At 34.3% G+C, this 72,089-nt stretch overlaps 1 long non-coding RNA gene across 1 annotated transcript; it reads right to left on the bottom strand.

Moving 5' to 3' along the window:
* Positions 1–33,787: 33,787 nt before the first annotated feature.
* LOC131511442 (uncharacterized) lies at positions 33,788–51,034 on the bottom strand. Its single transcript, XR_009261528.1, has 2 exons — positions 50,944–51,034; positions 33,788–33,990 (listed from the first exon to the last, which is right to left on the bottom strand). It is a non-coding gene; the product is annotated as an uncharacterized LOC131511442 (long non-coding RNA).
* Between the last annotated feature and the right edge of the window lie 21,055 nt (positions 51,035–72,089).

Raw genomic sequence — 72,089 nt, 5'->3', positions numbered from 1 at the left:
TTTGTTCAAAAAACCCCTCTTAAACATTTTAATATGACTCATTTTATTCTTTTAACACTATTCACAAAAAATCATATAGCCAATATTTATTTGAAAATCAATTATTTTGAACTTATAGTGCATTTTTATGTTGGAAAAATTGTCAAAAATAAAGAACAGTTTCTCAGGTTTATCTGTCAAATCCTGTTAAGCAAGTACTGACTCCAAAATTATTTACATTTTCAATGAAACAGCAGGAAAATACTGTTGCAGAATAAACAGTTAAGAAGAAAAAACACAAGTCAACAGACCAAAAATAACAATAATGAATAAATGCTTATAACCTAATAAGAGAGAGCATAATGAGAAAAAAGTAACTCTATACAGTGCCTGAAAAATTTCTTACATATTTTCACTTGTTGTAAATATTGAGGGTCCTGGATATTAATTATATATCTATAATATATAAATCATAATTAAGGTCATTTTCACTTAATTTTCATTGTGGAGGAAAAGGTTGAGCAGGAATAATTTGATTAAAATCATAAAGGGGGTAAATGATAAATGTTAAGATGATATATTTTCTTCTCAAGAAAAAAAAGGTGGCATTGAGGTGAAATTAAAGTATACAAAGCAGAAAATTCTGTTTCAGGTAAACATTTATTGAAATGATAAAACATTTTTCTTTCTGAAATAATGTATTTCATCAGCAAAATGTTTATTACATTTACTCATTCACTCAATACAAGTAAATTAATATGCTGTTTTTCTTTTTTTAAGCAAATGTTTTGTCTTAAGGCACCAATCAAGTAAGTTGTTTTAATACAAAATAAAGGGAAAATTCAGTATGCATACAAATACTCCAAAACACAAACATGCACAGATATTTTGAGAAAGCAAAAATAAATTAACATGTTTAAAGAGGCAAGATATGAAATCGGGCTGGAGTTGAATTAAGGAATTCACCTTGTAGCAAGTAATAAATAATTCATAATTACAATAAGATGCCAATGAGCAGAGGCGTATATCCATTTATAGAGAGCATGGAATTAATTTAGGAGAACAGAAGAAAATAGAAAAAACAGGTCACAATTTTATTGTGAGCAATTCTTTTTTTAAGCTTTATGTATTTATTTATTTCGAGGGAGAGAGAAAGAGAGACAGAAAGGGAGCATGAGGTGAGGGAGAAGGGCAGAGGGAAAGAGAGAGAGAATCTTAAGCAGACTCCATGCTCAGCATTGCAGAGCCCAACGCAGGGCTCGATCTCATGACCATGGGAACATTTCCTGAGCTGAAAACAAGAGTTGGATGCTTAACCAACTGAGCCATTCCAGAGCCCCTTATTGTGAGCAATTCTTAATTCTAAGCTAATTATTCTGGACACTTTTAGGTGAGCACTAAAGTTCTACATTTGCACTTGGGGGTGACATTATTAGAGTCAGATCAATAGTGTTTGTACAAATATGGATTTGTAAGTTGAGATAGGTGATTTCCACAGAGATAAGCACTGTAAGTAGACATATAGTTTAGCAAGGTGAAGCAAAAGATTGGGTGAAAAATAAAGAAAAAAATATATATATCCCAAAGAAGAAGGCAAGCCAAACTTGACTTTAGTCTCTGGTCCAAGGAGCTTAGAAGATTTTGTAGCTGAAAAATATTAAAAGGTACAAAAGGAGTTCGGTTGGGTGAGAAAAAGGAATGAATTCAGTTTAGATGCGTCAAGTTTAAAGGGATCATGATAATTATAGTTGAAGTGTCTAGAGGGAGAAATGAAGACTGATGTAGAATTGTAATTATTTTAAAAATGAATGGTGATACATTTAATCTACTTCAAATTGTGTATCTTCATTATAAAGGTACACATTCTAATGAGCATCTGTGAAAGTTCCAACAAACAGGACTCTACAGAACAATTACCAGAAGGCCACTGCAGACTCAAGGCAGCTCTAGGGGCTTCAACAAAAGAAGTCTATGTGCAGTCTTATCCAATTAGCTGTGGCTAGGAGGAAGACAGTGCTGTACTTTTCTGAGCATGTACTCTTAGGATATTCACCCTGAGGGATTCTCTAGGTAGGATAGTAGACCATAGAATGGGCTGCCTGAGCTATTAGGCTATGTTAGAAGAGATTCTATGTGATTTACTAAATCTATTTCATTTTCATCCTGTGTACATAGCTCTCCTATATTGTGCTGCTTCCTCTGCAATTATATAGGCCCTGTGATTAAGATCAGAGCCATAAAATTTGCATGATAGAGGTGTTTGACACTTTGGGTCCCAATGCCTTAAACCTCCTCTACAGTCCTTCTAATTTATCTCCTCTCTATCTATTAGCAGGATGATGCCAGGGGAATCTTAAAGCCACATGCTGAAGACGAACATGAAGGGAATCATCACTTGGGTTAAAGCAACAGAGCCCAATGAGTGAAAAATAAACTTTTACTATATAAAGTCACTGAAATTTAAGGGTTTGCTGTAGCAGGTAACATTAATTATCCTAACATATTTATGCAATGGCATATATAGCAGGTTTTTTTCCATAAGCTATAAAAGGAAACAAACTTTTAGGGAAAAAAAAACACCTACCTACCGTGAAGAGGAAAATGCGTCTGTTTTGACTAAACTATTTAGAATCCTTTTGTTTCTAAATACTATATATGTATTATATATATTGTATGTTAAATTTAACTGTAAATACAACCCCCTCCTTTTTTTTTTTTGACTGAACATCAGTCACATAGATGTATGTTTTCTTTCTGAGCTATTTATTTCTCTCCTTGGATCATGTAAATGGTGAAGATATATCTTCATTTAGTTTTTCCAAAAGCAGAGCCTGATCCAAGAGCTTGGTGCAAATATGTTCTTTGGATAATGATCCCCCAAAGAAGGAAATGAAATCAGAAAGGAGGGAAAGCTAAAAAAAAATATGCTCTTGAGTTAGTCACCTCTATGGCCACTGGGGTTTGCTACCATTTGGGGACCTCTGAGAAATCCGTACAATGTGCCTTAGGATTATTCCCTTGAAGGATAGGAAATGGGAGCATGAAGTCACTGAGGACCCTTTCCTCATTGGCTGAGAATTTTTCCCCAAGGTGGAAATTCACTCACACTTCAAGGCTGCCCTTTGCCTGGTTTAACTCATCTCTTATTGCTTTAGAGAAAAGCCTTTATACAGGGAAATAAAAGGTTCAAAAGATGTTTGAGGTGCGATGTGAGCAGAATACACAGAAACTGTCAACCAAATTGCAAGTATTGTCATATCCAGGCTTCAAGGAGTCATTCCATATCCCTATTATACTTTCCCCACCTTAGCCCTATATCTTTAAGATCCATTCCCAATTATATTTTCCCTTTCCTACTGGAACATATTCTGAAATCCCTTTAGTGAATCAAATATTTCCTCTCGGAAAGGACCATACTTCCCTGCTTGGGCTATGCTGAACCCTGACCAAAGTTATTTTTAGACATTGTAAGGGGACCTATGGATGAATTTGAGAAGACATTTCATCTTGCAAGGCATCTGAATCAGTTGAAGTCTTAGCACGGACTCCATGAAAGCAGACTTCATCATAGTTAGAAGAGTGAGGGAGTTGCCTTTATCTGGAGGATTCAGGGTATTTCACCCACATGCTGCCATCTCAGCTCACAGCAATTCACATCTTTCCTTCCTAGTTTTCAGTGGTGAGGTCCTTGTCATATTAGAGGGATTAACCACTCAGGATCCCACTCAAAGGATCTGACTTCTAGGACCACTGCCAATAGAAACTGGTTTTATGTGGGTTCCCCCAAAACAAGGCCTGAGACAAGGACTTATGTACAAGTGGTTGCTTGGGGAACGGGCTCCAAGAAGCAGGAGCGAGGGATTGGGAAGAATGAGAGAAGGTAAAATGAAAAACTAGTAAAGCTGCATTATTTATTTGGTTACTACTCTCAGCACCTGGAGCTCAATCCTCCCTGAAGAGCCTAGTACAATGCACCTCACTATTTCCCATCTGAAGGAGGAGAAACTGTGGCATTTTATATTAGCTCCTGATCCTTATTTGTTGATTATTATCTCTGGGAAATTTTGAAATTCAGTTATCACGGACTCTCTCTTAGGTTTTAAAGACACAATCAGAATAGCAGAGAAAGAAGAGAGGCGTGGTGGGAGGTAAGGAGCGAGAACATGGAGGGGAAGCTGACAGAGTGTGCAACTATCTTTGAAAACAGAGAAATGGGAGATAAGGGAATATGGTATGGGCATAGCTGCTAAAATACGGGTTTGGGAAAAGGTGATACTGAATAGATCTTAATGTAGAAGTTCCCAAAAATGAAGACTTGTGTTTGGAAAGAGGAGGATACAGCAGTGATATACTTTGAACTGACTACTGAGAGTAACTGAAAATCAAGGATTCCCATTGGTTGTCACTGTAGATAGAACTTAACCGAGAGCTGTACGCCTGCTTCCCTCCATCTGGGAAAGATATTAGAGGTAAGGGAGTTGCTTTAGCAAGGTTTACTGAGAATTGACTAAAATTAATTTTGGGCCTCTCAGTAGACCTGGAGCTGCCAGTAGAAACCAATTTTCATCTTTGAAATATAAAGAGAACTATATCCCTTGCACTCTCATGGATTGATAGTCATAACCACTTTATATTGTTGGGTCCTTCTGAACTTTCATAGAATCCTCTTATAGAGCATAACTGCAACAGTGGCCATTTAAAAGCTCTATCCTTGAATTAAAGGCAATTCACCTTGAAACAAGGGCTATAACCCTGTAAAGAAGGTGGTGTGCAGAGATGAGGTGCACTCTCAAAAGTCACTTGTGGTTTTAAGAATACCAATAGACTGTGATGAGGCTCAGTATGGTGGAGTACTATAGAAAGCTCTAAACTATTTATAGATTCAGTTCGCACATAAAGGGAAGAAAAAAGTCAAATGCAACTTTGTTAATGTATTCAAAGGTTTAAGTCATCTGACTTCTTGAGTCACATAATAGGAAATAACAAGGAAGAATGAAGGGTGTGATTTTTTAAAATCACTATGCTATATGCTGAATTTTTGTGTTCCCCCAAAATTCATGTGCTGAAACCTAATTCCCAATGTGATGGTATTAGCATGTGGGACCTTTGGGAGTTAATCAGGCTATGAAAATAAATCACTCATGAATGGGATTAGTGCCCTTATAAAAGAGACTCCCTTGGCCTTTCCACCATGTGGGGGTACAGCAAGAAGATGGGCTGCTATGAACCAGAAAGCAGGCTCTTCACCAGACACTGAGTCAGCTGGAACCTTGATCTTGGACTTTCCAGATTCCATAACTGTGAACAATAAAGTTCTGTTATAAGCCACCAAGTACATAGTATTCTGGCATGGGAGCCTGAATGGACTAAGGCACACTATATTAAAAACAATTTCAATGAGAACCTAAACTTTTCCTATAGGATAATGTTCTCAGAATATGCTCAAATCACCAATGCAGAGCCATCCGTACACTGCCAAGCGGTGACGTTTCTTGATATGCTACACTTCAGTGTGACACAAATTCATTAACCAAAAATACTTGTAAGAGTACCATAGAATTGGAGGTAGAGACTGTAATGGAGGATGTTGTTGCCCCAACTAGATCTCACTTATCAGCATTTGTAGTCTATCCCCTACTGCTGGGAAATGTCATCCCTTCTCTGAAGAATTACCCATGATCACATACATGAGGCTAGAGAACTCCTACCTTCTTTCCTCAAGGCTTGACTCTCCGGACTAATTGGGCTCCAGAGGTTTTTTCCCTGTGAGATTAGACACAACTTACTATTCAGTTGAAGCCACATTCTTGCTTAGCTTTTCTCCCACCTCACATTATTTCCTTTACGCTTTCTGGAGGACATTCACAAGTAACTCACTTCAATATTATTCTCAGTCTTAAGCATTACTTTAAGGAAACCCAACCTAAGAGATACCTACAGGCTGGCTGCATACTCACATAACCTATGAAGTCTCATAGGTCCTTGATGTTCTGCTGTTGTCTCGAAATTCTAAATTTCTTTTTTTTTTTTTGCTTTTTAAAGTTTATTTATTTATTTAAAGATAGAGAAAGAGAGCAAACACAGGAGGGGCAGAGAGAGAGGGAGAGAAAGAGAATCCCAACCAGGCTTCATGCCAGCAGCACGGAGGACAACATGAGCCTTGAGCCCATGAACCATGAGTTCATGACCTCAGCTGAAACCAAGAGTCAGGCATTTAACTGACTGAGCCACCCAGGAACGCTGAAGTTCTAAATTTCTAGACAAAGGGTCTGTAATTTTCATTTTCTCTCAGCTCTGCTGACACCAAACTTTAACGTCTTGTAACATCCAATAAGGTTCTACACATGGAACAAATCAAGATATTATCTAAGAGTTAGGAGCATTTCAAATTCCTTTTACACTTGAAATAAAACAAACAGCTTAAAACAAGCAGTTCTCAGAAAACCCTCCAAATTGTCACCAAGATGTATAAAGTAAGAATTGCGACACCTTAGAAATCTGAGGAGACAGACACTATGGGACTATACGGTTGACATGTTCTTGGCATCATTTTGCTAGCCTTAGAGAGACATCTAAAGTCTAGAAATGCTTGGAAGGAAGAGTCCATGTTTGGACAATTTGGTTGGGTTCCTAGTCTTGATTGCCTTCCACCATTAAGGCAAAGAAAGAGTGTACTCCTTGTTATTTAATGGGGTTGCGTACTTCTTATCACGGCCCAAGGTAGACTCTACATTGAAAAGGTTATACTGGGGCACATGGGTGGCTCAGTTGGTTCAGCACCTAACTTCACCTAGGGTCATGATCTCAGGGTTCATGGGTTCTAGCTCCACATTGGTCTTGCTGCTGTCAAGCTATCAGGGCAGAGCCCACTTTGGATCCTCTGTCCCTGTCTCTCTGCTCCTCCCCTGCTTGCACTCTCTCAAAAATAAATAAACATTAAAAACAAAATCTTGAAAAAAAGAAGTCAAACTTTCTCAAAAGAAGTGACCAGACTTGAGTTAACATCTCTCTTCCTAGAAGAAAAAGTAGCAACCTTAGATAGCAAAGTGAGAACTTCAACCAATAAGGAGGATTACTAAACATAATTCAGAGAACCTTAGGTAAAAGTCACACTTATAGTTAATGCATTGTGTTGCATTGGGAATTTGAGTCTCAGAGTACCCAATGTCATTAGTATAGTTCCTGCAGTTTGTCCTTGGAGATGGGGATATGGAGATAAGTATAGTTACCCAATGGAGAAACACAGATTCATGGATTTATCAGAAAGGCAAGGTGGAGAAGTACAGGAAGATGCTATTTTGGTCTATGAACTCTCTACCTCAATGCCATTCTTTGTCTCTCTGAGTCTCTGAGCTTTCTTATGGTCCAGGGGACTAAAAAGTATTCTAACTTTGCATTCTGGGAATGGGGTAAAGACATTTCAAGATTTCGGATATTTAAATGCTCACTTAAAAAGAAGTGTGAATTCATTTTATTAAATGAAATTTAATTTCATTTATGTAACAGAATGTATAGACCCTACCATCAAATGCTACAGAAAATGCAAGATAAGAGCAAAAAACGAGCTGTAAGACTTCCATTCAATTGGGGGAGAGATCTAAGCCCTGCATACACACAAATGAGGTGAGCCTTGAACTGTTTGTTGTCCAATTTCTCAACAGTCACTGAGATCATTTATATATGAATATGACAGGCTAAAGAGCACGATGGTCATCCAAAACTAATCCATATATCAAGTTTAAGATCGACTGTTTTAATGGAAAAGATGTTATGGTTCTGTCATTTACTGACTGTAGTAAAAAGTGATAATAACACTTTACAAGGTGTAATGGAAATTAGAGATAATGTATGCAGTATTCTGGTCCCATTCTTGGTTCACACAGAAGCTCAAAAAAAGGTGATAAGATGGCTTTGATCACTAGAAAATTATATCCTATTCCTCAGTTGTTTAGTCTCCAGAGAATGCATTCATTAAGCAATGATTTGATACACATTTTTATCAAGGATTTTCATAAAAAGTTTTTATAAGAATTCCATATCCTCTGAAAAACTAAGGTTAACGACATTGTCCATTATGTTGTTGTATTCAATAACTCCAAGTTAATGATCCATGGTAAACTGTTCTGAGTTTAGCATCAAAAAATGGTTTCCTATTTTTATTTTAATGTTATCAGTGAAAATCACTTTTTCTCCCTTCCTTCCTTCCTTCCTTCCTTCCTTCCTTCCTTCCTTCCTTCCTTCCTTCCTTCCATCCTCCCTCCTTTCCTCCTTCTCTCCCACCCAACCTTCTTTCATTCCTTTTTGGTTGCCAGGGATCCAAGGACTGAACTGAATATAGCATTACCTTTTGTGTTCTTTTTCCTCCCTCTATAAGTTTTAGATTTTGGCTTCTATTTTCATTTTAAGTCTTATTTGAAACGTGTACGTTATCATTACTATAGTATTACACTATGGTTACTGCTACTATTACCTCGTATAGCAATTTGTCAGATTCATAGGTTTATCATCACTATATAATATGGCAAGTGTTCTTATTATCAGCCTCAATTTACAAGTGAGGAAATTGAGGCTCAAGAAGTAACTTGACCAATAGGTGAAGTAAAGTCATATATTCTGTCTTTAAGTCTTGGGTTATTTTTATACAATCACAGATATTTCCTAGAAGTAGACTTGGCAAAAACTACTAGTGCTTTGCACAGTATAAAGGGCAATATTTTCCTCCATGTTTGTTGTTGTTGTTGTTGTTGTTGTTGTTGTTGTTGTTACTAACATTTGACCCAGATGTGATTACTTCACATGACTTGTAAAATTGTTTTTGGTTTTTGGTATGTTTTTAGTTTGTTCTCTAGCAGCATGAAATTGTTGTAGTGATTAATGCCATTCTGCATGTAATGATGGTTGATAATCCCATGTGAAGTATTTAGCACAGACATTGGCACCTGATACAATTGCAATAAATATATCATTACTGGACACTATGCTGGGTGTGTTACTAAGCTCATAATATGCCTGGTTTGAAATGAATTAGGGGTTGAACTTAGTTACCTCATTAGTCTCACAGCAGGTGAATTAGGCAGGTGATTATTCCTGTTGTCCATATCAAGAAATTAGGCTTAAGTCAATCGTTTGATAGGTTATTCCAATGAAAACAGTTACCAATTACTATACATCAAAAACAAAAGAAAGTGCTCTGTAAATATCATTTCCAATCCTTGCAAAAAGAATTCTGTGAGATAACATATATTGTCTGAATTTTCAGAGGAGGGAATGAAAAGAAAGTAAATGATTTATTCAACATACTTCAGAGCCCAGGCTCCTGAACCGTCCTAAGCTCTACCTCATCTTATTTTCCTTTTCTACTTTCCCCTCCTTTTCTCCTCTTACCACTTTTTATGACATTGACATTGAGATATCATCCACATACCGTGAAATTCACTCATTTAGAGGATAGAGTTCAATTTCTTTGGTGTATCCAGAGTTGTGCGATCATCACCACAATCTTAAGTTTAGAACATTTTGTGTCATCTCCCAAGTAAATCTGTACCCACTAACACTTCACCCCCCGTTCCCTCTCATCTCCTCCCCAGCTTTAAGCAATGACTAATCTATGTTCCGTCTTTATAGATTGACCTCTTCTGGACATTTCATATGAAAAGATTCTTGCAATATGCACTCTTTTGTGTTGAGCTCCTTTCATTTAGTATAATATTTTCAAGGTTCATTACTATTGTAGCATGTAAGACCTTCACATTCTTTTTTATGAAAAGCAAAAGCAGTTTCGTAGATTCTCAAATTCATAAATATAGGGCTGCTATAAGACCTGACGATTCCATTTTTACGTATGTATATAAAATAATTGAAAATATACTTGCACAATAAAGCTTGCACACACACATTCCAAGCTATATCATTTATAATCACCAAAAAGTGGAAATGACTCAAATGTCCATCATCTGATGAACAGATAAACTGTGTTCAAGCCGTGAAACAGAGGCTTTAACATCAGCCAACCAAACTGAAAATTGCCTTGTACCTGCCTGATGTTTTTTATCTCATTACTCTTCAAGAGCATGATGCTTTGGATAGCTCCCTTTCCGGAATTCTTCTAGCTATTACTTGTGTTTTGTTCCATTATTGCTAGTCACTCCTCAACTTACTTCATTCTGGTCTTTGCTACTATGGCCAAATATAATTTATAATGTTCTTTTTATTACTTCATTTAAGAGTCCAGTTTCGGTAAATAACTTTCTTGTCTCATTAACATAATTCTATGCATCGTCTATAGTGACCTCCTTCACAAAACAGTCCCTCTCATTGGTTTATTTGGCACAATTCACGCTATTTTAATGCCTACGGAGCCCAAACTTTACTCACAAACTCCAGGTCTGTGTTTTCACCCAAGTGGTATTTCCATTAGATCACTCATAATAAACTCAAATTCAACAGGTAAAACTCTTTTTGTTTGCTTTTTTGGTGGCCCTTATCTCTCTGAAGTTAGCTCTATAAATGGCAGCACTATCTATTAAGTTTTTAAAATAGAAAACCAGGAGTGGTGAATGTTTACCTGTTCTTCTCATTTCTCCTACACCACCCAATTAATGTCCAACTCTGCTGTTTCCAATTTACATGTATCTTTTGAATTCACCTCTTAAACTGATTTCCTTCTATAACGCCACCTTAGTGAAAGCCACAGTGATCCCTAAGTTAGACAAATGCAAAAGCATCTAACTGACATTGATCCTCACCTAAATTGATCTCCTGTGTGACTTGTTGCCCCACATGCACCTTACCTAATCTATTCTAGACACTTCAGTAGAAATAAACATTTAAATGATTATTGTTTCACATCACTTTTGTTTACCCTTATCCCTTGGATAAATTCTATAATCCTTTCCTTGACTTATATGGCACATGATCGGGAACCTGACTGCTCTCCGACCTCATTATTTTCTACATTCCTCAGTGCTTCCTCCAGCGATAGCTATTTCTACTTTCTTTTTTTTTTTTTTTCTCTTTCTCTCTCTTTTGTTTGTTTTATGGGATAGGAACATACTCTCTCTCAGCTATGTAAATCCCAACCTCTTTTCCTTCTGCCAATATTCTTTTCCCTTCTGCACTAAGTCAGACTTCCTCCTTTCCTAAGACAGACCTTCTTTTATCCAGAAGATTCTGTTAGCCCCTATCATTATATACGTTCGTAGTTCTCTGCATTTCCTCTTTCATACACTTGTAAGTATATGTTTACATCTTTTCCTCTACAGATATGATATACTCCATGAGGGAAAAAAAAAAAAAACATGTCTATCGTGTTCCTAGTTACGTCTTCAGCATCCAGAACCATCCTTTGTGAACTCTGGGTACACAGTATGGTCTGTGGGTGAACGAATAAGTTATAGTGACTACAGACAGTCTTATCACCATTGTGATTAATAATAGAGAAAAATAATCATTGTCACTCTCAAGACAAGCAACTACTCATAGTCAAAGGGAAAAGACAGGCAAACCTGAACCAGAAACAGAATTTTCAATGGGTCTTTCCTTCAGGTTTTATCTAGATTTCTTTTTCATGCTTAGGCATCTTAAGGTTATATTCATAAAATTCAATATTTTTTAAATGTTTTGACTTATATTCCAGTTGGTTAACATACAGTTTAATACTCATTTCAGGTGTACTGTTTAGTGATTCAGCACTTACATGCAACACCCAGTGCTCATCAGAAGTGCACACCTTATTCCCCTTCACCTATTTAATCCATCTCCACATGGAAAATTCAATATTTTTAAACATTTAAGATAGGGCAGAGAATTCAGAAAACAAATTGAGAAATAAAATAATTATAAGTGCCTATTGCATAGTCATTAGATGGTCAGAAAAGCTGAATAAACTTAGGAAAAGAATGCTTTTTGAAGGTACATTTCAAAGCTCAAGTCAAATGATAGGAAAAAGGAACACTTTCATAAAGAATAGTTTGTTGGGTTTTGGGGAAAAAAGTTTAGAGGTGCCTGAGTGGCTCAGTTAAATGTCTAACTCTTAGTTTAGGCTCAAATCATGATCTTGGGGTTTGCGAGATCAAGTCTCATGTCCAGCTCTGTGCTGACATCATGGAGCCTGCTTGGGATTGTCTCTCTTCCTCTCTCTCTCTGCCCCTCCTCTGCTCACGCCCTCTCTCTCAAAATAAATAAATAAACTTAAAAGAAAAAAAAAGTTTAGTTATCTGTCCAACTAGTTTGAAATAAAGTCTGTATTTATATTCCCATTATTTTTAAATGATAAAAAATTTGATTTCTTCTAAAATCTGCCACTGCTGTTTTTTCTCCCAATCCTTTTCTCTTAGTTTTTTTTAAATAGTAACTGCTTCAAAAAATAAGTAATTAGCATAACAGACACAAACCTAAAATATTGTGTTTTCTAGTATATATTTCACTGTATTTTTTATTTATAAGTTCTAAACTCTTCATGTGACTGAAGAGCTGGTCTTTGAAAAGAAATCTTTAATCTAACTGTTATTTTTCCCTAGAGATATATTAGTCACTTTAAGCTAAAAAAATAAAGATTTTTAAAATCATTTTTTGATTTTCAGAGACTGATGTACCAAATAATCTAATTAAATATCTAGCATGTGTAAGGTCGAAAGAGGTACACCACTGAAAATTCTATTCTTATTTCCTACAGAGAAATAGATATCTTTCTTTTTCTTATTTAAGCAAATATGAATCTTCCAGTGGCAGATTCTAGTGTATGTTCTGTCTATATTAACCTTTACTGTCTCCAGGTAGAAGTACTCTCTTAAGACTATAGTCTTTCCTCCTTGATCAAAAGTCAAAGGCAGAGCAAAGAAAACTTCCAAAGCATCAAGAATCTTTAAATATAAAATTTAATTTTAAAATAAAACATGTATTTCATATTTTACACCTTCAACAGTAGTTATTCCAGAATAATAAAATTCCCTATCATAATCAAAACTTCCCTTTTTGACACTTGGCATTTCTTTGAAATTTTATTTTTCATGAGTTTCTTTTATCCTTTTAGCATATACAGAAAAACGTTGGATTGTGAGCAACTTGTTCTGTGAGTGTTCTGCAAGCGAGCAAACATTTCTAATACATTTTAACTTGATAAATGAACGAGGTCTTGCAATTCGGGCAGCACATGATGCCAAACATTGCATGACCAAAACTGAGCCAAAGGTTCTTGAAATTCGCTTTGATATACAAGTGCTTTGGATTACAAGTATGTTTCTGGAACAAATTATGCTCCTAAACCAAGGTTTTATTGTATTTTTTTTTTCTTCAGAGCTATTTATGTACTTTCTGCTTATATTTAGGTCGGCAATCTAAGAAAAAATTAAATGTAATTTATAGCGTTTTATGTATTTTTAAAAATGGAGATTGTAAATACTACATATGTATAATGATAAGGTAAAATGCTCAATAAAAATCACCACTCCTGAATTCTTCTTCTTATCTTGGATGTTTTTTAAGTGCTGCTGACATTAAGGCAGAATATGAAAACTAATGGGCATTTTTCACTATTTCATTTGTGACTCTTTGTTGGGTTGACAACTCATATTAAAAGAGCTTTTTCATAATTAATATTCAGTTCAAGTTACCCAAATTTATGGAGCAGTTAAATAAAACAAAAATTTGGTTAAGGAATAAAGGTCTGATTTTCAACAATTTAAATAAAGTTATTTGGGTTTTTTTTTTCCCAAGAAGTTTTATCTGCAGTTTGTTTCATTACATAAAAATTACAAACATTCTTAGCTTTAGAGCTGCATTATAATAAACCATCATTTTACTAAACATCAATTTTCTCAATGCTTACTTGACAATTATGTTAGATTTGCCCAAACTATTTAAAATATAATCTCAAAATGAAAAATGCTATGCTTATGATGGTGTTATAGTTTTTTTTTCTAGTATAAATGGATGGAAATATTTTGCCAATGATAAAGAAAATTGTTTTTAATTCTTGCTTCTAATAAAAAAACAAAATGCTTTTAATTTTTATTATGGTTGGTGCAGCTCCACTAAATTATCCATACTAATATGGATCAAAATAGCAATCAAGATAATAATAATTTTATAGTCCTGACTGACTTTCTTAAAAATACAGAGCATCACTGCTAGGAGAGAAAATCTTACAAATTTTCAGGAAAAGTAATAGAAATGAAAAATGTATTGGAAATTGAATATTCTTCGAATAGCAATTCAAATACGTATTTTATATCTAATTCTGAGGAATAATTTTTAGACTTTTCCCAGTTGCCATATTCATGGTAGTAAAGCTTCTCATTATGTATCTGTCATCTATTCTCTAGCTCACAACCTAGAAGATAGACATTATAAAAAGGATATATAGTTTAGATATTTCGTGTGGTTTAGTTTTTTTGCTGTTGGTCTGGCACAATTTACTTAAATAAATGAATTTGAGGATAGTAATGATGACTTAGCAAAGGGCAATTATTCTTTATTGCAAAGTCCTATACCACAATATGCATTGTTTTCTTTATGAACTAGTTGCATGATTATAAGAACTAAATGGTATGCCGTTGTGTATTGCATCTTTTATCATGGCATGTTGTAAAAGAGGAATAACAGTCAAAGATGGAAAAAAAAATGTCCCTTATGTTTTTTAAGGAACTAATAGCACCTTTTGGAGTTGCTAATTGGCAAAAATCTGCAACCACGGGCTTTCAAGGTACGGTTACCATGGCAAATTTGCTTTGAAGTTGGCACTTGTGAATATTTGACTTAATTTTCTTTCCAAGTTTGGGGACTGTATGAACAACACAGTAATTCTTTCACAGACAAGTCTCTTTTGAGAAGTCCAATAAATGATTGCCATCACAATAGCTTTGGTTTTCTCTATAGAGGATAAATGAGCTTACCACAAAAAGACTTCTCCTAATGTTTTGTAGTAATTTTTAATCTTTATTCTTTCCATAATATATGGGGTCTGTAGAAAGATGAGGGAAAAAAAATTTAAGCCATTGTCTACTACTTACTGTAGAAGGTCCGGCAATAAAGCAGTTCAAATTTCCCAATAGTGGACATATTAAATATCTAACTCAGAAACATAGCGTTTAATTGCTTGAGTCTTATAAATGGAGACCATTCATGAAAAGTCTGTGATCATGTAATAAGATTCATTTGAACATATTGATCTTGTGTTTTTTCAAATTATCAAAAACCAAACAGTATGGTTTATAAATAAAGGTGAAAAATTGTATACTTAGATTTATAATTTAGATTTATAATTTTAGATTTTATATTTAGATTTATAATTTAGATTTATATATTTTTTATTCTTTTAATGTTTATTTATTTATTTATTTATTTATTTAATTTTTTTAACGTTTTATTTATTTTTGAGAGAGACAGAGACAGAGTGCGAGTGGGGGAGGGGCAGAGAGAGAGGGAGACACAGAATCCGAAGCAGGCTCCAGGCTCTGAGCTATCAGCACAGAACCAGACGCGGGGCTCGAACTCATGGAGTGTGAGATCATGACCTAAGCCGAAGTCGGATGCTTAACTGACAGAGCCACCCAGGCGCCCCAATATTTCTTTCTTTTTTTTAAAATTTTTTTTAACATTTATTTATTTTTGAGACAGAGAGAGACAGAGCATGAACAGGGGAGGGGCAGAGAGAGAGGGAGACACAGAATCCGAAACGGGCTCCAGGCTCTGAGCTGTCTGCACAGAGCCCGACGCGGGGCTCGAACTCACGGACCGTGAGATCATGACCTGAGCCGAAGTCGGCCGCTTAACCGACTGAGCCACCCAAATGCCCCCCCAATATTTATTTCTGAGAGAGAGAGAGAGAGAGAGAAAGAGAGAGAGAGAGAGGTGGTGGGAAGAATAGAGAGGGAGAGACAGAATCAGAAGCAGGCTCCTGTGCTGACAGGTCAGAGCCTGACAAGGGGCTTGACCCCACGAACTGTGAGTTCATGACCTGACCTGAAGCTGGAAGCTTAACCGACTGAGCCCCATAGATTTATAATTTTTTAGCAATAAAAAACACGTTAAATTTCCTTCTTAAAGTTTGTGTTTATCAATATTTTAAATGAAATATGTGAAAATGGTGTTCAGATAAAAGACTCATAGCATATATTTGAATAAGCAGAAATAAGAGAGGGATGTCAAAAAAGAATTTAAGAAAATAGCAAATAGTGAAAATTTTAAGGGTGAATATAATGACTGTATAATACAATAACTGTAATGTGGTCATGTAGTAGGAAAGTATTTTGAAGCACACCTCTGTGTGTTCCATTTCTTCTTTCCTTGCACAGCAGCACTTTCATATTATATCTCAGTAACAGCAACCAAATTTATATTTTGAAATTTTATATAAAGGATGTCTAAATTAATCAGACTGGAAGAATAGACAAACATGAAAAGTTTATGAAACAGAGGCAATATTTATATTAAAAAATAAATGTACATAAGCGTAAGCGTGTTACTGATTTTAAGATGCATTGTATCCTTAGATTAAAACGTAATTGCCTAATATTTAGCAGGTTTTTTTTAGGGAATCATAATCAACCTTATTAATGGAATAGCTATGAATTAATTACTTTCTTAGCAGTTGTTTTTAAATTTTTTTAACGTTTATTCATTTTTGAGAAACAGAGTGTGAGTGGGGGAGGAGCAGAGAGAGAGGGAGACACAGAATCTGAAGCAGGTTCCCAGGCTCTGAGGTGTCAACACAGAGTCTGACCCGGGGCTCAAACCCACAAACTGTGAGATCATGACCTGAGCCATGCTAAACCAACTGAGCCACCCAGGCGCCCCTTAGCATTTGTTTTTAAATTAAATTTCTTATGTTTTGTCCCCTCCTTGTTTTTATAACATTTTTGCTTCCCTTCCCTTATGTTCATCTACTTTGTATCTTAAATTTCACATATAAGTGAAGTCATATGAAATTTGTCTTTCTCTGACTAATTTCAATTAACATTATACCACCTAATTCTATCCACGTTGTTGCAAAGGACAATATTTTTTTTCAACTTTTTTTTTTTATTTTTTTATTTATTTTTGGGACAGAGAGAGACAGAGCATGAACGGGGGAGGGGCAGAGAGAGAGGGAGACACAGAATTGGAAACAGGCTCCAGGCTCCAAGCCATCAGCCCAGAGCCCGACGCGGGGCTCGAACTCACGGACCGTGAGATCGTGACCTGGCTGAAGTTGGACGCTTAACCGACTGCGCCACCCAGGCGCCCCAAAGGACAATATTTTTTGATTGCTGAGTAATACACCACTATATATACCACATCTTCTTGATCCATTCATCTGTCAATGGACATTTGGTTCCTAAATATAGAGAACAAACTGAGGGTTGCTGGAGAGGTTATGGGGATGGGCTAAATGTGCAAGAGGTATGAGCACTGGGTGTTATATGTAAGGGATGAATCACTGGATTCTACTCCTGAAATCATGATCAAACTATTTGCTAAGTTGGCTATAAATTTAAATATATATATATATTTTTTTTTAATTAAAAAAATACATTTGATTTCTTAAAAATGGATCAGAACTGATATTTGTGAAGAAATAGGATCTGACATTCATTATTGTAGTTAACTTTTAAAAAATAAAATAATTTCCTTCTACTTTTTGTTATTTTTTCTTATATTTCTTTATGTTCAATGACTCAAGTATATGGCATCATAAAATAGCATATTTATTCATGCTTATATATTATTTTTTTATACTTTTTGGAAAGTTTATTTATTTATTTTTGAGAGAGAGAGAGAGAGAGAGAACACATGGATGTGCACGTGCAAGTTAGGTTGGGGCAGAGAGAGAGGTAGAGAGAATTGAGAATCCCAACCAGGTTTGGCTCTTTGGGCAGTGTAGTGCCTGACATGAGTCTCTAACTTTTGAGACAAGGTCATGACCTGAGCCAAAATCGAGAGTCAGATGCCTAACTGACTAAGCCAACCATGTGCCTTAATGCTTATGTATTATTTTAAATAAATTACTTGAATTAATAAGGGAGTCATAGATCTGTTTGCATTGGACTTTCTGATTAGAATTATTTTTTCAGTTTATTTATTTACTTTGAGATAGAAAGAGCCAGAGCTATATGATAAATGACTAGAAATGTTAATTAAGAAAACTAATAAAAGTATAAGTGCTTTTTTTGGGCTCTGTGCTGGCAGCATGGAGCCTGCTTGGGATTCTCTGTCTCCTCTCTCTCTGACCTTCCCCCACTCATACTGTCTCTCTCTCAAAATAAATAAATACACTAAAACCCCCCCCACAAAACAAAACAAAACAAAACAGTAGTTTAAGCAATAATATAAGGATTGTTTTTAAAGGAATAAATTTCTAAAATGTTTTTAGAGTATTCCAAAGTCATAGATTTCTAAGGGTATTGTTGAGAAATCAGTTCCTGCTTCAATGATTTCATATTGTTTCAGAGAACACGTGAGATTGAATATGGGTTCTATTGTTTCCTGTGAATAATAACTGGACATCTGTTTATTCTGCAAAATCTGTGATGATTAGCTTTTTCATCTGTAATTCGAAGGAATAAATTGTACTTACAACACTGGCTTGCTGTGAGAATTAAATTAGTTAATAAGTCTGAAGAGTTTAAAGAGTTTTGAGTCTATTCATTTCAACATAGTTCATATTAAGAGCATTCGTTTGGTAATGAAAGTCCTACTCTATTAAAAGTTGATTTTTTTAAAATTTAGAACTACCTTAATGAGTTCTTAAAAACTGCATTTCTAAGGGCACCTGGGTGGCTCAGTCAGTTGGGCATCTGGCTTCAGCTCAGGTCATGGTCTCTTGGGCTATGGGCTCTAACCCCACGTCGGGCTCTGCGCTGACAGCTTGGAGCCTAAGGCATGCTTCGGATACTGTGTCTCCCTCTCTCTGCCCCTCCCCTGCTCATGCCTCTGGCTCTCTCTTTCTCTCAAAAGTAAGTAAATATTAAAAAAAATTTTTTTAACTGAATTTCTAAATCCATTGAACCATAAATTCATTAAATATTTTGGTACTGCTTCAGTAAAGTATAATTACCCCTTATTTTACTAAACTATTGACCAGCAAATGAATTAATTAATAGTTCCTTGCTTTGCCAAAGATTTTGAAATTTGGCTTTCAAAACCTAAATCATGTAAGACTAATTCTTTATTTATTTGTCACTGCCAAGATTGAATTCTATAAAATTTCCCTTAAAATTCAAATGGTCTCGACAGATTCTTTTTATTTATTTTATAACTGCAAAGTTTATACGTTTGTATATAACTACTTTATCTGTATGGTTTCCCAAGATATTTTGGTATATATTTTTTTTTTTTTTGTCTAAGCATTCTTTCTAGGCTTGTCTTTTTCCATATATAACACTAGCTTTCCTCCAAAGCCCCAAATATAATATAACCACATAAAAGCTAAGAGTCAGATAGGATAAATTCATTTGAATGCAGTAGTTGACCTTCCCCAGACTTCAGAAAATCTGGATATAGATGGTAACACATTGACACCGACATCTCAATTTGCAGTCAATTCAGTGATTTTGCTTGTCACCAGTGTCTTGAACATATATGTGTATAGATAGATCTACTTCATTCAATGTTAGTGGTTGTAAAGTATTCCTTATACAAATAAATTACTGAATTTTTAGTATTTCCATATTTACTTATAATTAGATTTTGTGATGTTTATATAGTATATCTTAGAAGTAACATTTGATTATTAATAAGTTTATTGGGGCTGAAGAACCAACATTCACCTGCCAGGTTTTGTTTCTGTTCTGTGTAGACTTCCCTCCCCATCTATTATTCTGTTGGGCATGGAGATTGGCACACTAGGTAATTAGGGAGCTTAGATAGTCAGTGATGAACTTGTGGACTGTTGCCCTTCCAGTATCAGTAAAAGGAGTGAAAGTAAGTATAAGTTAAAAGGAGCCAAACACAGTAAAGTTTTCAATAAGTATGTGTGCAACTGATCACTTCTTAACCAATAATAGCTTCTGGAATAATATAGATTTCCTTCTAAAGAACTAGAGGCTTTTAAAGTCTGTGTCTACAACAATAAATTGAGAGATCAGTTCCTTGCTTCAGTTTCTTTTATAACAATGAGACCATGAAGGGAGATTACATTTTTGTGCCAGTTTTCTGAATATAAACTTTTCCCTTAGTAGCATCTAGGCATGTGTCCAACATATTTTACCCTTCCTCTGGGGGAAAAAAAATGCTAAGGGCTTAATTTTTTAATTAAGGCAGTCATTCCTGGGTTTTTCTTCCCTCAGAATAAACGTTTTTTTATAATAGACAATTTCTTGGTCCCATGCCAATTGACTTCTATGTGATAGGTCCAGCAATGTCTGAACCCTCAGAGATGCATCTTAGTTTCTCTGTGGAAAGAGTCCTCAGTTTCTATACAGATGTATTAAGGGTGGGCCCATGACACAAATTTACCATGTCCAAACTTATTTAAATACCATTTACATTTAAACTGGGAGTTTGCTAATAAATGACTTAACAATACATCAAAACTATCTTTCTATCTCATGATTTTGTGGGGACATAAAATATATCATCATTATTATATTTATCATTTATTTGTGAAAGAAAGATGCAAAGCTAAACGCATCAACTTTGTCAATGAGGGTGAATCCATGGCAGATGATGGGCCGGCCAAAGGCCCTTACCTTTCTAGATGGCTGCACTGCAAATCTAAGTTACTAATAGCAATGAATCAAATTGAATTTAGTGTTCAAGGACTGAAAGCCACAAAACCGCATCAAGCACTATTGATTTTTCTTAAGTGCTGAAGCTTTTAAGGGGATTTTATAAAGAAGTGCGTTGTATAGGTCTATGTGCCATCAATTTTGTTGAATTTTGAAACTTGAATACAGTTTGGGAGAACTAAACAAATGGAGAGACCTTTGGGGTTGAGACAAATAAAATCAAGTTCCCAAACAATTGTTTGGTGGGAAATGGAAAAACACACCACGGACATTCAGTCTTACTGCACTGGAATGGTAGAAACCAGTGAGGCTATTCGATGCTGTCATCAAGGATAAGAGAATAAGGCTAAAATAGCACATGGATTGTCACACTTCACTACTTCCCACGCACAGGGGACATGGCTAGCTCACCAGCCATGTTCACGTGTTCCAGAGCAGCATCAGACATACGCATGACAGAAGCCTCACACACACAACTCCTGCATTTACAGTATGTCACCATACTAAATGTGTGTTTTCACTTGCCATTACATGAGCTCCCTCCTTCCTGACAGTTTACTTTATACCTATCTTCCAATACATGCATGGAATACACATTTCCAAGACAACCACTAAATCATATACATTTAAATTCAGTATGTTTAAACTGTTATCTGATGATGCCTTGAACTAAAATATTTTTTTTTTTATTTTAAGAACTCAAATCCAAGAAAACAATTCAAAACGATCTAAGTGAGGGTGTTAACTGCCTTACATCTGTCTTGCGTATATGTTTACAGGGCAAACTTAGAAAATATTGAATGCCTAACACACTAAAGCAGATAGAAACAGAATGAAAGCAAAACTTGGGAAAGTTTTTCTTGGGGAAGGAGTAAATATAATGTGTCATTGAAACTGAACCTCTGTCTACTTAACTTCCATGTATTTTGGATGATAACTGGAGACCCATTATTTTCCTCCAAATTCTCCCTTGCATTGTGTTTATATTGATATATCTTGTGTATCTAATAATTCATATTTTTGCAGCCTTTTTCCATAAAAAATGGGTTTTGGAAAAAATTTTATCCTTGACTTTTTGAAGTAAACAAAAGAATAATTTTTATATTTATGAAAGGAAATTGTTTATGGACACTTCTTGGACATTTTTATGTTATAGAAGGAAGACAGTTTTGATTATAAAAAATATCTTCCCATTTGGAATAGATTATTTGGGGAATAATTATATTATTGAGTGGACTATCCATATGGTTTCCTATATAAACAACCTAGATACTCATATCAATTTGAGGTCAGTTGATAATGAACTGTGTAGAAATAAAATAGAAATTTATAAACAAAACCATGAGTTAAAGTCTCAAATATATTTAAAGTAATATTTTCTCATTTGGCTATTTATAACCATAGTTATCATTAATCTGAACTGCTGCAATAACTTGGAAAAAAAATGAATCTATTTCCAATGAAAGCAGATTAATGTTCAGGTTGGAATAAGAGAGCTTTATCCATTTATCTAAGAGAATATATAACACAGACTACCACGAAAGACTCAACCCAAAATTCCTGAGAGAAAAGTACTGAGCATTGCCCACACCACAAAGTATTTTCTACAATTATATAAGAGGCATTTAAAATAGATCTAGATAAATAATGTAACATCGAAAAAATGTTCATTCTATAAGGAAATTTGTTTTTAATATTTAAATTGATTGCTCTTAAACTATGATATAGTTGTAAAATATTTTTGTTTTTATATCCTATATTTCAAACCTTAGAGTCTGATAAGTACTAAAGGTGATTATTTTATCAAATTTACATTAATATGTGTTTATTCAGTGTCCCAAAGGACAGTAAGGAGTATATTGTTGAAGTATTATTAAATTTGTTTTAGAGGCACCTAGGTGGCTTAATCACTTAAGTGACCCACTCTCGTTCGAGGCTCAGGTAGTGATCTCATGGTCGTGAGACTGAGCCCCCGAAGCTTAGGATTTTCATGCTAAGCATGAAGCCTACTTGGGACTCTCCCTCTGTCCCTCCTTCTCTGCTCTTCTCCCACTTCTGCTCTCTCTCTCTCTCTCCCTAAAAATAAATAAATAAACTTAAAAAATAAAAATATTTCTTTTGGAAAGAGTGATATTTGGCAACGAGAGACAACTATGTTTTATGTGTATGTGTGAAATCACAAGGAATATAGTAAACTTTAAACAGTATGTTCATTAACTTTGTGATTAAGACTTTTATGAAAGCATAATCATTGATTTAATGTTAATCTAGAAGAAAATGCATTCAGATATTTCAGACAAAATTTGAAGCTGTTCCAGAAAGAACAATGAGATTAAGGAATGGAAATATGATGGTTTTCCTTCCAGAAAATGAGTACTGTTACAGAACAGTTTTGGAGCATTCTTTCAGCTAAATTGTGGAAAATAGTTGAAAGATGAGGATTCAGCCGTTTTCACTGAAGTCTCAATTATTAGGAAAATGTTTTGTTTTTATATCGTCATTGAAAAAGGAAAATCTTTTGAATGATAAGGCAGTCTGGAAGATGTAACTTTTTCCACTAAACAAAAATTGCATCTGCCCCCCAAAATGAGGATTAATTTTAGATCAAAATTGGAAAATAGACGATAGAAAGAAAAGAGAACTGTCAGTTGAGAAAGAGGCCTCTTAATAGCTTCTGTTAATGTACCTTTCTCTGAAATATCAGAAATAAGAGTAAAAAAGAGCTGTATTTAAGATGTGTCACTTCTGTTAAGGGTCATGACTATTGTCTAGTATGTTGGAAATTATTACATACTTACTGTGATCCAGATAGATCACCATAGTTGAGATGAAACTTTGTATTTCCCTGTACAGAGCTTAGACAGAAAGCCTCAGTAGAAAAAAATTAAGTAGACTTCAATCTAGTTTTTTTTTTTTTTCTTAATTAAATCCCATCATTCCTCAGGTCAATTCATTATTTGATATACAGCTGCGGTACAGATAAGATTGCATCTCAATTTTCCAAAGATGATCCACCTGTCTTAAAGCTCCAGCATCATCACAAGAAGAGAACAGTTTACTTTCTCTTTGATGGTGCCCATCGTTAGCATGGGAGTTTGGCAATCATTTGGATTCAGTACACACATTTGTCTGCTATGCACCTAGCCTTCTGGGGGTTATGGTATAACTTCCAATTTATCACATCATGACTCAGGCTACTGCCATTTGCTGTGAGGAGTAAGCACTCTGGTTCTAATTCTCAACTAAACTTTCACCTGGGAAATGGAAACTCAGATTTCCTAGAACTTCACATAAGAGCCCTGAAAATGTTTGGAGATAGTCAGCAACGCCTCCTATAAATGTTCCATGAAACTTTTTTTTTTTTTTAATTTTTACTTTCCCTGTATTCAACTGAAGGGACCATATAAGGTTTTCATTTATGGCCAGAGATTCAATGTTCTCTTACCCTCAAGTTAATTATATTATAAATAAACCCTGCTTTGTTTTTTATAATTATTCAATTTTCTCTACAAATTATTTTCATTTTCCTCCAGGTCAATGTTCTTTATGATCTTACTAGTGTTGGTAATTCCTATAGTTCACAAATACTTCCAAATCTGTGATAAGTGCTTTTTAGCATGTCAGTTAAGAATTTGGGTCATTGCTTCATTATTCGTTAAAGAGATGCTGGGGGCAACTTGGAAAGGAGAATAGAATACAGTTTTACTTTCTCACATTATCGATAGGTCAGACATGGATATTCCTCAGAAAATCTTACACTATCTGAGGGCTTTTTAGTCGTAAGTCTTAAACTGCTCTTTTTAATAGGGTTTCCCACATGCATATAATATTTGGAATCTATTTATACTTAAGATATAGTCATTGGTTTTGTGAAATTCAGATGTAAGGGGGATCCTGTACTTTTTATTTACTACAACAGGTGACCTTTATATTAATTTCTTAGAGCTACTATCTTAGTCTATTTAGGCTGCATAAAAAAAAATACATAGGCTAGTTAGCTTATAAACACTAGCAATATATTCCTCATAGTTCTGAAGCCTGGAAATTCAAGATCAGGTGGTTGACTCCTGTGTCTGGTGAGAACCAGGCTTCCAGGTCAATGAATAGCCCTCTTTTCCCTGCAACCTCACCTAATGGAGGGGGCAAGGAATTTCCCAAGCCACTTTTATAAGGACATTAATCCAATTCACGAGAGGCCTGTCCTCATGAGCTAGTCATTTCCCGAAGGTTCCACTGCCCAGTACCATAAACTTGAGGTTAGGTTTCAACATATAAATTCTGTCAATGACAACTACCATAAAAAGTACCACAAACTGAATGGATTAAAACAATAGAAATTCATTATCTCAGGGTTCTGTACTCTAGAAGTCTGAAATCAAGCTGTCGAGAAGGCCATGTTCCCCTTGAAACCTGGAGAGTTACCTTTTCCGAGCTTCTGAGATTCGCCAAGTATCCTTGGTGTTCCATACTTGGAACACATACTTGGGTTGCATACTTGAAATGTTACAACATTGCAGTCTCTGCCTCTGACTTTACTGGTGTTCTACCTTGGTGTGTCTGTTCCTCTGTTTTTCTTCTCTTATAAGGACACTACCCTCCTCCAATATGTATGACTCCATTTTAAATAAGTACATTTATAATGACTGTATTCCCAATAATGTCACATCATGAGATAATGAGAGTTAAGATGTCAACATATCTTTTGGGGGCATAAAATTCAGCTCATAACAATTCAATTTACAAAGCTATTTCTCTTTACAGAAACAGAATGTGGCTTCTTATTTTGAATTAAGAAACAACAACTACCTGTGTTAAAAATAGCTCAGTTGTTACCTATATCCCAAGACTCCAAATACATAGGAGTTAAAGTGCTTTTGAATATTAAGTTGACTAATGTATTTTGTTCAAATTAATAAGCATTTTTCTTAAGAGATAGGATGATAAGGACTTTGTCAATAATAGTTAATGTTTTTATAAAAGCCAAAGTAAACATTTCTGATTTATTACCCCAAAGTCATGAAGATTAGTTGATTTCTATGCCATGTTGTTAAACATAAGTTTCATTTGTCAGTTATCGAGATTATGCTAAATATATATTATTATGTTCAATAAAAAGAATGATGATGATACAGACATTATCTCTTGTAACTTCTAGTCTGATAGGCAAGATAAATGGGGACATAGCAAAAGATATAATCATTCAACTGTCATCACAGGTACATCAATACAAAGATATGATCAAAAGGAAAAAAAAAAGCTAATTGCCCATTTTTAAGTGATGTAATACTCCTTGTTATACAGCGGTTGCTGTCAGATCTTCTTCAGAGAATCAAGAAGTAAATAATTCAAAACATGAGAAAAAAACTAAGTTATGTCTATTGTGGCGTTATTATTATAGTGAAAGTTGAAATAATCTAAAACAAAAGTATGATAATGCAAATATGACATACTTACTTGGTTTATTTTACATACAAACGTATACAAGCATATGTAAAATTTGGGAAAGTAATAAACAGGACTAGAATTTTGCATATTACTTGAAAATAATATATTTCTTCTTAATTTACCAACATTTGAATTATAACAGATGTGATTAGAAAAAAATTAAGTTCAGTTTTATATTTTTCAGGTCTATGAAACTTTATAACTAAGAAATTACAGAAAATAAGCTTCTGCGTAAACATTTGTTATAAAAGGTATATTCAAAATAAAGCACTACAGATTTCAGAGAAAATCACACTGTATTCAAGAGATTTCATTCTTGCTCTGAAACTCTAGTTACTTCAGGCTACTCTAGTAGTAATCAAAGAAACTGGATCCATTAACAGAGAGTGAAAAATATGGTGTATATCAGTGAAAAATAATCCACTAATGAAAATTTACCCATTATGAATGTGAAAATCCTAATAATATTTCTCCCTCATTTTTGATACAATTAAATAGCATTTAGATTTCTCCATTGATATTCCTTTTCTTATGAATATAACTGAAGAGGTAAAGTTGAGCTATGATGTCAACATGATAAATGTTTAAGGTTTATATGTCACTTTGTATAATTATCCTTATGATTCTTGGTGAGTCTAAGTGATTCGTTGTGCTGCTGTCTGTTTGTCTTGAAATACCAACCCTCTATTTCTCCTTATAATGCAATTGGCAGGATCATAGCATTTCTCAACACCAAGAATGGTTAATAATATTCCTTTGTGTGATACCATTAAAATATGCTAACTAAGGTAAATTTGAGGAAGAACACAAAGACACTTCGAAAGGTTATGATCTATGACAATCCACAGCTTTAGAGCTGGTTTAATTAAATTAATTGTTGCTCAGAAGAAACTGAGGAACAAAGAACACCCTGACTGGATGTTTTCGTGGAAAAATTTTTGACCTTTTCAACATTAGTGCATTGATTGGCAGATTATTCTATCTCTCTCACACAACAAAAGATAGGAAAAGGTAGAGGTGATATTTGAAAATATAGAAAATTTATGCAAAAATGGAAGCTTCCACCTCTGAGAGGAATCAGAAAGAATTAATAGCATATATATACATTTTGTGTGTCTTGTTATGACACTAAAATATTCCAGTGTGTCTGTCCATCTTTTACCTTAAGAATATTGCATTATATAATATTCTCAATTTATGTTAATTAATTTGTATGGAGAATATTACCCAATAGCTTCATTTTGTTCAGTGATATCACTGGTCTAAAAAATTATTTTTTTTCATTTTTCTGTTTTGCAATTCTAAATAACTGTTTTATGAGTTCATAATTTTTTAACTCAGTTGTCTCAATCTATGTCTTCCACAAACACATTCCCTAGATAATCATGAGGCAGAAATCAAATCGCACCACATGAAAGGTGACAACAGAGTAGTTGGAGAGAAGATTTATTCTGGCTGAGCAGAGGAGGGAAGGCAGGATAAAAAGAGGTGGTAATCAGGTTGAGTGGAGTTGCTTATAATTCCCAAAACACTGTGCATTTTTATCCCTCTTAAACTTGATAGTGGCTATTTAATCTTGGAATTTCCAGCCTCCATTGTCTTGTATTCTGGTCAAACTCCTACTCCTCTTACAAAGGCTTGGCTGTCATCTTCTCTGTGAATTTTTTTTCTAACCTTTTCAGATCAAATTAAGCATTGCTCTTTGAATTCCCCACTACCAAATTGCACGCAAGAGCTACAAAATATAATTTACCATACTGCGTGGTAATTTTTTTATGCCTGTATCCATGACAGAATGAGCCTTTCTTTGGTCAGGGGTAGTGTTCTTCAACATTACATTTTTAGTGGTGGAGAGTTGGCATTCAAACAAAGTTTTGTTTTATGTTTTTAAAAATGAAATAAATGCAGAGGTATTCATTAAGATTTAATAGAGCATTTTAACCTTATTTTCTTTAATTTTGCAATGCTGTTCTCTGTATAAGTGAGAATTTTTATTCTGAAAATGCATTTTAAATATTCGAGTTACATGATGTGATTTGATTCAATAACAGTGAAAGAGAAATTCATAATGCAGTATGATAGACCCCAAACACCCCCATATCAGACAGCTTTTTGTTGAAGCAACACAGGAAAGAGTATAGGAAGATAACAGTGAATGCTTCAAGAAGCATCTGAAATGCCAATATGAATTCTAATGCATCTTGAATGCTAACTGACAGGTAAATCCTGATTCAGAAATGACAACAGAGACAGGAAACAAAGATGGACAGTCAACGTCCATCTGGCATTTGGCGTTTCCAATTAATGTTGATTTTTATTTGCTAACTGATACTGTTGTTAGACATTATAATTGTAAAGAGTAAAAAGAAATATATTTTATATTTCATGTACCCCATATATTTTTTTCATGTACCCCATATTTAGTAACACTTCACAGTCAGATGTCAATAAAAGTAGACAGAGAAAAAGACATTTCCAAATGTTTCTATTTATATTGATGAGTTGTTTTTTTCTTAGCACTAGAGGAAGTGGTCACATACTTTGATATACTTACATTGGTTCTTTAATATTTTGATACCAAACTTCTTAATTATTTGTTTTTATTTTTAAATTTAAAAAATGTATTAATTTTTGAGAGAGAGAGACAGAGTACAAGCAGGGAAGGGGAAGATAAAGATGGAAACACAGAATCCGAAGCAGGCTCCAGGCTCTGAGCTGTCAGCACAGAGCCCAATGTGGGGCTCGAACTCGTGAACCGCGAGATCATGACCTGTGAAGTTGGCCGCTTAACTGACTGAGCCAATCAGGTGCCCCTTTTTCTTTCTAAATTTTTTTTCAATGCCAAACTTCTTAATTATTATCATAAAGACCATTTGTATTTTTCTAGTAACACATGAGATGGAAAAATATCAGTGACAGGATGAAATAAGGTATTCCATAAATTGAAGAGTAAGTACATAAATATGTCAAAAGGAATAGAAAAGTAACCAGACAACAACAAAAATAGTCTAATTAAGACCAAATATGGCATATAGAGATTATAATTCTCAACAGTTCAAGGTTCTGGGTATCATATATCTAGTAGATGCTTCTCTGTAAGTTCTTAGGCATAAAGAAAAGGTTACTAATAATAGAATATATCATTGTTGGAGTTTGAGGGGGTGCTAAGAACTTTAAAAATGAATTCATTTTATGATTCAGTTTTTAAATAAAAGTCAACTTTTACTTTACTGTTTATTAGAATGATCTGATTAATAGGTTTTAAGAGTGGCCTTATCTTCAATATACATTCAACTCCACAGATATTCAATTCTATAAAAATAAAGACAGTCAATGGGCACGTGGGCTGTTCCCATAATTTGGCTATTGTAGATAATGCTGCTATAAACATTGCAGTGCAGGTATCCCTTTGAATTAGTGTTTTTGCATTCTTTGAGTAAACACCTAGTAGTGCAATTACTGTATTGTAGGGAAGTTCTATTTTTAACGTTTTGAAGAATCTCCTTAGTGTTTTCCACATTGACTGATGAATGGATAAAGAAGGTGTGGTGGAATATTGCTCAGCCATAAAAAGAACAAAATCTTGGGGCGCCTGGGTGGCACAGTCGGTTAAGCGTCCGACTTCAGCCAGGTCACGATCTCGTGGTCCGTGAGTTCGAGCCCCGCGTCAGGCTCTGGGCTGATGGCTCGGAGCCTGGAGCCTGTTTCCGATTCTGTGTCTCCCTCTCTCTGACCCTCCCCCGTTCATGCTCTGTCTCTCTCTGTCCCAAAAATAAATAAAAAACGTTGAAAAAAAATTAAAAAAAAAAAGAACAAAATCTTGCTACTTGCATCAACATGGATGGAGCTGGAGAGTATTATGGTAAGTGAAATAAGTCAGTAGGAGGAAAAAAATACCATATGATTTCACCATATGTGAAATTTAAGATACAAAACAAACAAGCAAAGGGGAAAAAAAGAGAGAGAGTCAAACCAAGAACAGAGTCATAACTATAGAGAATAATCAGATGGTTATCAGAGGGGAGATGGGCAGAGGGGATGGGCTATTTAGGTGATGGGGATTAAGGAATGAACTTGTGATGAGCATTGGTTGATGCATGGAAGTATTGAATCACTGTATTGTGTACCTGAAACTAATATTATACTATATGCTAACTAACTGGAATTTAAATAAAAACTTAAAAAAATAAAGACATTTTCTGTATAAGCTTTCCAACCCTATGTTTTTCAAACCTTAGCTACAAAATTTTCAACGAATCTTCAATCCCTTTCCCTATAATAAAGTTTCTTAAGCATCTACTCTATTTCAGATGAACTCTGTCAGATGGTGTGGATAAAGAATAAGAACATATATCCAACTTCCTCAGGAATTTCACAGCTTACAAATTAAGAGATGCACACAACATCAATCACTGCATATTGTGGTGAATGTAAATCAGAGTAGCTCTTTTTTTCCCTTGGCCATTGTTGAAACATTTTTTTAAATTAAAAAAAATTCCCTTTTATTAACACAAATAAATGAAACTGACAAAATATCTTATTTGAAAAGTTGATGCTTATTTATCACCTAATTATTTGAATAAACATTTTAAAGAATGTTCTTAATTTTGACATAATCTTTTATCTTATTTTGTTTTTAAATTACAAAGATTTGAAATGGACCCGGCTTAATAAATATTACTTTAACCTTACCCAAAGTTTCTATGTTTTTTCCTTTGTTAATGCTAAGGTAAATTTTAGATTGACTGTAAATAGATCAATAATGTTTTTACTACTCATCTTCATGGAAAAAAAAAAGAAGTCTTTAATTCATGAGGGAAAAATCAATATAATGCAACATTTTACTTAGGTTAAATAGGAGCAAAATCTTGATAACTATTTGTTTACTTAATTTTTTGCTTGCTTCAGACACAGCCTGAATGCAGTATGTTGTAGGACTAGGTAAATAGGGCAAACACTCAAATGTAACAGTGTGTTCCAGTTCACTAGCAAAATTTCCCAAAGCAGGATCTGTGATCCAAATCACATTCTATGATCTCTCACTAGGCAACTGAAGTTCAAAATCCTTAAGAAATTGCTTGGTCACCTTTAACGAATAGCATACCAATGGAAATGATGTGATGAGAAGAGTGAAGACTTTGGTTATAACACCTATACTTCCATCCTTGATCCCCTACAAATGGACATTCAACTCTGAGAAGTCGTTTAACCCTTCAGCTTATCCAGAAACAATCACAATATTGGTGCCATCTCTTTTTCTTACAGGATAGCATAGCCTTATAAATACAACTACTTGTGATTTATTTATTTTTTTTTTTACTTCTTTTTTGTAAGTGTATTTATTTATTTTGAGAGAGAGAGAGCTGTGTGTGAGTGACGGAGGGGCAGGGAGAGAGAGAGAGAGGAGAGGGAGAATCCCAAGCAGGCTCTGTTCTGTCAGCGCGAAGCCCGAGTGGGGCTGGGTCCTGAACCTTGAAATCATGACCTGAGATCAAGAGTCTGATACTTATCTACTGAGCCACCCAAGCGCCACTAGAGTTTTTACTTCTAATTAACTTTTGAAAATTATCCATTCTAGTTCAACTATTCAGAGATACAACCTCTTTTAAAAATGTTTCCTTTAATTCATACATTCTTTGAGGATAATTTAGAGCATCTATTAGAGATTAATGCAGCCTCGTTCATACATCAGTTGTTTAATGATTATATATATGAAACTCGGAAAAATTCAGAATTCCCGAAACATCTCCTTCTGATTCATTGTGCTTTATTGAAAATTCATTTTTATATGCAAAAAAGACAGTTTAACATCACCTCTCAGAGAATTCTAAGTTTCTAGTTAAATGTTTACTAGCCTGGTCATACCAAATGAATACTTTCCCTTATGTTGTATCTTTGGCATCAGGGGAGACTTTAAAGAAATAATGTTAACCTCTTACAAATTAATTCTGTGGTTGGAAATTCTATGAACACCCAACCAACAAATGCCTAGTTGTCATCATTCATTATGCAGTTATCAGAGGTGGGCACTGATTTTAATATCTCCTAGAAGTCTTGTTTTTAACAAAATAAGCTTTCATTAGTAATACAACCAGCAAGTTATTTTAGATAGTAGTTTCTGATTTCGTTTGCATGGCAGAAATTTGTCCTCTGTAAAAAAGGAGTTTTCCTTTTCTTCTTCCTCTTTTTATATTTTTGTTTTTGTAATCTTCCCTCTTGTTCAATATTTTGCATAGCCCATGTTAGCTGATGTGCTAAGACTTAGTATACCTGATGAACTGCATTAATATCCAATGTATAACTCACAGAGAAAGATAGAAAATTAAGCTTGTGGGCACATCATTTTGATTGAGGCTATGATGAAAAAATTCCCAGAGATATTAATAACATTTTCTGATATATGTGCATAATTGTGTGCAAGATAAATCTCTATAGAATAATAGGTAGCGATTTTTAATGGCTCATTGCTTTGAGCCATTTGTTTCTTAAGAAAAACCATCAGTTTCAATAAAATATCAAAGCCCTTAAAGCAACTATTTTCTACTTATATCTTTGTCTTTAACAAATTATCACAGGTCACTGCCCGAAGTAATATGATTGTTCTGTATAGCTATACTCACTTTAATTTTAACCACAGGTCTCTTACATGTTTTGTTTTGCTTTGTTTTTTGGCCAAATAATATCAGGTTATGTCAATCTGGGAATTCAATTAATAGACAAAACAATGTATCTTATTTTCTGAATTATCACTTCTATAATGTCATTTCAGGGAAGTGCTGTGAATCACTTGTTCTCAAGCTTATTTTCTGAAGTGATAGAATGGCTGAATCCTGGCCATCAAGTAACATTTTAGTCAACAACAAGGTCAAAACCCAATGTTTTTGCTTAAAAAACACTCATTCCATGTTCACATTATGTTGGCAGACTGATTAATATTTGGCATTGGGCATTTAAATGGTAAGGTGATGTTCAAAATTCAAAGGCCATTATTAATTTTCACTTGCACAAATTCACAAAGAATCATTTTATATATATTTAAACCCATTATTAGCTTCTCAATTAAAAACACGAAGTCCCTTTAAGTAATGTAGTGAATTCACTGAAAAGGGAGTCTAACTACTACTAGTTTAGAATGCCCTAAGAATATTCTGTCCTAGGTTCTCAAGAACATTTTTACTTCTGAAAATAAGGGCTACAGGAAGCAAATGTTATTTAGAATTTTTAATACGCATGGATTTTAATAGGACAAACATATGATTAAGAAAATGATGAAAGTGTGAAAAATGAAGACTTTTAAGGCTCTTCTCCTTGAAGGTAGGAACATACCATTGTTTGATGTCTGATTTAATAAAAATGAAAAGGATTTTCTTAGATGATATGTGAGAGCAAATTAAAGTGTTTTTGACTTCCCAAATGAAAATAAAAATCTCTCAATTTTTTGATTAAACTTTTAATACTTTAAGCTATTAAGATTTATATGGCTTTCCGTGTTATTTTTCATGTATGAAAAATTGTGGTTTCTTTGTGTATTCCCATACTTCACAGTGTCACAAGTTGGGGATTTAGATACATATTTTTTAATAATATAAATGCTGTTATATGAGAAAATATATTCATATACTAAGATACGTGATTATTTCTGATAAAAATCAAAACAATATTTTTAATGAATTTATTGAATTTAACTTTAGAATATTCAGACTGAATGAATATTACTTTGCAGCATTTATTTGTATGAAGTCCACTGTGGTTTGCTTCTCAGATATCCCGGGTATTGTGGAAATCCTAACATTTGTTTAGGATAACATTATTTAGTTTTAATCAAAAGTCCTCTTGAGTTTTGAGTCTTGAACGGGTCCAACTGGGAGAAATGAGAAACAGCAATATTTCATGTCAAAACTACAAAAGAAAAAATAATTCAAAGATACTGTACTAATTTATAATATCAAATAATATGCTTAGTACTAAAAGGTAAAGTTCATACAACCTGAAAGTCAATGTATTGAAAATATGCTATGCCATACAGTGAGTAGTTTTAAAATAATATCAGCATTAAAAAAATAGTAAATGTATAGGAGATACATTTAGTAAGGTGATGTTCACATGTGATACTTTATTAACCTCCAATTCTGCATGCTTGTGCTTGTTTTTTATTATTTTTGTTATTAATCCTTTTTAGGCATGAAATCAAGATAAAAAGAATTAAAAAACTAGCCCATGTCACCAAACTAATGTTAGCAGTGTAATTTAATGAAGGCAGAAAATGCCTTTAAATCCCTATTCTCTACCTAGAAAATAAACTCCAGAAATATGAGGGTCTTTGTTGCTCTTGTTTATTCATGATATTCATGCTCCTTGAGCACAGGCCACACGCAAGGGAGACACTCAGAAGACATTTGTTGAATGATTCCACATGTGTCTGTTGGGCACTTTAATTGTATTCTTTCTCTTGTAGAGCAATTGAGTTATTAATGACACCTACTACGTTGAGTGATAAGAATTATGTAAGACATTACCAGAAATGCATTTAGTAATGCTCTCTTAGTTCAGTTTGAAACAACTTGATACATTAATTCTGGGTATGTATTTTGATAGTAGATTCCCACTTTTATCTAAAGACATGCCTACAAATTAATTCTAGATCCCAGATCAGGCTAAAATAATACATTTAAGCAGATTTTTCACCAGTAATATTCACATTATAAAAGAAAATCCCTCTTTGGCCTATGATATAGGCAAATGGTGGATTCTGATAAAAATCATGAATATTAGTAAAAATTAGCTATGTGATAGGAAACTGTTAAGTACTTTACCAACATTAACGCTTTTATTTCTTCTCCTTTTACAATCTCGTAGATATATAAAAACCGTTTAAAAAATTAAGAATGTACTTATTTAAATTATAAACCCAAATTATTATTTTAATATTTAACTATATGGAAATCATTATTGTGATATTTTACATTATTTAATCTTTGAAATCTAGTGTGTATTTTATACTCACAGAACATTTCAATTGAGATGTTAAATTTTCACAGAGAAATTAGATTAGCTTTCATAAAATTTATTTGAAAAATTAGACTTATGTACTCAGAATGTTCCAAATATACTTAAAAGTTTTCTAATAACTGAATGGAATATTAGTTTTAAAGTTCAGACAACATATTAATAGAGAACAAGGAAACAGGAAAGCATGATGCTTAATCAACATATTTTAAAGGAATAAATTCATTTATGACCTTTTAAAAGATATCTGTCACTTAATAGAACTAGATATTCTCAATTTTCTGTGTCCTTTCATATAAACTCTTTATATTAATATTTTCTAAAGAGCAACAATTTTGCTTCATCTGATTTATTCAGACTAAATCTTTCACCAAATTATACATAGGAAATTAGTTTGGTGATTCTTATATAAATCAATATGCCCCTAAACCAATTCATCATATATATTTTTTTAATAGATAGATGCATTTTCTGAGACTGTGTGTGTGTGTGTGTGTGCGTGTGCATGCACGCACACGCACATGTTGGTAGGTGCTTGTTAGGACTCTAAAAAGGAAAAACTAAAATAGATGAATGTGTTACTAGGAGTTAGGCTGTAAAATACACATGTTGAACAAGAAAACATAGATTCACATTTGATAATCTTTTTTTTTCCCCCATTAAGGATTGTCTATCTTTGCAATAATTTAGTAGCAAATGCTATAATAATTTATGGACATGGAAAAATGAGCACATATTTTTAACCTGTCCAAAAAACTGATAAAAGTTAATGTAGGGGACACAACTAATTCACATTAATTATTTTGGACTTTGCTATTATTGATTATTGTGTTCAAGGCATCTTTGAATCTAACACTCAACTGCAATGGTGTCAAATTTGATACTGAGCCAAGTCTGATCTCATTTTTCTAGGCTTTGCATGATTATATCCTAAACACATAATTCATTTGTTTGTTCTATTTTAACATCGTAAAAAGATGATGAGTTTTGAAATTTGAGTGAGTGTATGGTTGTTGATTGACAAGTGAAGATTGAAATTATAACAAGTTTGCTTTATAATTTGGTGAATTTGTTCAAACATTGCCATCTGTTTTTGCAGGGAAACCAAGAACAATCTCTCAGATACAAATTGATTCTGCTTGGTCACTCAGCTGGTGGAACATAGGGGTAATTTACAGAGAGATGATTGTTCATTTACTTAAAAAATTTCCTCATTCTTAGGCAAGTGATCATTCCAGAGGCAGTACACTACTCACAAGTCTGTGTACACTCTGATATTTCTAAACTAATTCAAAATGGAACTCTTGTCTCTGAGCTACTGGCTTTCAAGTAGAATCCAATTATACACCTTTCACTTTTTATAAAAGTCTCAGTGAGATTTTAAAGATCAATATAACTCCAAGGCAGAACAAAAAGAGGGTAAAAACTATTATTTTAACTAAAGATATAATGACACAAATACTTACTTAAAAATTATAATCGTTTAGCAACTACTATGATAAATTCTGGTGGTTGAAAGGTACCGTACATTTGGCTTATTTTTTAACTCTTCCCTGAATAGACTAAAAAGAATCTTTTTTTGATTTTTGAAAACTACATAAAAATAGAACAAAGTCTATAATTAGAATCTATGTCTTTTCTTTAAAAGGCAAGATAGTGTCATTTGGAACTGTTAAATTAATTAAACCAAAAGGCCATTGGTCTGTTCTAATGCCTTTAGGAGTCTGCAAAAGCTGCAAATGTTGTAAGATAATGAAATCAAAACCTAAGGACAGACAATTAGGCTTCCCGAAATAAGGCAATCTATATGCTATAGCCAATTATATAATTTCCTTGTTTTGCTTCGACTTTTTTATAAAAGTCTTTCTTCTAATCTCTGTGGGTGGAACTTGCCCCTAATCACTTGTGGTTTGACACTGCCTTATTAGAGTTGATTCTTTGCTAATCTAAACTCTTGAAATTTTTAAGAGGCCTCAGTTTATCTTTTAACAGAACTGAGATTCTTTGAGAAAGATAATAATGTATTCATTCAGTTTCCAACAAATACTTTGTAAATATTTCTTGAATGGAGGAAACAATTAAATTGAAATAAATTGAGTAGAATTCAAACGAGTATATTATCTATAAATGTAAAACTTCTTTATATCAATGGGATTGTAAATATTAAAAAAAGAGATAATTTAGTAAAATACTTGTAGTATATATTAGAGGAATTTTTTTTTTTATCTAAGGATGTCTTTGCAAATCAATAAGAAAAAAATTAGCACTTCCATTGAAATAAAAAAGAATATGGACAAAGATAATGGTTTGTGAATTATTTACAAGTGACAAAAATTTTCATTCCTATGAAAAACCAAAAAAAAAAAGGAAAAATTAAAAGAATACAATATACACATGATTTCAATTAGTGTATTACAAAGTAGGGAAACCAAAAGTTTTCTTGTATCCCTTCCAATCCACCTGTTCTCTCTCCAGCCAAAGATGACTTCTGATCTGTTTCTTATCTCTACAGATTGTATTTTTTATAATTTTATAAAAATGATTCTGTAAAGAATATTTTCTTTGGCTATCTACTTTCACTCAGTGTAATAATTTTAAGATTCACTTACATTATAGACTCATTTTTCTTATGTATTTGTTTGTATTATGTGTAAAGACTTTCAAAAACACAATTTGAGGGGCGCCTGGGTGGCTCAGTTGGTTAAGCGGCCGACTTCAGCTCAGGTCATGATCTCACGGTCCGTGAGGGCTGTGAGTTCGAGCCCCGCGTCGGGCTCTGTGCTGACAGCTCAGAGCCTGGAGCCTGTTTCCGATTCTGTGTCTCCCTCTCTCTGACCCTCCCCTGTTCATGCTCTGTCTCTCTGTGTCTCAAAAATAAATAAATGTTTAAAAAAAATTTAATAAAAAAACACTATTTGACATGACAATATATATTTATATTCATATAATGTATATAAATTATGTGTATTAAACCATATTCAATTATATGTTCTTATTAACTGTCATTTCCACTGGAGTAAAATCAAGGTGGAGTCAGAGATTTTTTCAGTGACATTCACTTTTTTAATTTCTTTAGCTATTAGCTTAAGAAGTAGTTTTTGGCACATAGTAGACAATAAATACTTGTTAAACCATCATCAATGTCTGTATTTATAAACATTTTATACATATCTGATGTTTTTAAGATACATTCCAAAACATGAGGGGCGCCTGGGTGGCTCCGTTGGTTATTCGCCCGACTTCAGCTCTCAGGTCATGATCTCATGGTCCAGCATCACCTGGGGCTCTGTGCTGACAGCTCAGAGCCCAGAGCCTGCTTCACATTCTGTGTCTCCCTCTCTCTCTGCCCCTCCCCGCTTACACTCTGTCTGTCTCTCTCTCTCAAAAATCAACATTAAAAAACATTAAAAGAAAAGATACTTTCAAAACATGAAATTGTAGATTTCAAAAGGTAGGACCATCTCTCCACTAATGGATGGATAAACAAAATGTGATAAGCCCATACATGACAACTTTTTAAAAAAATGTTTATTTGTTTTTAGAGAGAGAGAGAATGTGTGAGTGAGTGAGTGAGTGGGGGAGGAGCAGAGAGAAAAATGGGACAGAGGATCTGAAGCAGGTTCTGGGCTGACAGCAGAAAGCCTGATGTGGGGTTCAAACTCACAGACCTTGAGATCAGGACCTGAGATCATGACTTAAGTCAGGCATTTAACCAACTGAGCCACCCAGGCTCCCCATAACAATTTTTAGATAAAGTGGGAGTTAGGTAGAAAAGTAGCAGGACATACACATTTAAGATATCCTAAGTTTGCTTTGAAGAATTTTTGTGTGGGGTATGTGCAAGAGATTGTTATCTACTAACTGTTATCTAGTCTCCGTCTATTGCCTATTTATTTATTTTTTTCTCTGAGAAACCGGATATACGATTAACCACACTGTTGTAACCAAATGACACTATGTTAGCCATGCTCATTCTGTTGATCAGATGTTACAATGATAAATGGAAATTGTGCTTTGTTACTTTCCTTTTTACTCTCTTTTATGTTCTTTTCATTTTCTACAGTGAAATCAGTTACATTTATATTCACAAAATTCAGGCCATTTAAATTGAGTTCACTCAAATATACAGTTGTATTTTCATTTCTTTGGAAGTTGAAGTGTGACTTGCAATTATTTGAGTTTGATTGTAACTAAAACATTTGTAATGTCTATCCACAAGATAAGGGATAGAGATGGCCAATAAATAAGAAAAATATTTCATCTCCTTTAAACTCCAAGAAGCACAAAATCAGGTTAAATAATAATGAACTACTAGTTTACCTTACCAAATTGGGAGTAATAAGATAAATGTAATTCTTTTGTTATATGATTGTTATTCCTGTGATATTTATAATACTTACATTTTTAATTATTATGCTTCTTGCAATGTAGTCAGAAAAACTGGAAAATAATTTGCTAGTAATGTTTATATTGCTTGGTTAAAAAAAAAGAAACAAAACGTGTGTATGTGTAAGAAAGTGTTGAAAATCACGATCTCTGATGGATGAGGTGTTGATTATTCCATTTTCTTCTCATGAAAATGTATTTATTATTTTATTGGGAAAGCTTATAAAGTTGATATGCTGTGGTGAATTAGGGGACAAAGACCTAAAATTTAGCTTAATAGCTTTATTTCTTTTGTATTGCCTACATGAATGCCTTTTCAATATATTATTCTAAGACTACTCCCACTGTGTTTCACGCATCAGTGTCACCAAAAACTGATTCTATCTCAGATTATTTTCTGTTATGTAGCACTATATTTCCATCTCAAAGACATTGTTAGACATTCTACAATGTGAAGGTAAAATAGGTCCTCTTCTATTTACTGATATGAATACCCAAATGTCTCCAATATGTGATTTTCCCCAAGTTGCTTACCCTCTGTAAGTCTCATTTTTTCACCTATGAAATGAAGCCATTGCTAGCATGCCTAAAACTTAAAAGTAATTAAATAAATAAACAAATAGTTTGCATTATTTTAATTACAGCTAAAGTTTATTGGGTAGCCACCACATGTCAGAAAAAAAGGTTAAAGGCTTTGAAAGAATTATTTCACTGAATTCTAATTGGCAATATTTTAGTTAGAAATCCCACTTTACAGGTTAAAAATACTATATCAAGATATTTTGTGTTTTCCCCAGTAAGAGAGTCCTTAAAAGATAAAACCAGGATTAAATCTCATATAGTCTAATCTGAGTTCTTTTGTTTTTAGCCTCTCACTAAAGTTTCAACAAAGGCCTGGTTCTCAACATGGAACATGCACCCATTTAGACTGGGAGTCATTTGTAGTGCTCTCTGGACTTGTTGGCCTGGAATTTTATTTATCTATTTTAGTCATAATCATATCATTGTTGACTTATGGAAAAATAACATTAGTGGTACTTTTATGCAGAAAACAATAGGGACCATCGCTACAATTCTAATTTAGCTATTTGTGGAAATTGATTCAAACTGGACACACAAACGTTACAAGCCCTAATAAGCAATCTAAGGATAGTTATAGTAAATTTAGCTTCCCTGAGCATCCAGTTTTGCTTGACATTATAAATACTTCACATTTTCCCTTTAATTGTCATGGTGGTTAATTTTATGTGTTAACTTGGCTAGATAATATTATCTCAGATTTTTTGTAAAACACTATTCTAGATATTGTTGTGAAGATATTTTGTAGATGTGATTAACATTTATAATCAGATGACTTTAAGTAAAGCAGATTATTCTCTGTAATGAGGGTGGGTTTCATTCAAGTAAGTTTAAAACCTTAAGAGCAAAAACTAAACTTTCCTAGTAAAGAAGGAATTCTGCTTTAAGACTATCATAGAAATTCTGTCTGAAATTCCAGCCTACTAGTCTAACCTATGAATTTCAGGCTTGCTGGCCTTCACAATGACATGAGCCAATTCTTTCTATTTTTAATCTCCATCTCTGTCTGTCTATTGATATATCTATCTATCCTATTGACTCTGTTTCTTTGGAGAGTCCTAAAATACTATTTTATAAGACTAGCAATAGTAAACCTAGTCAAATAGCTGATCCAATTTGTCTTGATAAGCAAAATAATACAAACAAAATAGATCAATAATAAACAAAAAAAGTAATTAAAGTACTCAGCTTTTCTATATGACTTGTGAAATGATGCTTTATAAACCATATAATATACTAGCTTACTTGACATGGATTAATGAAGTCACATAACATTATAAGCTCTTGGGTTTTTCTTTCGTTCTTTGTTGTAGAGTTTCAGGGATATCCAATTGAAAGCACACTAGTTCGACAGCTTTTGAATATAGCTCTTCATTTCTGAACTGTATTTTACCTTTACAATGAGGAAAGTTGCCTGGCTGGCTCCTAAGATTCTGAGTATTTCACGTATGATACACTGAGTAATGGAAAAACAATTGTTTGTTTCTATCCCTGCTACTACTATTGAATATGTATATAAATGCTCACTTTGTGAATGTCTGAAAAAATATATTTACTTCTTTAGAAAAACAATCACTTTAGAGGAACAACTAAATTTCTCTTTGAATTCGACCTAGAAATGTTTTAAAGATCATACAAAAAATATCAGCTCATATTTCTCACTCAAGATTTGTCTATGTTTCTACCCTAGTGAGTTTTGTTACTTGAATTAAATCCCTGAGAAGTTATTTCAGAAATCTTCATACTTGTCAACACCAAAGAAAATAAATGTAATGGCATTAGCAAGAATTAATTACTAATTTTATTTCTAATTGATAATCAAATCCAACGCCATGTTCTGAGAACTTCCAACATTTTTCCTTTTCTTTTATTCTTGTAAACATAGTTAAAATTTTAATAACTAAGGATGATATATGGAGTGAAACCCCTTAAGTATTAGTAATACCATCATAAAAACTGATAATCTGTGACATCTAATACTCAGAGTTTTCACAAATTATTAAATGGGAAAACTAGCTCTATATGTTTAAAAAACATCATATTTTGAACTTCCTTTTAATACCGCTATACTTAATGGTCTGTCATCATTTCATTATAAATCCGATAAATGCAATGCATGTAACTCATTTGATCATCCCTTAATTGAAACTTATTATATTGGTTTAAGGCTATCTTTTAGGTAGACATGGAACACTTTCTTTCCCTTGAGCAACATTATTTAAAAATTAAATTGAAAAAGACCCCCCCCCAAAGTTCCTAATGACACCTTAGTATTTTCTAGAGATTATAAAGCACAAATAGAGAATATTTTTAAGAACATCACTTTCTTGGTATTTGCTAAGTCCAGTGAACTTATTTAAATGCAAGTGAGAATGACCTACGCCCTTCCAAAAAGGTCTTCAATGCATAGACATTGGCCTGCAGGCGGCTAACAGAGAACTCCGCTTGTCTACCCTGATAAAGTATAAATTCATTGGAAGTACACAGTTATATTATCAACAATGAATAAACAAAACTAACTAGTGAGAACTATTGTTGTTTCTGTAGAAGTGTGCATTTCAAAGAAAGAGAACTGTTCTAAAGATATTTTGAAGTCTTTTCTTTTGAAATAAAGATCACTGTTCAAGAGAGAATAGATTCATTGATTATCATAGAAACATTAGAATGTCCATTTAGAGCACAAGAGCATTTCATAAGCTCTATAAAATGAAATGATCTTTTTCTCTAGACCTTCAGCTGTACTCTAAAGCCAAGTTTTCTCAATTCTAAATGATTATTATAAATTATTCAAATTTTAACAATATTGCAAAACATGAAAAATATAAGCTGTGACATGAATATTATATTTTCAAACACTGTTAAACAAACTGACCAAGAAAACAGAGCAAGTTCCAACAATTATTTTTTCCCAGGTGAGATGTGTCACAAGAACACAATAATCTCTATGTGACATTTATTTTATTCTTTATGATGCTACAGAATATGCTATAATTATATATCAGTCTACACCCAAGATTTTAAGCTGATACAGATTTTAAGAGACATATTTAATCGATAACCACATACTCAAGAAAAATGAAAATTATATAATTAAATAGAGGCATGGGTAAATGTACTTTTTTCTACATTTTTATGAACTTACTTACAGTCAAGATCCTTTGGTAGCCATTAGCAATCATGTCACTCTTTCCTTTTATTCTTGTAAAATGAACTTTTTGTAGTTACTCTGACTTATTTTCCTGATGCTTGGGAAATAACTCCAGTTACACCCAAACACATTTAATGGGTGACTGCATTTAATTACAACATCTCTAATTTTAAAATTTACATTCTGGATTATAACTCTTTTTATTCAATAAAGGGTCACATATTTTCTATTTTATCTCTAAAATATCTCCAGTGTGTTTGTCTTTCTCCTTCCACACAACACCATTGAAATTCAGTCTCTTAGGTCTCTGGCATAAAATTCTGGGGTGCGTTTCTTGTCTATTTCCCTGACTCTAGAATATTTACTTCCCTAATTTTCCCCCAAACTGAAAATTACCTTCATAACATGTACATGTAACAATTTACTTTCTATGTAAAAATTACTCAACAACTATGAATTACTGCTTAACTAGACTTAAACTATATTCCTAAATTGCCTTTCCCACCTAACTTTGAAAGATTTGCTTTTTAAAGAGGCACCTAGTCCACTAAATTTTTTATCAAGCCCTTTTTCTTCTCTATGTATTTTCTCATCTATACTCTGTGTCTAAAGTTCATGGTTTCTGACTCTACTTTCAGGAATCTTATGCCTTTTGGTCGTGCTACCCGAGGTATAGACAAGTGAGAATGTGGAGACAAGTGAGAATGAGTCCAAGTGTGGACTAGATTATAACATTTTAGCTTGTTTTTAAATGTTGTAACCTATTCTGGCCAGTTATTCACCAAAGTCTTCCTATTCTCCCTATGAGAGTACCATTAGAATATACCTCCCTCCCTTCTTACAGTAAGATGTGGCCATGTGATGAGTTCTGGCCATGGGAATGTGGACAGAAGTACGTTTTCCAATTTTACAACCCAATACATATGATTTGACATATAGCTCCATGCTTCCTGTTCATCTCCATGCCCGGACACAGAGTGCCAATGAGGGGCTCTGAGGTCCTAGGTAATAGCAGCCCCCCCCTGGATGAACCAAGAATAGAGTTTTCAATGATTGCCTAAAAAAAAGCCCCCCTACAAACTGGTATAAACCTAACACAAATGCATAAATCTTTATTGTGTTAATGCACTGAGAGTTTCATTACACCAACAAGTAGCTTTCCCTGAACTATAAAAATGCCCAGCCTCACATTTGGTAGATAGTGCTACTAAAGATTCTACTAAACATGTATGTTTGATAATTCCTCTACATGAACTCATGAGTATTGCTGAAACAAACTCAAGTAAAAACTAGAAGATAGAAAGCCTATTTTCTCACTTAGTCTCTATCTGGATCCCTATCCATACCTACATATTTTTAAAATATCCATGTTCTTAAAGACCATGATATGCATCTACTCTAGTATATGTAAATTTTCATATATTTAATAATAGTTTTGTTATGAAATTTCAAATCACGTATTGATTCTGTCCCTTTACTTGAACTATATATTATTATTTATATGGAAGGAGTTTATAGCCAGAGTTTGAATGAGTAAAAATTTCACCTCATGATTTTCCACCTTAACTTTGCTGTGCCTCAAATTCACCAACTTCAACAACCATAGATTCGGTAGAGATTACTAGTACATTGAAGAAGATATATAACGAATGGTTACTATCATTGAAATTGGTAACTAATACATGACAACTTACTTTATTTTAACTTCATAAGCAAGTGGATGTGAGCAAATGAGACTGCTCTGATACAATAATAAACACTTTAGTTTTGTTATAAACATAGTGAAATATTAATAACACAACAGATGTATTATGAAACCCCCGTTGGTACAAAGCACTGTATTGATTAATTTAAAAGAATGTGTTTCAAAATAAAGCTTCAACCACCTGTAAGATATTTAATTCTTCTGATTTCAATTTCCAATTTCCAATTTTCAATTTACATCAACACTCATATTTTGGAGCTACTGCTTTCAGATTATATGAAGAAATTTTATTTAGAACACATGATGCTGTGCCCGGCACACACCAGGCTTTAACAAATGTAGGTTCCTTCTTCATCCTCTTCACTGAAGCCTTTGGCTCTGCTGTCCAGGTCTCCCTTCCAAGGCAGTGTCCATTTCTTCCACATTCCTATCTCATTTCTGTCTCACAGGAAAATTCAAATTCTCCAAATACCATCTTTCCAACTAGTATCACAGAACAAAGTTAGTCCATAAATATCCACTCATATAACATGAGCTTATTTAATGATGACTAAATGTATTGATCTCTTGTGTTAGTGTATTGGAGTTCTTGCTATTTACTAGCATAAAACTGTCTTTAAAGCCATATCATTTTCCCATTAAAAAATGAAACAACTACTAGCTATACAGCATTTTCTAAGTGCAAGGCACTGTTCTAATTACTTTACATATATTGACATTTTTAAGTATACCCCAAATCCTGTGAGATCAGCAAAGTTTCTCAGTTCCTCTAAAGGGCAAGTTTGGATTTCTGTTTTCAATAGATTTTTTTTCTCCTAAGACACTGGCTAAACATTCTGACTGTATGGAATAAAGTAATAGCTCATATAATTTTAAAACATAATTTTAAGTATATCGACAAGATGGCCTGAAAGTAAGGATAAATCATGCCCCAAATGCAATGAAACTGACAACACTAGAAGATAAACACAGATATCAAACATAATCCTCAACCTGAGGACTTTCACTGAACCTTGGATATATTAAGCTTCTGTTGAGTCACTGAATTGGGAAAAGAGAATAAAATCTAGGGATGTATAAGCCAGGGAATCTAGTAGGACAACACTGCATAAAACTGAGATTCTGGAGGATACATATTTAACATAAGAATGAGTGAGAATTTCTAGGTACACTGGAAGAAAATACAAAGACAATCTGACTCTCTCTCCTTGACACTGAGTAAAAGAAAACATATATATATATATACCCTCTAGAATCATATCCCCATGATGTCCTTCACCCCCATTGTTGCAGTAAATTCACACACACACACACACACACACACACACACACATACACACACACAAAACGTGGGATTCAAAACAAGCAAGAATGTCCACCATTTCAAGTCATTACTGAAACATGACATGAAAAGAAAATATTAAGCACACAGTTTGGAAAAGAAAAAGTAAACAAACTTATTTACAGAAAACATGACTATGTATGCAGAAAATCATAAGTAATCTACAAAACAGCAATTAGATCTAATAAGCCAATATAGTAAGACTGCAGGATAACCAGTCAACATACTAAAATCAATTACATTTCTATATGCTATTGGCAAATACTCTAAAAATAAATCTATTAAGTGACATCATTTACACTAACATAAAAATAATGTTTTAGAAATAATTTAAGAAAATAGGTCATGATTGTATTTAAAATCAAGATTTGGTATCGGCAGTGTTTTTTTTTTTTTCTCTGTAATTTTCAGTATATCTATTGTTCATCATTAAATGAAAAGAAACATTATAATATAGAGAAAACTTCAACCATTTGTTACTAAACTATAATGCAAGGCTCAATATTCAGACCTGAGTTCCAATTTTGCTTCATACTGAAGGCTTGCATGGTTACCGAATTTGGTGAAGTTCCACAAACACAACATACACACATGCATGCTAGTAACTCTCTATGGAGCTTGTCACATTAATGGCTCTCGATTAACACGATACCTGATAACCGTGCCCTTGTGTAGCCCCCTCCCATATTGACTCTGAACTTCACCATAGAATTGTATAAGCCAATGGGACGATCAGCAAATTTGACACAAAGATTTTTATTTTATTAAAAAAAAATTTTTTTTAACGTTTACTTATTTTTGAGACAGAGAGAGACACAGCATGAATGGGGGAGGGGCAGAGAGAGAGGGAGACACAGAATCAGAAGCAAGCTCCAGGCTCTGAGCTGTCAGCTCAGAGCCCGACGCGGGGCTCGAACTCGCGGACCGCGTGATCGTGACCTGAGCTGAAGTCGGACGCTTAACCGACTGAGCCACCCAGGCGCCCCGACACAAAGAGATTTAACAATCCTTATACACAGGGACTTGCCCTCTTTTTGCATTGTGACCATCATGTAAAGAAGAAATGACAAACTTATTGGGGAGGCCCTTTCAAAAGCCATCAGTAACTTCTAGACATGTGAATGAAGCGATGTTGAACTTTCAGCCTCAGCCAAGCCACTACCTGAGTATAGTTGCAAAAGGGACCACAGATGAGACCAAATGATCAACTCAGCTCAAATTATCAATCCAGCAAATCAGAGCAAGTAATAAGAGTAACTTTAAACCACTAAGATTGAAGGTGATTTGATGCATGGCAATCTGTAACTGATACACACTGTGTAGTTTTATTTTCTTCGTGGAAGCAAGTACTATCTTGAAATGTCAAGTTTATTAATGTATTTATGTATATATTTACTTTATCTTGTGTACTGATTTCCCTCAATAGAATATAAGCTTTATAAGATGAGAAGCCTTATCTATCTGGCTCACTATTGTATTTACATGGCCAGGAATATTTAGGGTACATCTTAGATATTTAAGCAATATTTTAACTTAATTTGAATAAATAAAAGTGCCTTTATTCCAAAGGATTCCTGGCAATTTATTTCTCTGGAATAGAGCTTCGACTGCCATATTCTGTTGCTCAACTCTAGTGAGTATCAGAAATATAGAACAGGCATGTTCAAAACTCTTACTATAATAAAAAAAAAATAAATTAACTTTAAAACACTAAATATAACTATATAATATATATAATACATATAATATATATTATCTGTAATACATACAATATACATATTTAATACATATAATACATAACAGTGTATGCTATGAATATATTATATAACCATAATAATATAATACACAAATAACATAAGAAAAGTCAACAAGCAACATGCTACCAAATAACATTTTAAAAGCCTTTAATTCATGTATATTGGGTTAGGATGGAGGAGAAGCTGAGTAAACTTTTCTTGTTGAATTTGATGGCTAAATCTATGATTGAGTGCTAATCCCAGGATTACCAAAAGTTATTGTAAGGGTCTTTGTGAAGTCCTAATAAGTAGCACCGTTCTAAATTACCTGATTTTTGATTGATTTGAGAAGTAAGATTAAGTTGTAATAGGTGGAGGCCAAATTATCAGTTTACTGATAAAGGTATTTTTGAATATTAACTTTTATGTAGGCTGAAAGGATTTGCTTTATATAACAAAATTGCCAGGATTGTGCATCTTTGCTTATAGTATGTACTCAGGACAGGCACGAACAAATACACAAACACATCTCATGGAGGCATTTGGCCAGGATTTATGATCTGAAATAAGAGAAGAGAACCCTTGATCCCAGTAATTAGTTACTCCCAATACAAAAACTGAAGAAATTGAGTGAAGAAAGTTCCATTTACTTCCTTAAGTAGGGAAATTCAGGTGACACTCAAAATACTCTGGACAGAAAGGGACAGAAAGAGGGCAGTCATCTCAACCTGTTTAATCTCTCTTCGTATGGAAAGAAAACTCAGGTATAAAGAGACAAGATCTTCACATCACTCAGTTATTTTCCTTTGGAAATTTTTAGTCTCTTAACAAGTAGGAATAGAGCAATGTCATCTCTTTAGGGGAAAATTTTGCTCCCACCTTTATAAGGTCAAACAGTGCATTCACTGAACTAAATCAAAAGTCTCTTTGCACCTAAGACTGAAAATTAACTCATTCGTTCATTACTCAGTACAAACCCTCTCCTTTTCATGGAATTTTTAGAGAGAAATTCGATGCCAAGTATCAAATGCCATAGCAAATTCAAACCCAATGATGTTAATTTTAAAGGAATTAAAGTCAAAAATAAAAGTATTTGATCCTTGTCAGTTATATTCTAAATAAACTACATTATAAAATTCATCCTTATCTATTCACTGAATCTTGAATCTGAGTTAGAGGAGTTCTTGATGCAGGAGCAGAGTGGGGTCTCTCAGCAGTTAGAGAGGTCTCTTACAAGAATAGCAAACAAAAATCAGGATCTCAGAAAAAGTGTTATCCCAGTACAAAATCCCTAGTGAGTCTTATGTTTAAGGATTATAATGAGTTACTTAGACACACAAAACTATTAAAACCTAGATCTCCACACTTCCCATTTAGAAAACAAAACAATCTCCAGGTTCTAGAGCAGATATCTCAGGGGAAATTATTTTTCTCAGAATTCAGTTCTAACCTTAAATGTCACTTCACCAGGATACTTTTTATTTGTCTAGAATGCATGATCTAACCTGTATACTTGAACTTAAGCGGGAGAAAGTTTTTTTTTTTTTTTTCCATTGTGCATTTACCAGAACTTGAGGATGGAAGGAATGGAGAGGAAAAGGTATCTGTCTATAATGAATATCTTTTTTTAAGAAAATGGTATTTGGTACACTATTGCTTTCTTCAAAATTTAGAAATTTGAAATGCTGGAAGCCCCAGTCAACCATTCTGTATATTAAACTCTTTGTATGTTCTTTGTGAGCCCTTCAATGTTTGCATTTGAATGTTGCTTTTCTGGTGAGTGCTGCTGCTGAATATGGCCATCATTATCTTGTCTGCAAACACTTCTAGTCCTGTGCTACAGTTTCTTCATAACTATTTTATAATTTTACATATGCATCGGCAATTTATGAGAGAGCTTGTTTCCCTAGAGTCTTGCCAACAGAGTCTGTCATCACAAACTGGATTTTGAGACAAAATAATTCATTAGACATGATCAGTTTAAAGTTGTATTTCTCTTATGGGTAAGTTTGAACATCCTTTAATATATTGAAGGGCCTTCGATATTTCTATTTTCCATGATATGTCTGTTTATACTTTCGGTTCAATTATTACCAGATTTTTTCTTTTCAAATTTTAGAAGCACTTTAGATCGTCTCTTAGCTCTGTGTGATTTAAATTGAAAATACTTTTTCTTCTGTTTTCCATTTATTTTGTTTTTGTTATTATTATTACTATTGCCAAAAAGGTGTTAAAATATACTTATTAAGATATCGTTTTACATGGCATTAAACTTTTTAGTGTGAAATTCCATAGGTTTTGATAAACTCATACAGACATGTAACCACTACCACCATCAAGGTAGAGAAGAGTTTCATAACCACTTGATAGTGGTTATGAAAGTCTCACAATTTCAGGTAGGACTGACTTCACAGGGGAGCTATTATCATATGACTCGAAATTAACCAAAGTCAAAGTAACCTCTCTACATTCTAAAATCTGATATTGAAGGCCACATTCTGGCCTGTCAAAAATTCACTAGGTTTTATTATTTTCCACAAATACTACTTCTTTTTTCTTTGCTCCTCATATTCTCAACCCGTGCACTAGAATATGGGTTTTTGTGGATTTTTTTTGAGGGGATAATATCTTTCAATAGTCTTGATACTCACTGGTTGATATATTGTCACGATCACATCCCTAATTACATTTTATTCCTTTGAATCCCTCTGAAATCTGAAACAACTATGACCCTTGTGGAGATAATGGGGATAAATAAAATGTGTTTTACTCTTGTGTGACGTTTCTTCTTGTTTCACATCACATTCTTTCTAATACAGATTTATCAGCCCTTCACACATGAAAATAATAACTCTAGATGGAGAGTCAGGAAAATACCATCCCTCAGATGAGTGGGTATTTGAGTGACTGACCTTTGCAGGATCTGGCCAAGCAAGATGATTCATGTATGCATTTAGTGGGTTTACTTAGGGGTCATGAAACACATTCCATGAATTGTTGGCTTTTTCCCAGTGATTCCAGTGAAGGTTTGTCTTCTAGAACTATTCTTACCTCACAATAGGCCCACTTGCCTAATGTTGTGATATGAAGGTGCAGGCCAGAAGTCAAATAGTCACAGAAAAGTGTTCGGTGGCAGCTGACATCAGAAATATGTAAGTAGTGGGGGCGTCTGGGTAGCTCAGTCGGCTAAGTGTTTGACTTCAGCTCAGGTCATGATCATGTGGTTCACGAGTTCAAGCCCTGCATTGGGCTCTGTGCTGTCAGTTCAGAGCCTGTAGCCTGCTTTGGATTCTGCGTTCCCTCTCTCTCTGACCCTCCCCCATTCATGCTTTGTCTGTCTCTCTCTTTCAAAAAGAAATAAATATTGAAAAAAATTTTAAAAAGACATATATGTAAGTAGTAGAGGAGAAACAAAATTTGAATTGTCAGAATCCAGAATTAGTCTGCTGAAAATTATAATAGGAGTGTCAGGAAGTCAAGAAAACAGCACCTTATTTTTCTAGATTTATTGTATTTACGGGTTTTGTTACATTTTTCAAATGTAATTTGTGGCAATTTGTTTCTCATTATAAATAAATAATTTCCCTCTACAATTAAGTTTGTATTTTAAATGTCATATTCATGTTCTTAAAGGAAGGACCTCAAAACCATAATATTTGTGCTCCCCAAATCTGGATATCCCCTTCTTATGATCTGAATGTTTGTATGCCCCCCAAATTCATATGTAGAAATCATAAGTCCCAAATGCTGATATTAGAAGATAGCGTCTTTGGGAAGTGGTTAGGTCTTCAGGGTGGAACCCTCATGAATGGGATTAGCATCCTTATAAAAAAGGGTCCAGAGGAATCCCTTACCCCTTCCAACTTGTGAAGATACAGCAAGAAGATAGTCATCCGTGAACTAAGAAGTGAAACTCGCCAGTCGCTAAATTTGCTATCCCCTCGATCTCTTAATGCCAAGCCTCCAAAACTGTAAAAAATGAATTTGGTTGTTTATAAGCCACCCAGCCTATGATATCTTATTAAAGCAGCTCAAATAAATCGAATACTAATTGCTCTAATGGTCACATGTCTTTCCACCAGCCAAGAGAGTCACAACCCATTTTTATTCTCTTGTGGACTTCCTTTGCCATGATTTTTAAGTCACTTCTTTCCATATTACTTTGTGTTCTGTAATACTTTCAAAATCCTATGTAGCACTTATTGTACCTCTCTTGGTACATTTCTTTCTCCTACTGAGTCAGGTACCATTTTCACCACCATTTTACAGATGAGAATACAGAGAATAGAGAGTTCAGTCAATATCTAGGTCAAGTTTACATGATCATCTGAGGTCAAGTGTCTGTGTGCTTAATCACTGGGTTATCCTGGAATCATTTAATCACAAATACAAGTAATAACAACTCCAAGTTGTTGATTAACTATTTTATACCCTTTTATGTTTGAGTTATGCATATAAGATGGCCTTCCTTTTCTCTTATTCTTTTACCAATATCTTCTCAAAAATACAATGAATAATGTATATAAAAGTGTTCCATTGAATAATGTCTCATCAAAACTTTATCTTCAGAGTATCTTGTATATCATTTACTATAATGGAAGATAGGTGTACCAGGGTGGCTCAGTCGGTTAAGCGTCCGACTTCGGCTCAGGTCATGATCTCTCACAGTTCACAAGTTCAAGTCCCACGTCAGGCTCTGTGCTGACAGCTCAGAGCCTGAAGCCTGCTTCAGATACTGTGACTCCCTCTCTCTCTCTGCCCCTTACCTGTTCACACTGTCTCTCTCTCTCTCTCTAAAAAATAAATAAACATTTAAAAATTAAAATTAAAATAATAGAAGATATTGAGAAGCGAAAATCTCACAGCATGTGTATAAACTTTGAAAATAAATGTGAATCCAGATTTTGGAGCAATTAGCAAGTCAGAATATTTACTAGGAAATAAAATTTTTGTTCTAACAACTGAGTGAATTTAGGGGATTTAGTTCCTTCACACATCTTGTCAGAAAATAATGAGATTAAATGCTTCATAAATTATAAAACGAGCACTGGTTTCAGAATGACATGAGTTTTGAAATGCTTTTGCAGCATGTACATAGTCACGAATAGCCCTTTGTCATCACTGGTTAATCACAAATGAGTTGAAGTCAGATCAGTTTAGTGTGTAGCAAGCTGCAACTGAAACTCTTTTTTATTGCCCTTCTGACTAGACAATATTCACTAACGTACATCTCAATAATACCAAGAATGGGGTTAATATATTTGACCCATATTAAAATTGCCTCTTGTTGAGTCTACATATACTGCAATTCATTATGATATGAATTAATGTTGAAAATGAAAAGCAAAATGAACCTATAAAGAAATGCTGATGTCTTTTGCCTCCTCAAAATATATATTTGAAACAGTTCTCTGAAAAGGGTCTACACAATGTATTTTAGCCTTGATATTAATAAAGACAGTCGCCAATGTCTTCCTTGGCTATACTAAGGGAATGATGCTATATATTTGCATAACACTTGAAATGTTGAAAGTTATTTCATAGATCATATGTTATTTATGCTCTATTATGAACATCTGATGTACTTTATGTAGATTTGGTATTCTTTTGCAGTCATTCTATAGTTGAAGAAACTGAAATTTGGAGATGCTTAAAAATATGCACATAGATTTATGCTTAGCTCAGCATAGGGAGGATCTCTCAAAAATTTGTTACTAATGTGTAGTTTCAGCTGCTTTTGCTTTTATCACACATTCTTATTTCTTAGCCATATTTGTGGTTTTTAAACGTTTCAGAGATATTGTTATGAATTTTTTTTTTTTTTGAGAGAAAGAGAGGGCGCAAGTGAGTCAGGGGCAGAGAGAGAGAGAGGAGAAGAGAGACAGAAAGTCTCATGAGGGGCAGAGAGAGAGAAAGAGGTAGAGGGAGATAAAGAAAGAAGGAGGGAGAGAGAGAGAGAGAGAGAGAGAGAGAGAGAGAGAGAGAGAGCTTACCCAAAGTGGAGCTCCAACTCACTAACTGTGAGATCATGATCTGAGCCGAAGTCAGATGTTTAACCAACTCAGCCACGAGCCACCCAGGCGCCCTGTTGTGAATATTTTTGAAAATTGTTTTCAATTTCTAATGGATGTGGTATTAATGTTTACTCTCCTCTATTTCTCAGATTTTACAGGAGTTTCTTTTTGGGGGAGATTATTATTTTAAAGGTATAATGATTTATAACATTTCTCTTTATCATGCGTCATACCTTAATAATTCATGGAAAACACATTATATGAAAATTATTGTATAAATTCTTGTATATTTACCTCTGATTTAATATGACATGTGTCATCATCGCAGTGCAGGTGTATTTGGATATGACTTTCCTGGGAATCTCAGGATTCCCGCACCATTTTTCCTGGATATGCATTTAGCTTTGAAATATTGTCATTGCTTTTGCTATGCCTGATTTGTTTGCTTGGCAATAAGGATAATAGTCCATATTCGTTTAGTACTTTTATCATCAGTACTATCAAAAACAGGAGAACAGCTTCTATCTAACCTGCATAATTTTAAATCAATCAAGTTTACTTGTATATGTATATAAATATATATACACTGTATATTTTTATTAATATGCATATATTTACTAATTCATATTCATTGTAATAAATGAAAGTTACAAGTCAATTATTTACTCATAAATAACCAATATTTAGACAATAAATTTGCATTTTTAAAAAATATATGAGTTGACCATTTCTCCAAGATCATCCATTTATTAGGAAAGTGGTATGTAGTTCTAATTTATATGAAAAAGAAAAAGAAGTAGCCCAAACCTACTGAAAAAACATAATCCATAAAATACTCAATTAGTAAAGGAAAAAAAATGTGCTTTCTTCTCCAAGTAACATATTTCAATACACTAAGGAGTAGAAGTACTGATTCCAACAGAGATAAATCCATTTGTTTCTTTACTTTTACTTATACTTAATATTGTTTACCTTATACATTAAAATCTTATATTTTAAGTGATTTGTTATGTGACATTGTAACATAGCAGACATTTGAACATAAATCTCAAAATTAACTTTTTTTTACACTAAAGGTCCTCTTTTGAACATACTAATAATTACTTTCTTGAGATCAAAATTTTTTATTCTGGACATGTTTCCAAGATTTATTCCTTCTCTATATCAAGTCAGTGAGAAAAATTGTTCTGCTGGCATCTATATAGCAACAATTAAGTGGATGATTAGAAAACTGCAAAATGTGTAATAATAGCTTCCATTTAGACAGTACCAATGTGTAAATTGCTGTTAATCAGTGCTTTATTTATTATGACTTGTATAATCTCCACAAGAGTTCTCCAACATATTATTGATATTATCCCCTTCTACATTTGAGGAAACTGAGGCACAGAACTCTTAAGTAACATGATCCAAGTTCTTACAGTATTAAGCATGAGAAGGTTCATTTGAATCCAAGCTTCCTGACTCCAGAGTCTGAACCCTATGATGTCTTGCCTCTAAATTATATATTCTGATAATTTCATTCTATTATTCTATTCTATTCTTTTTATTCTATAAAATCTATTCTATCAAAATCTATTAATTAAAAAATCACTAACATACAAACACAACAAAAAAGGATATTTAGTCTCTATTCCCACACAAGGAAAGTAAACCATTAATAATAGATTGATATCACTTTGCCAACTTGAAAATTGAAACATTGCTCTTCATTTTGATCACCTTAGATGTTCTACTTTTCTCCTAACATATTATTTTTTTAGGAACTTGGTATTCATAAATTAAAATACATAAATGTAACTAATTAAACTAAAATTAGTAAATTGTCTGTACTGCTGGACTGATTCTAAGCAGGTGTTAATTGCATGTCTGAATATATTTATAAATTTGCCATATATGCAGGATTCTCTTTACTGTTTACTATCATTGCTTAGTGGAGTTTGATTTAAATCATTCTGTTATTCTGTTTAAATATCGTAAACAGTTTTTTTTTAGGAATCTTCTGAGTCATTTTGAAAGGAAGTAACTGCGTAGTTGAATATTCCAACATACTCATATTTAAAACATTTAGATAAGAACTCCCTTGCCAGTTAATGAAGCAAGGAGTGTTACATAGACTAAAATTATCTATAAAAAAGGTTGAGCTTAATGCATCACTTTCAACATACTAATGATAGATACAAAGTTTTTCTTTTTTTTTTTTTTAATATGGGAGTGTGGGTAAGGAAAATACTATAAATCAGGAGAACGCAGTGATAACAGAAGAGCACATTTAAAATGTTGATGAAATTGGAATGTGTCTTGGGATATATAGTGAATATTCATTCACCCAAGAAAAACTCATCTAATCTCCATCTAATAATTCAGCATTCTAATTACATGGTTAGATTTGAATTAATATGTTTACCAAGGATATGCATTTTAATTTTACTTAACCCCATCATAATTTGATCCAAAATATGAATGATTTTAGTCTTCCGCTGAATACTTGGCTCTTTTTGCATGTACACAAATGAAGTCTTATGTGTTGGAAATTGACTCTGGGTTTTATGCAAAGTCTAGTCTATTTGCATTGATGTTAAATCCTTTATTATTAATAATGGGAGAATTTTTTGAAATATTGTAGAAAAGAGAAATGAAACATTAATATTACTATTTAATGGAAGGTTTTCATTCTTTCACAATTTTTAGAAAATTGTACCTTTTATGATACATTTTATTTATTTAATTCCGTGGATGGAAAAAAAAGTGCTTTGGGGTAAGGTTATACATGAGACATAAATTAAAGAAAATTTAATGGGAATGTACTTAGTAAGGAAAGGAGAATAAAATATCTCTGTAACAAGAAAATTATTATTTTTTTCAATGCAGACTCAGGGTTACATTTGAAGGTAATTATTAAAAATACAAAATTCCGGGGCGCCTGGGTGGCTCAGTTGGTTAAGCGTTGGACTTCGGCTCAGGTCATGATCTCACAGTTCGTGAGTTCAAGCCCCGTATCGGGCTCTATGCTGACAGCTCAGAGCCTGGAGCCTGCTTCAGATTCTGTGTCTCCCTCTCTCTCTGCCCCTCCCCTGCTAATGCTCTGTTTCTCTCTGTCTCAAAAATAAGTAAACATTAAAAAAAATTTAAAAAAACCAAAATTCCTTTGTATTTATGACTGTTAATGGAACTTTATGATCTTCGATTCCAGTCACTTCACTTAAACTTAAATAATTTTTTTGTGTGTGTGCGTGATATTCAATTCTTCTATCACAAGAAATGCCCTCAAATATGCTGTCCATCATATGGATATTTTAGTTAGCCTTTATCCCATCAGCAACAAGCAAGCAATACTCTGGGGCTATGCCTTTCTTATTAATCCAAAATCATTGGTTTGCTCCTCACTAATTAAACTTCTTTCTAACCTTGGACAAATAAGACATTACAATTTAAACGAGATTTTTTTTTTATTGTGAAAGAGTGAGAATAATTTCTTTAAAACATCTAGGCTTGGGGCAACTGGGTGGCGCAGTAGGTTAAGCATCAGACTCTTGGTTTAGGCTCCAGTCATGATCTCACAGTTCATGAGTTCAAGCCCCACATTGGGCTCTGTGATGATGGTGAGGAGCCTGCTTGGGATTCTCTCTCTCCTTCTCTCTGCCCCTCCCCCACTTGTGCATGTGCACGTGCACATTGTCTCTCTCTCTCTCAAAATAAATAAACATACTTAAAAAAATCTAGGCTGAAAAATATGTTCTATAACTGAGAAAGCTTGCCACTGATTGGTAGTTAACACTGAAGTTTCCCAACATTTTTCTTAATGTTATTATCTAAATTATAACAAAAGTATCATTTTTATAAGTAGTTTTGATTATTTAATGAAGTGTTAAATTTAAAGAACATATTGTAAGCCATAAAGCATTATGCATCTAAGCTACTACTATAACACAATTAAAGAAGAACAAATTTCCCAAATGAAGCAACTACTGAAATACATAAAAAAAAAAAAAAATCATATGGGATGATTGAAGAAAGCAAAGAATACGATTTTATCACAGACCTAGCAGCATGTATGTAGGTAATCAAAATAAAGGATATTTGAGAATTGTCACATAACCATTATAGGCACAGTAGTCAGGGCAACATTTTTCATTTACAATTTATTGTCTAAAGTGTACTGTATTGGGATTAAATTTTAAAACTTTCACCTACAGACATTTTTCTTTCTATTAGTTCATTGAATAATTTACAGATATTCGAAAAAAATAAAACAAAGATTGTATTCAGTAGTTTATAGAAGGGTAGAAATATTCTTAAATTATAATTGATAATCACTTTTTTAACTTAGCTATTTCTAGAAACTCCTTTCTTCCACATATGCTTCAAGTGTCACAGGGAAGATGTCAATCTTTTGACTCTGTCCTTGAAATAAACGCTGCAGATATGAATTGTGCATCTGTCTTTTGATGATATGGTCTTCAGCAGAGGCCTGAGAGAGGTGTGTGGGTGGCTGAAATTGTGCATTTTAGGACATATATAAGCTCAACAGCAGAAATGAAGTAAATGCACATTTCAGCTCAGTCTTCTGGCTTTACACTTTGCAGATTTGTCCCGCAAACTATATTTGCTCTAATTCCTGTATGTATGTTACCATGCTTTTATACAATCCATTTTAATGTCTTATTTTATTTAATATTATAATGGACTAATTTGTGGCTCCCAAAATTAATATGCTGAAGTTCTAATCTTCGATAACTCAGAAGGTGACTATATTTGAAGATAAAGTCTTGCAAAGGTAATAAAGTTAAAAAGAGGTCATTAGAGTGACTCTTCACCCTTATGACTAGCATTTTTGTAAGAGGAGGAGATTAGAACTGGGATAGATCCAGTGAAGATAGATCTTCCAGGGGAAGATCCAGTGAAGATAAAGAGGAAAAGACAGTTTTCCACAGGCCACAGAGAGAGGTCTCAGAAGAAACCAACCCTATGACACCGTGATCTCTGACTTCTAGCTTCCAGAATCATGACAAAAGATCTCTCTATTGTTTAAGCCATCAAGTCTGTGGTACTTTGTTATAAAAGCCTTATAAAAGGAATACAAATATTAGTAAACCAAATAAGCTATAATTTTCTATTTTTCTCATTTATTGCCTTTTGATATTTTGTTTCTTATGTCACAAGTCTCTGTAGACTAATCCATGTTTCATGATGGTCATTACTAACTAAACTACAAAATGTAGCAAAAGTAGATTGTTACCATAAAGTACAGTCATAATGAGTTCATGAGACCCAGAGAACTGAAGTGACTAGAACCCATTTTTTCTGACTAATGACAGAGTGGAATCTGACATATGATACTATGCTTATCATTGGTCAAATTTGATATTGTTTGTCTTTACTGTTAGAAATGTGCTCAATTGTGAGAAATCTAGATTAACAGAATTTTTAAAACGGTATCATTCCAGGGGCACCTGGGTGGCTCAGTCGATTAAGTGTCCAACTTTGGCTAGGGTCTTGATCTCAGGGTTTGTGGGTTCAAGCCCCACATTGGGGTCTCTGCTGTCAGCACAGAGTCCCTTTGGATCTTCTGTCTCCCTCTCTCTCTTCTGTCTCCCTCTCTCTCTCTCTGTCCCTCCCCCGCTTGTGTTCCCTCTCTGTCTCAACAATAAATAAGCATTAATTTTTTTAATGTATCATTCCAAACACCACAAAAAATAAATTAACCTCTTTTAGGAAAATTCTCAAGAATTATTTTGATATTTGTTATCTTCAAGTTAAAATGAAATCTTACTGTCATTATGTATCGGATGCCAGAAAATGATAAATATTTTCTGACTGAAAGAAGTAAGCAATTTGACTATTTAAAGAGACCTAATAATTCCACTGTCAACATAGGTGCAAAAGAACAAAATAATGAGTGGGAAGTTTTTACTGTATTTTGGATGCTCATTTGCAATGTGGGTTGTAACTGTTTTTCTACTAAATATCAAATGAAATTATGAGGGTCTAGAGTCTAAAGAATTAGTAGGTGAGGTCAGTTTCAGAGAGTGAAAGAGGATGTGTTTTTGAGTAGGAAATGGTTGAATGCATTAATTTGGTAGAAAAATTTTGAACTCATTTTCCCTAAAATTTTAAAACACATAAAATGCCCTTTAAATTTTCCAGACACCTTGGTAGGGGAGTTATTCATTCTGATGGAACAGGGAAACTGATCTGGCACAAGAATAAGTGAGCAGAGCCAAAGGGCTTAGCATAGTATGGGTTATTAAATTGCTTTCCAGGCAGGTACTCAGGAGAAATGAGTACCAGGAGAAATGAGTCCAGGCAGGTACTCAGCATCTAAGAAAAATTAAAGTTAAGGGGCGCCTGGGTGTCTCAGTCGGTTAAGTGTCCGACTCTTGGTTTCCGCGCAGGACATGATCTCACAGCTTGTGAGTTTGAGTCTCGTGTTGAGCTCTGTGCCAACAGCATTAAGATTGCTTGGGATTCTCTTTATCACTCTCTCTCTCTCTCTCTCTGCCTGTCCTAGGCTTGTGCTCTCTCTCTCTCTCTCAAAAAATATATAAACATTAAAAAAAATTAACACAAAAAAGAAAAAAATAGAGGTAAAAGGTCATAAGATTAAAATCTCTGAGAGAAATAGAGTCTCAAACAGCATCACTTTATGGCCTTCTAAAAGAGTAGCACACAGTAGAGGGAGGTTTTGTAGCAGAATAGGAGTAACTAGTGAACTAGGACCAAAAATTGCCACTGGAGATGATTTACTTTCTATTAGCTTGTTGGATGACTTAAAGATGCTATTCAATAGTTTATGGAATAGTGGATATATTCTTTTTGTTTTTCAAGTTTATTTATTTTGAGAGACAGAGAGAGAGAGGTGAGGAGGGGTAGAGACAAAAGGAAAAGAGAGAGAATTCCAAGCAGGCTCCACACTCAGCACAGAGCCCCGTATGGGGCCCCAACTCTTGAAACTTGAGGTCATGACCTGAGCCCAAACCAAGAGTTGGAGCTTCACAAACTGAGCCACCCAGGCGCCCCTGGATGTATTCTTAAATTGTAATCGATAATCATTTTTCAAATGTGATATTTCTAGAAATTTCTTTTTCCATGTATGCTTAATGTGTTACAGAGAATATGTCAACCTCTGTCTCTGGCCTTGACGCAGAAGCTGCTGGCTGCAAGAGCAAGCTAGAGAGTTTCAATTTGTTCACACTCCGGTGACTCTGTTGCACCATCCACACTGAGGGTGGACTGTATAGGCATTTTCCAACATCAGTAATTTAACGATGCCCTACAATCAAATCAATTCTCAGTTCAAATAATCTTCTAGGAAAACTTTCTTTTGCAATTAAGAAAAGTGACAGTTCCCTAAAATGATTTTTTACAACTGCTATGGCATTTTATTCTTGGATTCCCTTCTGGATACACTACCTATCTTGTCAAAGCCTGGTTTACATTGGGGCACCATAACATGTTTATACAAGTAACATAATTATATCCTGAACTCAGCTGCCAGCTGATTACATTTTCATTCATAACCCAACTCGACTGCTGTGCTCATTATTCTAGGTTAAAAAGGCTTTAGATAAAGAAAATCTTCATTTACTTACATGAAATTGGATCTGAGTTTTGCATTCTAACCTCCATTAACCCATTCTTAAGATTACCCAATACTAACATAGGAAATCATTTTAAACTCTTTAATACCCATTATATGCAAAGTGAAATATATAAATATAAGTTTTAAAGGCTTTTGAGGTATGACACTGTAACAACATTTTTAAGATGTTACATCTAATCTTTCCTTGCAGAGAAGAAATATTTTTAATTACTAGGTGCAAATAACAGAAAATTCTATATATTTCACCACCTATCTCTCCTCTTCCATGTCATTATGCCTCACGTTATCAAAGTGACTTAATAACAACTCTTTTTTTTAAAATTCTTTTAATGTTTATTTATTTTTGACAGAGAGAGAACATGAGTGGGGGAGGGTCAGAGAGAGAGGGAGACACAGAATCCAAAGCAGGCTCTGGGCTCTGATCTATCAGGACAGAGTCCGAGTTGGGTCTCAAACTCACGAGTCGTGAGATCATGACCTGAGCCGAAGTTGGACATTTAACCGACTGAGCCACGCAGGCGCCCCGAGTAACAACTCCTTTTAATAAGATTTTATATATTGATTCATTTTGGTTGATAGTACTATTCTCAAGGAAATGCTATATAATATTTAAATTGGAAGATTTTCTAAGAAATAGCACTATCCTGATTTTTATTTCCTTAAACATTGTTCACATCAAATCATGTCATTTTAGTTTGTAAATATATATTAAGATCGGCACTTTCAGTTGACCTTAATGGCTTGACTGAATTTCAACTTATGTGATTACTATTTGTCTATGCAAAGCACTCCTTTAATTAAAATTGCATAATATAGTTCCAGTTCTATGACCCAAATTATGCTCTTTTTTTGGAGTCATTAAATTTTATTAAGGATTGGCCATGCTTCTGGTACTAAAGTTTCATGGATTTATTTCTTCCTAAATCATTTAACTGATGAATTGGGACACAAAGCAGTCACTTTGATGCAGCAGCTTTGTACATATGATCCTATGAAAATATAAAGGAATGATGTTTTATAGCCAAGTAGTACAGAGAAGAGGCATCTGTCATCCGTATCACTATCCTCACCTAAACTATGACATTGCTTACTAAATGCTTATATTGATTAACTTTTATATAAATTTGTTGTTTAGGGGAGCCTGGGTGGCTGAGTCGGTTGAGTGACCAACTTCAGCTCAGGTCATGATGTCACGGCTTGTGAGTTTGAGCCCCACGTCAAGCTCTGGAGCCTGCTTCAGATTCTGTGTGTGTGTCTCTCTTTGCCCCTCCCCTGCTCATGGTCGGTCTCTCTCTCTCTCTCTCTCTCTCTCAAAAATGAATAAACATTAAAAAAAAGTAAAAAAAAAAAAAAAAAAAAGAAACCTTTTATTTAATCAGAAAATTAATTGCTTTTAATTATGTTAGAATGAGGCTAATTTCTGAGCCATCATCAATCCAGTCTCCCCAGATTATTGTTATATAAGAATCCTTGTGTGTTGGGGAGCCTGGGTGGCTCAGTCAGTTAAACCTCTGACTTTGGCTCAGGTCATGATCTTGCAGTTGGTGAGTTTGAGCCTCGCATCAGACTCTGCACTGTTAGTGCAGAGATAAGCTCTCTCTCCCTCTCTCTCTCTCTGCCCTTCCCACACTGTTTTTTTCTCTCTCAAAATAAGTAAATAAAAACTTAAAAAAAAAAGCATCCTTGTGTGCTAAATATAATGTATTAGAAACTCAAATGTAACAGAACTTGTTACCAGTCTGAAATATATGCTAAGTCCAGTAGGAAAAAATATAGAGTGATATTTACTTTGGCTTTATGTAGAGGCTTAGTTATAAGGAAATTGTCTCACAAAAACAATAGGAAACATTCTTCAAAAACCTCTTTTCCTTTCCTCTCCCTCCCAAATTTTGCACCACACAGCATCAAATCCAATCCCTCTCCACACTCTAGCTCTCCTATCTTGTTGTCTCTATACCGAGCATTAGCTCATTTTCTCTTAATTTCTCATTCACATCTGCCTACCCCTTCCTGCCCCTGACACTCTTCCAATTGCCCTTTACTGGAGCCCAAAATACCTTTCAGGTGTCATTGCCATCTCCCTTTCCTCTCTGGTCCTTGCTGTTAACAGAGTAATCTTTCAGGATTGTCACATTCCAATTATAAAATTGAAAGTGACATGTATTCTTCCGTTTCCTCTCTTTTTTCATTTGTTCTTTAAGAAAATGAAGGCTTGGATGTATTTATATCTACAAAGGGGACAAATCCAATAGGATTCGTGCAGTTAAAATGTAAATGAGGAAGGTGATAATCAGAAGATTACAGAGGTGGGGCACCTGGGTGGCTCAGTTGGTTAAAAGGCCGACTTCGGCCCAGGTCACGATCTTGCAGTACGTGAGTTCGAGCCCCACGTCAGGCTCTGTGCTGACAGCTCAGAGCCTGGAGCCTGTTTCAGATTGTGTGTCTCCCTCTCTCTGACCCTCCCCCATTCATGCTCTGTCTCTCTCTGTCTCAAAAATAAATAAACATTAAAAAAAAATTAAAAAAAAAAGAAGATTACAGAGGAAAAGGAAGGAGAAATGATCATGAACTCTGATGGGAAATTAACATTAGGCAGGAGAGAATGTGTGATATAGATATGATCATAGAAAGGAAGAGGAGTAGCTCACTTCAAATATCCTGATCTTGGGGAGTTAGACAGACATATGATCTCTTAGGAATAAAGAGAATAGTCATAGATTTTCTTGGACTTGCAAAGAATAAAATAGACTATTGAAGTGTATATCAAATATAAGTGAACTCAAATATAGATTAATAATGAGGGCTCATTCAACATTTGATAGGTCAATTTGTCCTCAACAAATTGAAAATTCCCTTATCACTCCTTTAATTAAAATTGCATAATATAATCTTAGTTTCATGACCTACATTATGCTATAATCCCTTATAGGAAAGGGCACAGTTAGGATAACTGACTATCTGATGTATGCTGAAAAGCAAGACACATCAGGTCATCAAAGCATTGTAGCCTGTGAGCTTAGAAAGGGGGAAGAGAAAAACAAACGAAAAAAACAGTATTGGTGTCAAAGATTAGGCTTAATGTATAGAAGGGATTATTGTGAAATAAAGAGGATAGATGACATTTTACATTCACGTTTTTCTGGGGCACCTGGGTGGCTCACTCGGCTAAGCGTCTGACTTCAGCCCAGGTCATGATCTTACTGCTCATAAGTTCAAGCCCCACGTCAGGCTCTGTGCTGACAGCTCAGAGCCTGGACCCTGCTTTGGATTCTGTGTCTCTCTTTCTTTCTGTCCCTCCCTGGCTCACACTCTCCCTCTCTCAAAATAAATAAACATTAAAAAAAAAAAAAAGAATCTGACTTCAGCTGAGGTCATGATTTCATGGCCCATGAGTTCCAACTCCACATCAGGCTCTGTGCTGACAGCCTGGAGCCTGAAGCTTGCTCCAGATTCTGTGTCTCCCTCTCTCTCTCTGACCCTCCCCTGCTCACATTCTGTTTCTCTCACTCTCAAAAATGAAAACTATTTTAAAAAATTTTAAAAAATAAATTGAAATGTTTCTGATGGGTGATGAGCACTGGTCATTGCATTCAGAGTAGAGAGGGGTCTCTAAAGTAAGGATCATGAGGAACTGTGCATATCAGAGATGCTAAATATGCTTGTTGGCGTTATCAAGGATGGATTTTGGTGATATCAACACCCTCCAGTGAAGACAGAATAAATATTTGAAGGCTCCAAATATCCAAAGATAATAGTCCATTCAGAAAACAGGTGAAATATTTGGGGGGGGGTGTAAGCTCCCCTGTGACTTTTGCCCGTGCTCGACCTTACCTCTTTATAATTACCTCATCGTGACAGCTCAATCCACTTTGGTTTCTCTCTGCCATATGTAATCTAATTTTCCTCATCCCTTGGCAACTTGTAGGAAGTGATGGAGTTATACCTACTGATTATATTGATCAGAGTTCAGTTTCATAGACTTGTTACTTCTATAACTAGTTAAGCAAAAGGTGGTTTTCAGGGTATTAATTGCATTTTAGAAGAATGAGAAAGGTGAAGACACAGATTCAAGGATGAGCTCATAACAGGCTTACTATCAAGGCCACTTTACAAAGTTGGACAGAAATAGCATTGTTTGTTTTCTGTAACAATCACAAATCCTCAGCTAATTCAGGAAAGTAAGACTACCAGTATTAGTTTTATAACCAGGTCATTTCTGCCCCACATTCCATTTCTCATCTCATTGTACTTGATTGCAGAATCAAAATTACATTTTATAACTTCAGGGACACAGGTGTCTGGGAAAGTTAGTATTTAGTATTCCAGCCTGCCCAAAGAAGAGATATTAAAAGGAGGTTGACATTCATATTATACAATTCTATGATGGAATTTAAATTTCTTTTTTTTTAATGTTTATAATTTTTGAGAGATAGAGCACAAGCAATGGAGGGGCAGAAAGAGAGAGGGAGACACAGAATCCAAAGCAGGCTCCAGGCTCCGAGCTGTCAGCGCAGACCCTGATGCGGGGCTCGAACCCACAAACCGTGAGATCATGACCTGAGCCAAAGTCGGCTACTTAACCGACTGAGCCACCCAGCACCTCCCCCAAGAAATTTAAATTTCAATAACCCTCTCCCTCAACGCTAGTTGAGAATCTTTGACTTTCTACAAGATCACTGTATTAGTTAGAACTCTCCAGAAAAAAGGAACCAATAAGATATAGATAAGTAATATAGGAAAAGATTATGAGAATTAATACACACAGTTGTGGAGGACAAGAAGTTCCACAGTCTCTCATCTGCAGCTGGAGAACCAGAAAAGCTGGTAAGGTAATTCTGTATGTATCCAAAGCTCTGGTGGCAGGGATGGGGAGATGTGGTGTAAGTCCCAGTATGGGTCTGAAGGCCTAAGAACCAAGAACACCGATATTCAAGGACTGAAGAAAATGAATGTCTCAGTTCAAGCAGGGAGTAAATTTGCCCTCCTGCCACCTTTTTCTTATTCAGACTCTGCATGACTTGAATGATGCCCACCCACATTGGTAATGCCTTCTTCTTTACCCAGTCTACTGATTCAAATTCTAATTCATTCCTAGTAACACCCTCACAGACACACACAAATATGCTTTACCAACTATTTGGGCATCCCTTCGTCCAGTCAAGTTGATACATAAAATTAACCATCAACATCTTCAGCAAGTATTTCTATAAGAAGTCCATCTGGCACCTTAATTTCACCCAGGTAGTCTAAACCCTCCCTCCTGGTATTGCTTCTTTCCAACTTGCTGGTTATTCCTGTGCATAAAAGCCTTTATGATAGTAAACTTTACAGTAATGAAGTCTCAAAGAAATAACAATTGTTGCCAGTGTTCGGTATCTGAGCAGATTATTTTTCACAGACATTGCTTCTTAGGTTCCATCTGAGAAGCATAAAGAATCTGTTTCACTGTGGTCGGATTAAGGAATTAGGCTGATGATGGTACCATGGTACATCCAGCTTCACTACTCCACTTCTATGTCTAAGGCTTTCTAGTGCACACAAGCGCATTATACTTGAGTATTTCTTGTTTTAAAATAATTACCCCAAGAAGCGTATCACGGTTAATGCATATACATAAAACTCTGGTAGGTCTACCCCACCAGTGTGCCAAACATTCATAGACATGTAATTTCTATATGATATCTTACGAAGAACCCAAATACACACGACATATAGTCCCCTTTGTCCTAAATAGGTATTCTATTCCACTGTTCCCATCAGCTTCTTAAATCCAGGTTTTCAATGTGCCTATAATTGTGCTAACTATTCTTGTTTCCAGCCTGTTGTCAAAATTGGATCAGAAAATTTGCACAAAGGAAAAATATTGGCAAAAGACCTGTGGTCTTGAGGGAACTCTGTAAACAGAAAATTGCAAACTCGTGGAGGGTGGGAAGATAGTATATTCAAGTCTTAAAAATCCAATAAATAAAGTCATTTCAGCTCTATCACTAACTCTCCACCCTTCAAAGGAAAATTAACAAAAGTGTAGAAAATCAAATAGGAAGCTTTCTTCACACACGGGAAGTGAGAATGTGTATTTCGTGTTCTTTTTGTGTTATTTCATTTGGCAAAGAAGCAATTAAGCAGGTGAGAGACAACCCCATGGAAACACAAAAAGTAGAGAAAGTCTGTCTAAAACATCTGTTTAAAAATTCTGAAGTCAGAAGATTAGAGGTTGATAAAGAGAAATATTCTCTGCAATAGGTTTAACACCTGCTCACTGAATCCCCTAATGCTCTCATGTTGTGCAGTGTTCTCCAAATCACAGATAAATCTGTCAATCAGGAAATCACTTAAATGAGGCCAAAACACCTTGTGGAAAAAAAAAAAAGAAACAGCAATAAAAAATACAGGGACCAGAGAACTGTGGAACATTGAAGATGTAAAAATAAAAAAATAATTTAAAAAGCACAGATTTTCATTTATGCTTCTTTGCAGTCCTTACTCAAATATTCTTTGTCTTGTAAATTTATTTTAAACAGAAACGATATATATTGTATTTTCCCATTGAGACTCCTTCTTTCTTTTATCTCTTGACATTCTACTATGATTTATTCCTAGGTTTACAAGCAGAAACTATAAGAGTGATATTTTCTTCACGCCGTGACCATTTTCAACTCTCCCTGTGATTCTGGTCTGCTGGCTCACTGTACCATTACTATTTGAAGCAAAGCAGTTACAGGAGAAAAATGTCCAACTTTCAAATGAATTTATATTTAAAAATCATAATATGAATTTTAAGGACAACTTATAACATAAATTAAAATTTCCAGGGTTCACTGTTTCTTCTTTTTGACAAATTGTTTATAAAAATGTCATTCATATTCACGACAGTTTTACTTATTATATTTTTCATTTTAGCATAAATGGCTGCTGAAATTTTGGCATGAATTTTCATCATTCCACTCACTGCTACTTTTTACCAAAGATAAATGTGAGATTATGTGTAAATATTTTTTTCTCCTAAGCTTGTAACTGCTTTTTAAAAATCTGTTGAAATGTGTTTTTTTTTTTTCTTTTCCATACATTGCTGGTAAATGGTACCCAGGCCACAATACAAAAATGGAATTTCTGTCCTATCAAGCATGGAAATTCAATGAGATGAACCTTGAGTTTCATGTTTGCCTCTCTAAATAATTTTACCAATTTCTTACAAAAGGATCTATTTACATAAAAATAACATCTAAACTGATAGCATTTTATGATTGCAGTATATGTTTCATTGTAAAAAAGCTAGTGGAAAACAGCAAAAAATACATATTAGTATAAATTATTTCAGGTTGTCATAGTTGTTTCAGTTGATTGGACTACAAAAGATTATTGTCTTACATTTTAGATTTTAAATAAGTGTTAATTTCTGAAAACGTTCCATGATTTGTAGGAACAGGCATAAATAATGCTTTAAGACATGACTCCCAGTAGAATAAGGAATTACATTCTCTGTAACTGGTTCAGTGCTTCAGTTGAATAAATTTGGTTGAGTAGACTGTTGGCTGCCATGACAAACACTGGACCTGATTTCAGAGCCACTATGTTCCCGTTATAGCTCTGCCATTTTATCTTTCTAAATCCCATTTCATCAGCAACAAAAGTGAAGGATTAAATTGAAGTTGGATTTTACATCATGTGAATATTATACGTATTTATTTTCCTCAAGTTGCTCTTTGTAGACCATGTCTTATCACGTGTGTTCAACATGAGCCCACAGGTAACACACGGAGAGTCATGTAGGTCTACTAAATCATAGAGAAATCAGAATCCTAGTATATCAAAAATTCTCATGGTTTTTGAAAACTGATTGATCAATGATAGGAAAAGACTTCATTGACCTATGCCTAAAGTTGATGGGGACTGAGAATTCTGCAATATTCCTAGATGTTATCCCAGTTTAAGCTTATGAGTACATGGAACAGCTACATGACCTGTCTTCTATTCAGATGTATTCTTTCTCTATCCTAACATACTCCAGGAAACTTTCTAGGGCCAACTTCCAGCCTTGATGGTGTCAGTTTCCAGAAATATCATTTACCAAGTTCTAATATAAAAGGATTCTTCATATAATTAAGGTGGGAAACTTGGATTGCACGTACTCCTATTGACTTTTCTATTCATTGACATTGCAGTTAGTAGCCAGCTAATCAGAACCATAGGATGTCCAGTTTGATCCTGATTATGTGTGCTTTACCTTGCTAAGAAAATCTCATGAAGTATAAGATGCCATTATGGAAAGAATAGTGGGAGTTGAGAGACCTTTTGTCACCATCCATATTTTGCCTCTTTAAAAACTGGAGTGGCAAATGTAAGTCCGATAACTGCCACCTGTTAGTTTCTTCTTGAGATTAAGGCTATGACAATGGCTTATTCTTTAGGCAAATCCTTAATTACAGTGCAAAATTAAAAAAAATGATATAACATTGTATATGTATAGACATTCTGCTTGACTTTCAGAATATTTCTACTTATATAAATCTCTCAAAGTAAGTATTATTAAGTCATTTAAGGATCAGAAAATACTTGAGTTGACATGTCATAGTCATGGAAGAAATTGGGAATACTGAAGAAAAGACTTGTTGCACAGTCAGAAATGGTTTTAACTTTTTATCTAATAAACTTACAACAGGCTTACCTTGTGTCTAGACTAAATTAGGGACTTTTAGCAGTGAGGCAAATGACAGTATGAAGATCTCACTAAAAACATATATTAGGAAATAAAATGTCCACAAATTATTTTCAAAAAGGGGATGTTTTGTTGGCAAAGCCTAAAGACATATAGAAAATCAGCAATCACATTTGGAAGTTTAATGTTTCACTTCTGGTCACTTCTCTAGAAATGTCCATGATCATAGTACAGCAGAATGAGAGGCAGCATAGTGCAGTGGAGTCTGGGCTTGGGAATACAGAAGAGGCATTCTTTAGATAAGGAATACAGGCTTCTTTATACTAGGGCTGCTGTAACAAATTGCCACCCATTAGGTGGCTTAAAACAACAGAAAACTGTTCTCTCACTATTCTGGAGTCCAAAAGTACAACATGAAGTTATCTTCAGGGACACTCTGAAATCTCCAGGAAAGAATCCTTCCTTACCTCCTCCAGCTGCCAGTGGCTCCAAGCACGCCTTATATTGTGGCAGCATAACTCCAAACCCTGTCTCTGTCTTCACTTGGCTCTCTCCTCCTCCTCCCTGGCTTCTCTCCTATTTTACTGATGCATAGGGGCACTTGTACCCCAATGTTTATAGCAGCACTCTCAACAATAGCCAAATTATGGAAAAAGCCTAAATGTCCTTCAACTGATGAATGGATAAAGAAATTGTGGTTTATATACACAATGGAATACTACGTGGCAATGAGAAAGAATGAAATATGGCCTTTTGTAGCAACGTGGATGGAACTGGAGAGTGTGATGTTAAATGAAATAAGCCATACAGAGAAAGACAGATACCATATGGTTTCACTCTTATGTGGATCCTGAGAAACTTAACAGAAACCCATGGGGGAGGGGAAGAAAAAAAAAAAAAGAGGTTAGAGTGGGAGAGAGCCAAAGCATAAGAGACTGTTAAAAACTGAGAACAAACTGAGGGTTGATGGGGGGTGGGAGGGAGGGGAGGGTGGGTGATGGGTATTGAGGAGGGCAACATTTTGGGATGAGCACTGGGTGTATGGAAACCAATTTGACAATAAATTTCATATATTAAAAAAAAATAAAACAAAGACATTCATTGCATTTAGAACTCATGTTAATCCAGGTCGAGAACAACTTAAGATACTTAATTGAATTATGTATGCAAAAATCCTATTGCAAATAAGGTCACAAGATTGAAGTATCTTCTTGACGGCTACTCTAATGTTTGCTATGGCTGCCATAACAAAGTACTACAGACTGGATAGCTTAAACAACATAACTTTATTTTTCACAGTTCTAGAGACTAAAATTTAGAGATCAAGGTGTAAAAAGGATTGGTTTCTTCAGAGGCTTCTGTCCTTGGCTTGTAGGTGGCCATGTTTTCCTTGTGTCTTCATGTGATCTTTCCTCTGTGTATGTCTGTGTCTGAATTTCGTCTTCTTATAAAGACACCAGTCATATTGGATCAGAGTCCACTTATAAAGATCTCATTTCACCTTTAAAGACTATCTCTTAACACAGTTACATTCTGATGTACTTGGGATCAGGACTTCAATATACTAATTTAGGGGTACACATTCAGCCCAGAACATTGATGGAGCAACTGAGTATAAAGTGTAACTGAAACTCATTATGTTCTTACTTTACATGACCTAAACATACGTTTCTGGAGCTCTGAATGAGGATAGGATAGGAATAATGACATCTACCCTGTGGAGGGGCTTCACGAAGATGGTGTGAGAGATTCAGGATACGTGTAAGCTCCATGCTGATCTGATCT

Source organism: Neofelis nebulosa, chromosome 5 (genome assembly GCF_028018385.1).
Source record: "Neofelis nebulosa isolate mNeoNeb1 chromosome 5, mNeoNeb1.pri, whole genome shotgun sequence".
NCBI classification, from domain to species: Eukaryota; Metazoa; Chordata; class Mammalia; order Carnivora; family Felidae; genus Neofelis; species Neofelis nebulosa.
The sequence above is the reverse complement of the archived record's forward strand: the minus strand, read 5'-3'. Positions and strand labels throughout refer to the sequence as shown.